The 72,089-nt window shown below is 42.9% G+C and overlaps 1 protein-coding gene across 1 annotated transcript; it reads right to left on the bottom strand.

Moving 5' to 3' along the window:
- Window positions 1–3,128: 3,128 nt before the first annotated feature.
- On the bottom strand, window positions 3,129–46,125 carry LOC143416645 (uncharacterized). Its single transcript, XM_076882091.1, has 7 exons — window positions 45,991–46,125; window positions 35,918–36,259; window positions 35,648–35,746; window positions 34,197–34,523; window positions 19,195–19,281; window positions 5,285–5,371; window positions 3,129–3,160 (listed from the first exon to the last, which is right to left on the bottom strand). The coding sequence occupies exons 1-7, from the start codon at window positions 46,025–46,027 to the stop codon at window positions 3,129–3,131; spliced, it is 1,011 nt and encodes a 336-aa protein (XP_076738206.1). The 5' UTR covers window positions 46,028–46,125.
- Window positions 46,126–72,089: the final 25,964 nt, after the last annotated feature.

Genomic DNA, 72,089 nt, shown 5'->3' on the forward strand with positions numbered 1-72,089 from the left:
CCAGTCATAATAACTAACAGGACAGTTTGTGCAAGGTGGAGGAAATCTGCTGCATCATCCCATTGATGAAGCATTCAGCTCCACCCTACAGTTTCTCTGCTGCCTCCACCCACCTTGGTTCACTTTGCTCTTCTTAATGTTGGAGCTCTGAATAGTCAGGCTTTTATTCTGAAGGATTCTACAACTTCCCATCAGCTTGATTTGATGTTTTGAACAGAAACATGATGAAACCTGAATCTGCTTTCACCCCTCCCTGAAAGCCCAAATTCACTCTCAGTTTAGTTCAGCTGGAGCCGAGATGACACAGAGAGCCTTTGGTCCATGAGATCTATCTAGGAGACATCAGTAACATCAGCTTTGTGTCAGCCGTCCTGTAGAACGCTTCCATACAGCTGCTTCTGTCTCTGAGTATCTCTCAGCTTCAGCTGGGACTCCACCCAGGTGTTGGTTGGTTGTTGGCACAGAGCTGCTGCAGTGACTCACAGCTGCTTTCATCCAGTTTAGATTCAATGGTGACTTTAAGCGTGTTTCATGTATGAAAGCCAATAAAGACAGAATGAGTGGTCAGAGGTGTCATAATGATATTCATGGTCAGATTTACTAACAGTTACAAAGCTGCTGTCTGAATTTACTAAAGAGCTGCAGGTCAGTCTGGGACTGAAACACGAGGAGCAAACTGGTGCCATGCTGCAGTCACAAACATGAGCTGATGGCTGATCTACCAGCAACGTGCTGCTTTCTATACAAACATGCAGCCAATCATGACTCTGTCAGAGCAGCCAATCAGAGGAAAGCAGCAGATGAGGGCGTGTGAGGCAGAGAGTGATGGAGCCACCAGAATAATCCACAGTAAGCTCAGGTTTCACTGATGAGTTTCTCTGTGGAAACAGATGAATGAGAGGAGGCTGAAGGAGGATCAATATGTTTGTGATATCAGGGAGAACTCTGCTGATAGAAGCTGCTGGGACTGTGTGAGGTCCTGAGGACTGAGACTCAGGTGGAGCTCAGGATTTATCAGAGGAGAGCTGCATGATTACAAACTGAACTGTGAGGATCAGCTGACTGTACATGAACATGATTCAGCATCAGATCTGATCACTTACACACTCTGATAACATCTCCCCCTCTCTGTGCAAATACATCAACACTGCTAGAAGCAACAAGCACATCAGGATCAATCACATTTTGATTGCTTTTTGTGTTACATTGAGAACAATCTGCAGTAAAGTGTGCGTCACACACCTGATTTATTCCAACACTTTCCTTTGAAAGTGAAACAAACACATATGAAATAATCCAGCCACAGAAACTGTCCACAGCTTTCAGTCTCCACATTTGAAGCTCTGCAGGAAACCCTGACAGCAGCTTTTTAGCTCCAAAGCAGGTTTAGCTCTGGTGCAGAGTGTTGGTGACTCTGCCCGTGGACACAGTTATTTCTGCAGGTGACCTTGTTACAGGTGCATTTGGAGGAGACTCAAAGCTTTGTGGCAGGGAGTTTACTGCAGACTGCAGCATGTTTAATAGCAAGCATGATGTGAGCCTGATGTGGCTGATAGCTGCTTCTAGCAGTCTTCATGTATGTGGAATGAGAGGGGAGATGTTATCAGGACCAGTTGCTGATTGGACGTCTCAAAGCTGTGAGCGCAGCGCTGAAACTTTGTCCTGTAGCTCTTCACTCAGTCCTCACCCTGAGTGTTTAGAGCCCAGCCCCACATATTCCTGCTCCTCAGGAATTCTGGGATTTGGAGGAAACACAGCTAAACTGACCTGAAGCTAAGGGGGAGGAGCCACAATACAAGCTGCATCCAGCCAATGGGTGCACTGTTGAGCCATGGATGTGCAGAGGGTCACATGTTTAGTCCCATTTGTAGAAATGTGTCCATAATGAAGACAAATGCAGTCACACAGCTCTGCAACAGCACAAATCACTTTGATGGAGTTTGTTTGTGCTGCTCTCAGATCTGTACAACACTGACATGTGTGTCAACATGCTGCAGACTCACAAAGATGTGCCGTGTTAGCTTCATGTGTCCATCTGACACTATATTATAGTGACTTGAAGAAATCCCTGCAGCATCAATGCAGAACAAACAGAGGCCACGTGTGGCACAGTTCCTGTAACGGGATGAATCCGTGGATGTGTCGGGATCTGACGCTGAATCATGTTGCTGTTCTTTTCCACATGGTGCAGGTCAGCTGTTCCACACAGATGTCAGCTTTCTAGAAGAGTTAGTCTGGAATAAAGCAGCTCTCCTCTGGACCAATCCTGCCTCCAGCTGAGCCGTCACACACACACAGTCCCAGCAGTTTGTAGCACAGCAGTGATGCTTCTATCAGAAACATGCTGCTTCTCCTTCATCCTCCTCTCATTGATCTGAATCAGCTGTTTTCACAGAGAAACGCTGCACAAATCCTTCACTCCACTATTTCTGTCAGCAGAGGACTCGCTCTATCATGGCTGCTGCTCCTTTTTCACTCATTTGTGCTTTGAATCCAATCTGTTTCTCATCATCACCATGAACAGGCTGCTCATCAATCAGCACATTAGCTGTAGATCAGCTGCACACTGATGAAGATGCTCAGACAGACGGGCTGGGCACACAGAGGACTTTATGATCTGTTCTTCAATTCAGTCCAACATGGATCATTTCTGCTCACAGTCCAATCATCTCTGGAAACTTGTGCTTCCATGGCACAGCTGGGCTACTTCAACAAATAGCGCTACACCTCTGGTTGTCAGCTTCACCATCGCTCTCCCCGTGGCTACAGTACAAGTGAGCTGACACATCCATCAGTGGAGGCTGTGGGCCAGTAAGGAGCAGCAGCTGCCTGCAACATGGGCTTTACATTGAAAACAGCCACAAGTCTGGGCCTAACCACGCCTTTGGACTTCTTCTTCATTCCAATGAGATTTACATTTCAGGGAGTTCCCCTGGAAAAAGAGCCATTTTGAAAGCTGTTTGCTGACTTCATCAATAATCTGCTTCAGTCATCCAGATGAGAATCCTGAGAATGGAGCAGCCCTGATAGCAGCTCATAGGATCACAGTGTTTTTCATTCAGCTGATTGATTTCACAGGTTAGGAGGTGAACAATCTAACTGTGCTCCTCCTTCCACCTTTGGACCACTCATTTAGTGACAGCCAGGATGTGACAATCAGCTGTGACACAGGAAAACATGAGGTGGGAAACTCTGGAGAAGATCTGCTTTTCTCTACAGGGAGGCTCGCACATCTAATCTGCTCACCATCACTCAACTCACTTCAACAACATGCTGACTCAGTCATTTCTGCACGTTTCCTCATGTTACAGCCCTGACTTCAGTTCAGCTGAGGAGGAGATGAGGGAGGAGAGAGCAGTGGTGGAGGAGGCAGATAAGGAAGAAGAGGAGGAGAAGATCCAAAGAGGAGGCAGGGGGAGAGGCTCAGGAACAGTTAGATCAGAGACTTTGAGCCATCATGGACTCCCACTCCTTCCATCCAGCCCTGTGTGGATCAGCAGCTCCAAAATGTCTGCTCACTCATGTTCTTCCTGTCTGTGCTCTTCTTTCATTTCACTCATTATATATGAGCTGCTCCTAAATCACACTGGATATGGATTTTCTGTCCATCCACACTAATTCTCTTCATCCTCACCTGATTGTTTGGATGCTCTTTGACAGCACATTGAAAATCCTCACAGTGACTTCTATTGCCACACTGACTGGACACATACAAAGTTGAAGGCTTCATGTGTTTGGCACAAATAATACTTTGGTAGGTCTGAGTTGTGTTTTGAACCATCTCTCAGGACCAAAGTCTTTTTGCTTCCTTCAAAAAGAGCTGAAGGCTTTTTACCTCACAGTTTGTCCTTTGATATTATTGGATGATGGACTGTGGGAAACACAAATGTGCACTTCTTAATGGCTCATATGTGCTGTGAAAGAGCTCTTTGTGATCTTGAAGCTTTTCAATAGTTTTTCTTTGGCTGTTTGTAAAGTTTTCTGTGTGAACTCTCAGGAATCTGGAGCAGTCTAATAGAAGTCTACTGGGGTACAGAGGGAGGAGCTTCTGTCAGACTCTTTCTGATGAGGAACTGAAGCCGCTCTCATGGTCTCATCAAATCATCAGACTCTGCTGAGAACAACAGTCATGTGACCTCTCAGAACAAACAGCCTGTTAGTTTCCTGCTGCCTCCATCACTCACTTTCATTCACTCTCAATCACACCAACATGTTAAAGCAGCGCTATAGCTCACCTGGCTGAGCAGGTGGGCTGAAGGCGGGGCTTACTACAGGTGCCTGTGTGTCCCTCACTCTCTCCCCACTTTCCTGTCTACTCTCTGCACCTATATAATAAAGGCAAACATGCCTCCAATAGAAACCTTTGCAAACACAAAGTCCCACAGCAGCCCCGTGTTCTCCGGCTAAAATGAGAGTTTTTGTCAGTGGAGTCTGGTGGCTTTAACCACACAAACATTACAGCTGCGCTCAAATATCACAAAGAGCTGTGACAGCAGAGAAACACATGACCATCCTCCAAATATCATCTAGAAATAGAAATGTGTCCACTGTGGGACGTGTGAGGCTGACATTAATATGTCTTAAAGTGGGAGATGAAGAAATGACTCCAGGGCCCAAATCATGGAGACAAACATCAATCCACACTTCACTTTGTTTCCTGTCTCTAAAGTGGGAATATTTCAGTGTGATGAACAAACGGCCTCCAACAAATGAAGCTGATTTCCTTTTCCTGTCTTTTCTCCAGCGGCCTCAGCTTCTTCCTCTTTCCCCTGTCTTCTTCTGCAGACGCTCCTCTGTAGCTTCAAGCTGTTTCTCTTTACAAGGAGAGCTACAAACCTTTGCATCCAGCCACAAACACCCCATGGGCTCCTCTGGATCATCACACTCAGCATTTTCACAATAAAAGCCTCGTATTTATGGCTGCTCCACCCTGACATGTGACAACATCCAAATGACTGGATCAAAGTGTTTGAATGATCTCAGCAGCTTTAAAACTATTGATATTTATACATTTACACTGATTTGGACTAAACTAACAAAACTATTGATTTGATCCAAACTCACATCATGCCAGAGGCTTTTATTTTGAAGGTAGGATCATTTTAATGCTCTTCTTAGTTCATTTAAACACACAGTTGCTCCGCCTGACATTTTTGGCTTTTAGATCAAAACATCAAAGAATTTATTTTATTTGAATGAACTGAAAATAGATTCAAACTAAAAGCTTTTAGAGAATAAACTCCTGCATGACCTCTGACCTTTGACCTGTATCTACAGCACTGACCTCTGACTTTCAGCTTCACTTGTCTCTTCAGCAGGATGTTTCCCTCGCTGCTGTAGACGGTGCAGGTGTAGGTGTCTGTGTCTCCATCTGTGGGGTGTTTCAGGGTCAGACTGAGGTCTCCAGTTTTCAGCAGGTCTTCATTCATCTTCGTTCGGTCTCTGTAAACCTGGTGCTGTTTGTGAGGCTGGTCAGAGCCGTTCTCATACACGTGGACTGTTTCCTCTTCATCATCCATCCACTCCACTTTAGCGCCTTCAGGCAGGTGAAGTGTGGTGTTGAAGGGCAGCTGCACAGACTCCACCCCTGAATCCACCTCCACCTGGGGGACTGAGAGGACAACAAAGTAAGAAACACAGTCTGAGTGTTTCTGTCACACTCACTTCATCACACAGCTCAGTTTGACAACATGTGGAAGAATTTGATAGAAGCTTCCTTTAGTAAAAGCACCAAGAAAACACCATGAAAACACCTCACTACACACAAAACTGCAGTACTGGCAAATTGTACATAAAGTATGAAAAGTCAAAGTACTTATTGTGCAGAAAAATGTTCCCATCAGTGTCTGTGGATCAATATTACTGCTGCACATGTTTAAGGCTGAGCTCATTTCAAATCCTTTCTATTGTGTTGAATCTGCAGTAATGCATCATATTCTATAAAATCATATGTTTGTAGTGGCTGTCCTGTGAGGACCACGTCTCTCTAAACAAACAGCTGTTAATGAGCTCACAAACACAGGCCTACAGCTGGATTTGAAAAAGTCCATTCAATAGAAAATCAACAGTCACAGCTGGATTCAAAGGCTTGAGCTCTGTGTGACATGGTTACCTGTCAGCATCTACAGGGGGATTCAAATATGAAGGAAACATGAAGGTGGTGCATTAGAAAAACTGCTGCTTTCAAGCAGAGCAACAAACTGTTTGAACTGATCCAACTTTATTCACACAGACAAAGATTTGTGCATCAGCTGCTGTAACATTTGTAATGAGCATTAATATTAATAAGTGTGAGTGAACAGAGCTGCTGCAGCAGTGAAACTCTCACTGACTGATGTCACGTGAGGCCTTGTTGGCTATTTTATAGCAAAGCACGCTAAGAAAGGAAATCCAGCCACACTGTAGCCGACTGTCTGCATTGTAATCAGGCTGCAATGTAGGGACGTGTCTACAAAGAAGCTCCAGCTGAAAGGATTACAGCAGGTTAGTGTGATGACAGATAGAGGTGGAAATGTGCTGACATGGAAAGAGTGTGTTGAGAAGCTGGAAGAGTGACGTGTGAGCAGCAGCTTCATGACAAGAACAAGCTCTTCAGATGTGCAGAGAAGGTCAGGAGGAGCTGCACTGTTTCTGTGTGCATGCAAACAATGGTTGGTGCAGTACATGTATGAGGACAGAGAGACAGTGGGAAGGTTTGCAGCAGCAGGGAAAGATGGGTTCCTGCTGGGGCTGGGATTACATCAGAAATCCACTCTGAGCCCTTCTTGTTAGCAGTGCTGATGGACAGGCTGGCAGATGAGCTCAGGCAGGAGTCTCAGCAGCTCTGTTTGCTGAGGACATTGTGATCTGTAGTGAGAGCAGGAAGCAGGTGGGTGGAAGAGAGCCTGGACAGGTGGAGGTATGCTCTGAAGAGAAGAGTGTGTGTGAAGAAGCTGGAGACACGACAGTGAAGATGAAGGAGTGGAGGTGGTGATGGTGGATCAGTTTAAAGACATGAAGTCCTCCATACAAAGCAGCAAAGTCCCAAAGAGGTGAAGTGACAGTATAGCAGGATGGAGTGGGTGCACACATGTATCAGCTGTGATCTGTGACAGGAGGACAGCAGCTACAGTCAACATGAAGCTTTACAGCCTAGTGAGGCTGTGATGATGGAGACATGACACAACGACAGGAGGCGACCTGGAGGTGGCAGAGTAGAAGATTTGAACAAGTGAGCAGAATAGAAAGGATGGAAATGAGTGGGTGACAGGGACAGCTCAGGCTGAGGAGTCTACAGGACAAAGACAGAGAGGAAGGCTGAGACTGATGAACAGCAAACGTGCAGAAGAGGGACGCTGGATATATCCATGCACCATGTTGGACCTGGAACTACCAAACATCAAGTGTTTGTATGGAAAACCTGAAGCAGCCCAGGAAACGTGTCCATCCATAATATTTGTGTCATTAGTCTTTCTATAGTCACCTGAACACAACACAAATAACACACAAACCAACAATCAGCAGGGTTTGTGTTGGTACCTACCCCTGATAGCCCCATGCACGGGGCTATCAGGGGTAGCTCGTTAATGGAGATTTGCCGTGTTGTGGCGTTAAGGTTATTTCAACGAGATTAACCTGAAAGCACTAGTGGGAACACAACGAATATGACTGCACATTTACGCCGACATCATCCTAGTGCAAAGACAAAAACAACAAGCATGCATGCTACAAACTTTAGCCGAGTCATTTAGACAGCTGTTAGCACAGGATTCTCCTTATGGAGACCTGATATGTTTAATATGCTGCTGAGAATATAGCCCAGAAGAAGCGGATAGTATAGCTTTTATTTTGGAAAGAGACATTTCTCTGTAATAAACTCTCTTTTCCAAAGATGAGTGATTCCTCAATCAGATACAGGGCTCGCAATATCGCTAGCCCGACGTCCCGGGGCTATCTCTTCCCTGCCTGTCGGGCTATTGTAGGAAGGAAAAATATATGTCAATGCTTTTGCATTCTTTCAGAAATGTAGCTGGGTAATTATGTCATTGGGTGAGCCACTGTCAATATGTGACATATTGAAATCGTGTTTGAATTTGCGCTTGTTTTTTTGCTTTCACTTTGCAATCGCGCGAACTGTGTATAGAGAGCGACAGCACTGATCTGTGAGTGATGATAATTTGTGCACCAATTCCTCTGACATCGTCTTATTAATTGTTAGCTTACTATGCAAACATGACAAGTGAAATCTCCCGCAGCTTAAACATGTGAGAGGTTGATCGCGCAGAGAATCGCTGAGCTTATGTGAGTCGTGTGTAAAAGTAGCACGATATATATTTTAGTTCTGCTGAGCCAAATAAGACAGGTCGGGGTGAAGAAGTGACAGCCAAAGAAAAGCTTACCACAAAACGGAGAAGTTATGACAAATCAGACTATAAGGCAAAAAGAAAGTGCAGCTTTATGGTTTCATGGACAAAAGAATTTCTGTGGCTGCAATATGATGAGCTAAATAACCAGGGCTGCACATAAGTGGTCCACAGGTGCGCATTCGCTGTCAAAATAAAAAACACGCACAAGGGTTAGGGTTAAATTTAAAAACTGTACTTTTGTGTTAAAATATATATTTATAATTTTAATAAATGACAAATTAAAAAGGCATGAACATTTTTTTGTATCGAAAAAATATCGAACCGTGACACCAAAGTATCGAACCGAACCGAACCGTGAATTTTGTGTATCGTTGCACCCCTAGTTATTTTCCTGTTGTTGAATATTAAATCACTTTATTACTGAATGACTGTTTCTGTCTGTCTGATGACATCACAGTCCACACTTCCTGTTACACATCTGAGTCACGTGAGTATTTTCCACTCAGATGATGTCATTTTAATGAAAGCGCTCTTCGTCCTATCTGACCACAGTCCCAGTCTGAACCATATACTATCCACACAGCTGCTTACTGGCTCATATTATGTGGAGCACTGAAAGCAGCCTTTCTGTCGAGCTACTGGGAATCTACGAAACCATTAAAGAGGACAAAATGATTGTGTCTGTAGTCGCAGCATCAGGTTAGTGAAATAAACTAAAGCACTAAAAGAATCAAACTGAGTAAACAGATTGAATTGAATGTTTCTTTCTTCTTTGAGTGACCAGCCCTGATCATGTGACCCACAGGTACAAGTTATTATGAAGAGACACCAGAAAGCCTGTCGCCAAGACAACCAAGTATGACAGTGTGAACAACACAACCCTGTCACACAGCAGCATCACTGTGAGCTCCAGCATGTGCATTTAAAACACTATATTTATGAAGTTATGCTTCTATCTTACTGTCTGTGAAATGTTCTGTGGAAATGACACGTCCACACTTTTTAATGGGCCCACAGTAACCAGAGATCATTACAGCTGCACTAAGGAAACAAAGAGCAAAGACTTATAGTGTTATATCCAAGTTTGCTCTGTGACATTCATTTTGTAACACAGCTTGTAAAACTGTTGCAGCTTCATGTCACTTGCACATGGATCCTTGTAAGAAAGCTCATTGAAATGACTGAACAGGGCACGCTTGTTCTGATGTGCTGGGATTTGACCACAGCCTCCTCCAGGGTTCACTGACAATGGTCCAAAGAAGAGAAGCTGTCCAGTGAGCAGCAGCTCTGTGTGAAAATACCTGGTTGGTGTGGATGTTTCTAGCAGGAGAAGCAAATCTGACATCATCTCAAAGCAGTTCTTCAAACATGAAAATCACTTCACTGGATTCAAATCCACCAAGTCTGGATCCAATAGAGCAGCTGTGGCTGTGGTGGAAGTGGATATTTGCATCATGATGTGGAGATGACACGTGTGCAGTAACTGTGTAACACTATCATGTTACCATGGTGAAAATGTGTCCTTGTTAAAACTGTACTACAAAGAATGAAGCAGCTCTGAAGGAAAAAGGGCTCCAGCCCATTACTAACAAGGTGGACCTAATGAAGTGGCCAGGAAGTGTGGCAGTAATGGCTTGTTTGTAAAAGCCAAAAATCAAACACATGATTTTAGCTCTGTACGTTCCACTTTTTGGGTCTCAGATGATAAAGAAGCAGATTATTTACATCTATAACTGCTTATTCAGCTCCTGGTGGTGGGAGGTGGATTCAGGCCGACGTTCATCAAACCTAAATGAATTATTGGTCCTAACAGTAAGAGGCCACATGTATTAATGAGTGCTGGAAACCTCCATGTGTGTCTGCACAGGTGGAGATCACTGGAGAAGCTGAAAGCTTTGGTGCTTTTCTACTAGTTGGGACGACTCTGTGAAAATCTGCTGACAGTCTGAGCAAGTTTTTGGACTCTTGCTCACAAAGTAAAAGACATTTTACAAAGTGACCAGGAAAGAAACTTGTTCTGAGTGTGAGTGTTGTTGTGGATGCTGATGGATTGTTTCATGTTCTTCTGTTTCAAGTTGAATGAACAGCTCGTCTCCATGTTTATAAGCTCACATGATGCCTGTGCTCTCCACAGTTTGATCGTACGGATCAAAGTATCAGTGTGATTATCACTGTGTTCATTTTATAGGTAACATGTAAAGACAGCTGAACAGTGAAACAGTGAAACGTCCAGTGTGCAGAAAATGACTGAAGCAGAACTTACTCAGTAATGACTTCGGCTGCTACGATACTGAAAATGATTCACAGACAATTTGCATCTTTCCTATAAAATACCTGAAGTTCAACCAGATTAAGACTCCACGATACGGCCCACAGCCCAGGAAGTACAGGGTACTTGTTTCATTGTTTCCTGCAGAAACCTGACTTGTTGCTGCAAATTACACGTAAGTACAGGAAACTTGTTTGCAAATAAATGAACTGATGAGAAGAAACGTGGAGCTCGACTCTAAACACTCAGCTTTGAGCCGATTAAACGCTCGTTCTGATAACATCTTCCCCTCAATGTCCAAAGTCATGAACTCTCCTCAAAGCAACAATCACAACATCTCCATATTTATTTACACTTTCAGGTTTTAAATTTTGTACAGTTTGCAGTAAAGTGTGTGTCACAGACCTGAGGAACTCATTTTAATACTTTACTCCAAACTTTGTGCTCTGAAAGTGAAACTCCTACAAACACATATGAAATAATCCAGCCACAAAAACTGTCCACAGCTTTCAGTCTGTTGGCTGCTATAGATATAATCCAGCTGATGTGGAGAACTACATGTGACACTGTGATGCAGCCATGAATCTGACTGATTTCTTTCCATTTTCAAAGGTTAAAGTCCTTAAAAAGCTCAGAAATAAAGAGAAAGGTTGGTTACAGCAAAGAGAGGCACTGGCAGCCTTTAAGACACTAAACAAGAGAAACAGATCAGAGAACATCAGACTGAATAAGTGGAATTTTGTAAGTTTTTGTTACTCTGATTACTACTGAGCTGCTATTATTACATTTGGTGTGCATGTAGTAAATTATTATCATCATTTTCATTCTGTGCTCAGGATAAAAACACATCTTCATAAGTTAACCCTCTGGGGTCCAGGGTATAATTGGCCATTTTTGACTACGTTTGATTTTACCTCTATATTTCACCTTTTAAACGGTTTATCTTGCCTTGTTTGGTATCAATATTTTCAGCACAACCTCAAATATCTGAAATTTGAGTTATTTTTTCATTTTGGCATACTGTATGAGCATAGTTGATCTAAATTCAGACAAAGAATTCAAAATCCGAGTAGAAAAAAGTTTTACTGTAAAACCAACAAACTTGTTTAACGAATTATTTTCATAACTTGAAATACAAATAGAAATTGTACATTTCTAAAAATTATGCACAAGTTTTGCAAACACCAAAGTTGTTTGGTACTATTGACCTACAGATGCTGCTGCTGACGCCTGGCTCACAGCAGCATCGAGAGATGGATGACACAAAGAAATAACACAGCTGTCCGCTCTAGAGACCACCGACAGAGTCAGCTGTTCACCAGCTAACACCTGTGACTCCACCCAGATGAAGCTTTAGCACCACACCTGCAGAAGCTGCCTGTTCACACCGAGGAATGAATGAGAGCATTTCAAGGTCAGGACCACCTCAAGAACCAGACTGTGATTTATCCCCACTCAGCACCTCACCCACCACACAGCATACAGGAACAGTCTTCCACTCATGACACTAGATGGCTGTTATTACATTTGGCACGAGGGGATCTCAAAGAAGTGTCTCACAAAGTTGGACTGAGCACAGAAATCCTCGTTCAGAAAGAATCAGTGAAGGGAAACTCCGTCCTAATACCCTCGTACACACAATAATAACATGGACTGAACCACCACTCACAGCCACCAGCACTTTATACAGCCTCTGTAGGAATTATCCACATATCTCACTGATCTTAACTGCACTACTGTATAGTTCTGTGTAAATAATCATTCTGTACATACGATAATCTTTAATCCTACAACTGTTTATAACCCGCATAGTTCACATTTCTGTATAACTGTATATCTCAGATTCTGTATAGTTTTTCATATTTATATCCTGTTCATAGCCTGTACTCACTACAGCCTGTACATACTTATAGTTTTAGCATATTCATAACATACTTCATACGTGTACATTATAACATACCATAATAGACCCATTTCTGTAATGTACTCACATATCTATATTATTGCTAATATATATTGTAATATATCTATATCATGGCTGAAGCACTTCTGGATGGATGCAAACTGCATTTCGTTGCCTTGTACCTGTGCATGTGCAGTGACAATAAAGTTGAATTCTATTCTATTCTATTCTAAGTGTCACGGTCCCTTTGTCTGCCCGGCCCTCCCAGCAAGGCTTCCTGCATTTTTGTTTTGATTTCTGCTCTCCTGTCTTTCCTCTGCCTGGGCGGAGGTCTTGGTGGGCTCCCGCCTTCGGCTCACGCACCTCTGAGTAATCGCGGACATGTGGCTCATTATCCAGCCTTCCTCAGCTACTACTTAAGACGCTGGTTCAAAGCTTCTCGTCGCTGGATGTTGTTAGACACACATCAATGACACCCTGGCTCTTGTTATGTCTCGTGTTTATTCCTAGCGTTTCCTGGTTCTGATTCATCTCTCGTTTACCTGTACATAGATTCCTGGACCCGTCCTGTAAGATGACCTCCTCTCCTCTCTCCTTCCTGTGCTCCTCATTTCTCCTTTACATTTCTAGACCATCATCCTCTCTTTTCCTCCACTCACTGCTTTCCCACCTGTCTGAACACCTGTGCTGTAAACTGACCAAAGATGAACCCGAGTCTGATCACATGACTCACCGTAGTGTTCTCATGTCTCCAGCCATCTCTCCTGTGTACACTGATACCATCATTGATCCTTTTCCTGCTTTAACAATGAATGCTGTGTTTTGATGCATCTGTACAGATTTGAACATAACTGTGTGATCAGTGTTTGTTCTGTGTGTGAGTTTAAAGTCAAAGCTCTCAAACCTGCAGCATCAGGAGGATCCACGGCTGTACTGTTGGTACCAACATTGTCTGACTGACAGGTTTTAACTTCAGCTGTTTTCTCTTTCTTCTGACATCCTTTCAAACCACACACTCACAAACTGCAGTTGTTCTGTCCTCCCAACTGTTGTTCATGAGATCTGAGTTTGATTTCATCTTTTTATTGTTTCATGTTTTAAACATGAAGCTGGACCCATCGTACTTCTCCGTCTCCTAAACCCACTCCGATATCTTTTATTTTCATTATAGTTTGTTAATCTGTTGTTTATCATCGTCTCCATTATGTTGCAGATGTTGGATGTTGAAACCATCCGTCTGCCATTTCCTGGTTTCATGTTGGTACAATCTCTGCTTCCTTCCAGCTCTTTGGAAGTTTCCCATCCTCCCAAACTCTGTGATATTCTAGTAAAATATCTTTAGATGATTTGACCTGATATAACAACAGAATAAATGCCCCAAAATGTATTTTGTAACGTATTCCGTTACGTTACTCAATGACAGTAACGTATTCTGAATACTTTGGATTATTTAATATATTATCATGCTGTTTACAACTACATGAATGTCCTATTGCTGTGTGATTTATTACCGTTATTGAAGGTTACTTGCCATATAAATACCAACTAGATATTTAAACCTTAATATAAATGAGTAACAGTAGGTGGACATTAGGTAAGGCTGCACTTTTTGCAGTGATCTCGTGTAGAAAACTGTTTCACGCGTATATAAAACAGGTCTGAGGCTTGAACCGTAGTAAAGGGACCTCTGGCTAATACGTCGGGCTCGTAGCTGAAAACTAGCTTTACTTTGTTGTCTGGGTCGACTTTGCTTGACCCAGACAACAAAGTGAGAGGCGAGAGACAGAGAGAGGCGTTGAAAGGCTGCTCCAACAGAACTTACTGTTTCAGAGGAAAACACGAACACGGTGTACAGTCGAGTCTTAATAGCTTACTTACAACTGGGCTCCTCAGGCACTGTTTTTGGCTGCAGTGGTTATTATTATATTTACATGCTTCCAGCTCCCGTTTCTGCTCGGTGACAGCTCGTACGTTTCCACTCTCCTTTCTCTCCCTCCTCACGCTCACAGACACATAACGTGTATGACAGTTCTCCCTGCAGCACGGACTACACTGCCCATCAGGCTGCATTATTTAGGGCGATGCCTGTAAGACTCTGCCTGTTGCTTTCATATTAAATGATTTTGTGAATAATAATTTTAAAAAATATTTCTTCACGTCATTATGCAGCTGCAAGCAGAGGTGACATGGGCCGTGAGATTGAGACACAGACATTAGAGCCTCTTAATCGTGTTTTGTTTGGGTTTCCACCAACGTGGAATTACCAAAACTAGAGAGAGCATAGCCTAACATATGAGACTGGAAAAGACCACGTGTAATCCATTATTTCAACAAAGTAACTGTGTTCTCATTGCCACCTCTTTAAACGGTAACTGTAACACAATACAGTTACTCATATTTTGTGTTTTAAATACGTAACGCTGGTACATGTATTCAGTTACTCCCTGTGGCGGAGGCGTGGCCCCGGGCGCAGCTGCAGGGGAGGAGTGGAGCAGAAGGCTCAACAGGGCGGCGCTGCGAGGCCGGTAAGAACAGCTGATGGTGTTTATGTACTGATGATGGTCTCCCTCCGCTGTGTTTATAGTGAGACGGGGAGGAGCGGCCAGGAGAGAGAGACACACATCAGCTGGGATGGACAGCTGTCAGTCTGTGCGACAGTATCAGTGTGTGAAAGTGTAAATAAATGTGGAACTTGGCGATAAAGACCTGTGTGTGCGTGTACCTGTGCCTCGTATATTCCACACTCCCCAACACTGCTGTAATAACTCCTGATATTCTATAACTGTTTTCTTCACTAATATTATCTGGACTATATTGATCTTTCACTGCTGTGACTTCACCAGCCTCCACTGTCACTGCTCCACCCTCCCCTACAGCTGAGCTACAGACCTCCACAGATCTTTAATCACACTTTGTTTGTGACCTTCCCTCCTTTCTTCCTCATCGCCTGCTTTGCTGCTTCTAAAACAGCGTTACAAACACAACAACTTACATCATCAACACTCACATCACTTTGTACAGTTTACTAACAAATCTGAATGTCCTCCAGTCAGCAGCACTGAAACACCACTTCATCACCCCTGTATCGCTCCTCTACACCCAGCTCTGTATCATCATTACAGGAGTGAGGTCACTTCCTGTCTGTGACTTCCTGCCATCAACAAACACCTGACAGCCAATCTGAGACCATCCTGAGATCAGCTGCTGACTCTGTCCCTGCTCTAATATCTACTCTTGTACAGCTTCTTTAACTTCATTCATTCTTCACTGACTGCTCTGCTCACTGTGACCATTAAAATCCCCACACCACATTATTTTCACTGCACTGGTTTCATCCACTGGTTCTGATGACAGTCTGCTACATGGGCTGTAAAAGCTGAGCTTAAACTGTCCCAGTGTACAACAATCAGCCTGTCCTCTCTGCTGGTCCTCCCCGAGTCTCTTATTAACCTGACACGTCTCTGAGAGCAAACACGTCTCTGCTGCCTTCAAAGTTGCTGTCATATGTTTCCATTTGTCTGTACACTTTATTACATATGCAGTGAATCATCTTCTCTAAGCGCTGCATGAGGTTCCTGTATTTTTCTGACATCTGATGCTGACACTGAACAAATGTTTCTCGTCCTCTCCCTTCTTTCCTTTGACAGTTACTCTGTAACTTCATGTTATCGACTGCTCTGACTTCTTCTACTTCCAGCAGTTTGTAGCACAGCAGTGATGCTTCTATCAGAAACATGCTGCTTCTCCTTCATCCTCCTCTCATTGATCTGAATCAGCTGTTTTCACAGAGAAACGCTGCACAAATCCTTCACTCCACTATTTCTGTCAGCAGAGGACTCGCTCTATCATGGCTGCTGCTCCTTTTTCACTCATTTGTGCTTTGAATCCAATCTGTTTCTCATCATCACCATGAACAGGCTGCTCATCAATCAGCACATTAGCTGTAGATCAGCTGCACACTGATGAAGATGCTCAGACAGACGGGCTGGGCACACAGAGGACTTTATGATCTGTTCTTCAATTCAGTCCAACATGGATCATTTCTGCTCACAGTCCAATCATCTCTGGAAACTTGTGCTTCCATGGCACAGCTGGGCTACTTCAACAAATAGCGCTACACCTCTGGTTGTCAGCTTCACCATCGCTCTCCCCGTGGCTACAGTACAAGTGAGCTGACACATCCATCAGTGGAGGCTGTGGGCCAGTAAGGAGCAGCAGCTGCCTGCAACATGGGCTTTACATTGAAAACAGCCACAAGTCTGGGCCTAACCACGCCTTTGGACTTCTTCTTCATTCCAATGAGATTTACATTTCAGGGAGTTCCCCTGGAAAAAGAGCCATTTTGAAAGCTGTTTGCTGACTTCATCAATAATCTGCTTCAGTCATCCAGATGAGAATCCTGAGAATGGAGCAGCCCTGATAGCAGCTCATAGGATCACAGTGTTTTTCATTCAGCTGGTTGATTTCACAGGTTAGGAGGTGAACAATCTAACTGTGCTCCTCCTTCCACCTTTGGACCACTCATTTAGTGACAGCCAGGATGTGACAATCAGCTGTGACACAGGAAAACATGAGGTGGGAAACTCTGGAGAAGATCTGCTTTTCTCTACAGGGAGGCTCGCACATCTAATCTGCTCACCATCACTCAACTCACTTCAACAACATGCTGACTCAGTCATTTCTGCACGTTTCCTCATGTTACAGCCCTGACTTCAGTTCAGCTGAGGAGGAGATGAGGGAGGAGAGAGCAGTGGTGGAGGAGGCAGATAAGGAAGAAGAGGAGGAGAAGATCCAAAGAGGAGGCAGGGGGAGAGGCTCAGGAACAGTTAGATCAGAGACTTTGAGCCATCATGGACTCCCACTCCTTCCATCCAGCCCTGTGTGGATCAGCAGCTCCAAAATGTCTGCTCACTCATGTTCTTCCTGTCTGTGCTCTTCTTTCATTTCACTCATTATATATGAGCTGCTCCTAAATCACACTGGATATGGATTTTCTGTCCATCCACACTAATTCTCTTCATCCTCACCTGATTGTTTGGATGCTCTTTGACAGCACATTGAAAATCCTCACAGTGACTTCTATTGCCACACTGACTGGACACATACAAAGTTGAAGGCTTCATGTGTTTGGCACAAATAATACTTTGGTAGGTCTGAGTTGTGTTTTGAACCATCTCTCAGGACCAAAGTCTTTTTGCTTCCTTCAAAAAGAGCTGAAGGCTTTTTACCTCACAGTTTGTCCTTTGATATTATTGGATGATGGACTGTGGGAAACACAAATGTGCACTTCTTAATGGCTCATATGTGCTGTGAAAGAGCTCTTTGTGATCTTGAAGCTTTTCAATAGTTTTTCTTTGGCTGTTTGTAAAGTTTTCTGTGTGAACTCTCAGGAATCTGGAGCAGTCTAATAGAAGTCTACTGGGGTACAGAGGGAGGAGCTTCTGTCAGACTCTTTCTGATGAGGAACTGAAGCCGCTCTCATGGTCTCATCAAATCATCAGACTCTGCTGAGAACAACAGTCATGTGACCTCTCAGAACAAACAGCCTGTTAGTTTCCTGCTGCCTCCATCACTCACTTTCATTCACTCTCAATCACACCAACATGTTAAAGCAGCGCTATAGCTCACCTGGCTGAGCAGGTGGGCTGAAGGCGGGGCTTACTACAGGTGCCTGTGTGTCCCTCACTCTCTCCCCACTTTCCTGTCTACTCTCTGCACCTATATAATAAAGGCAAACATGCCTCCAATAGAAACCTTTGCAAACACAAAGTCCCACAGCAGCCCCGTGTTCTCCGGCTAAAATGAGAGTTTTTGTCAGTGGAGTCTGGTGGCTTTAACCACACAAACATTACAGCTGCGCTCAAATATCACAAAGAGCTGTGACAGCAGAGAAACACATGACCATCCTCCAAATATCATCTAGAAATAGAAATGTGTCCACTGTGGGACGTGTGAGGCTGACATTAATATGTCTTAAAGTGGGAGATGAAGAAATGACTCCAGGGCCCAAATCATGGAGACAAACATCAATCCACACTTCACTTTGTTTCCTGTCTCTAAAGTGGGAATATTTCAGTGTGATGAACAAACGGCCTCCAACAAATGAAGCTGATTTCCTTTTCCTGTCTTTTCTCCAGCGGCCTCAGCTTCTTCCTCTTTCCCCTGTCTTCTTCTGCAGACGCTCCTCTGTAGCTTCAAGCTGTTTCTCTTTACAAGGAGAGCTACAAACCTTTGCATCCAGCCACAAACACCCCATGGGCTCCTCTGGATCATCACACTCAGCATTTTCACAATAAAAGCCTCGTATTTATGGCTGCTCCACCCTGACATGTGACAACATCCAAATGACTGGATCAAAGTGTTTGAATGATCTCAGCAGCTTTAAAACTATTGATATTTATACATTTACACTGATTTGGACTAAACTAACAAAACTATTGATTTGATCCAAACTCACATCATGCCAGAGGCTTTTATTTTGAAGGTAGGATCATTTTAATGCTCTTCTTAGTTCATTTAAACACACAGTTGCTCCGCCTGACATTTTTGGCTTTTAGATCAAAACATCAAAGAATTTATTTTATTTGAATGAACTGAAAATAGATTCAAACTAAAAGCTTTTAGAGAATAAACTCCTGCATGACCTCTGACCTTTGACCTGTATCTACAGCACTGACCTCTGACTTTCAGCTTCACTTGTCTCTTCAGCAGGATGTTTCCCTCGCTGCTGTAGACGGTGCAGGTGTAGGTGTCTGTGTCTCCATCTGTGGGGTGTTTCAGGGTCAGACTGAGGTCTCCAGTTTTCAGCAGGTCTTCATTCATCTTCGTTCGGTCTCTGTAAACCTGGTGCTGTTTGTGAGGCTGGTCAGAGCCGTTCTCATACACGTGGACTGTTTCCTCTTCATCATCCATCCACTCCACTTTAGCGCCTTCAGGCAGGTGAAGTGTGGTGTTGAAGGGCAGCTGCACAGACTCCACCCCTGAATCCACCTCCACCTGGGGGACTGAGAGGACAACAAAGTAAGAAACACAGTCTGAGTGTTTCTGTCACACTCACTTCATCACACAGCTCAGTTTGACAACATGTGGAAGAATTTGATAGAAGCTTCCTTTAGTAAAAGCACCAAGAAAACACCATGAAAACACCTCACTACACACAAAACTGCAGTACTGGCAAATTGTACATAAAGTATGAAAAGTCAAAGTACTTATTGTGCAGAAAAATGTTCCCATCAGTGTCTGTGGATCAATATTACTGCTGCACATGTTTAAGGCTGAGCTCATTTCAAATCCTTTCTATTGTGTTGAATCTGCAGTAATGCATCATATTCTATAAAATCATATGTTTGTAGTGGCTGTCCTGTGAGGACCACGTCTCTCTAAACAAACAGCTGTTAATGAGCTCACAAACACAGGCCTACAGCTGGATTTGAAAAAGTCCATTCAATAGAAAATCAACAGTCACAGCTGGATTCAAAGGCTTGAGCTCTGTGTGACATGGTTACCTGTCAGCATCTACAGGGGGATTCAAATATGAAGGAAACATGAAGGTGGTGCATTAGAAAAACTGCTGCTTTCAAGCAGAGCAACAAACTGTTTGAACGGATCCAACTTTATTCACACAGACAAAGATTTGTGCATCAGCTGCTGTAACATTTGTAATGAGCATTAATATTAATAAGTGTGAGTGAACAGAGCTGCTGCAGCAGTGAAACTCTCACTGACTGATGTCACGTGAGGCCTTGTTGGCTATTTTATAGCAAAGCACGCTAAGAAAGGAAATCCAGCCACACTGTAGCCGACTGTCTGCATTGTAATCAGGCTGCAATGTAGGGACGTGTCTACAAAGAAGCTCCAGCTGAAAGGATTACAGCAGGTTAGTGTGATGACAGATAGAGGTGGAAATGTGCTGACATGGAAAGAGTGTGTTGAGAAGCTGGAAGAGTGACGTGTGAGCAGCAGCTTCATGACAAGAACAAGCTCTTCAGATGTGCAGAGAAGGTCAGGAGGAGCTGCACTGTTTCTGTGTGCATGCAAACAATGGTTGGTGCAGTACATGTATGAGGACAGAGAGACAGTGGGAAGGTTTGCAGCAGCAGGGAAAGATGGGTTCCTGCTGGGGCTGGGATTACATCAGAAATCCACTCTGAGCCCTTCTTGTTAGCAGTGCTGATGGACAGGCTGGCAGATGAGCTCAGGCAGGAGTCTCAGCAGCTCTGTTTGCTGAGGACATTGTGATCTGTAGTGAGAGCAGGAAGCAGGTGGGTGGAAGAGAGCCTGGACAGGTGGAGGTATGCTCTGAAGAGAAGAGTGTGTGTGAAGAAGCTGGAGACACGACAGTGAAGATGAAGGAGTGGAGGTGGTGATGGTGGATCAGTTTAAAGACATGAAGTCCTCCATACAAAGCAGCAAAGTCCCAAAGAGGTGAAGTGACAGTATAGCAGGATGGAGTGGGTGCACACATGTATCAGCTGTGATCTGTGACAGGAGGACAGCAGCTACAGTCAACATGAAGCTTTACAGCCTAGTGAGGCTGTGATGATGGAGACATGACACAACGACAGGAGGCGACCTGGAGGTGGCAGAGTAGAAGATTTGAACAAGTGAGCAGAATAGAAAGGATGGAAATGAGTGGGTGACAGGGACAGCTCAGGCTGAGGAGTCTACAGGACAAAGACAGAGAGGAAGGCTGAGACTGATGAACAGCAAACGTGCAGAAGAGGGACGCTGGATATATCCATGCACCATGTTGGACCTGGAACTACCAAACATCAAGTGTTTGTATGGAAAACCTGAAGCAGCCCAGGAAACGTGTCCATCCATAATATTTGTGTCATTAGTCTTTCTATAGTCACCTGAACACAACACAAATAACACACAAACCAACAATCAGCAGGGTTTGTGTTGGTACCTACCCCTGATAGCCCCATGCACGGGGCTATCAGGGGTAGCTCGTTAATGGAGATTTGCCGTGTTGTGGCGTTAAGGTTATTTCAACGAGATTAACCTGAAAGCACTAGTGGGAACACAACGAATATGACTGCACATTTACGCCGACATCATCCTAGTGCAAAGACAAAAACAACAAGCATGCATGCTACAAACTTTAGCCGAGTCATTTAGACAGCTGTTAGCACAGGATTCTCCTTATGGAGACCTGATATGTTTAATATGCTGCTGAGAATATAGCCCAGAAGAAGCGGATAGTATAGCTTTTATTTTGGAAAGAGACATTTCTCTGTAATAAACTCTCTTTTCCAAAGATGAGTGATTCCTCAATCAGATACAGGGCTCGCAATATCGCTAGCCCGACGTCCCGGGGCTATCTCTTCCCTGCCTGTCGGGCTATTGTAGGAAGGAAAAATATATGTCAATGCTTTTGCATTCTTTCAGAAATGTAGCTGGGTAATTATGTCATTGGGTGAGCCACTGTCAATATGTGACATATTGAAATCGTGTTTGAATTTGCGCTTGTTTTTTTGCTTTCACTTTGCAATCGCGCGAACTGTGTATAGAGAGCGACAGCACTGATCTGTGAGTGATGATAATTTGTGCACCAATTCCTCTGACATCGTCTTATTAATTGTTAGCTTACTATGCAAACATGACAAGTGAAATCTCCCGCAGCTTAAACATGTGAGAGGTTGATCGCGCAGAGAATCGCTGAGCTTATGTGAGTCGTGTGTAAAAGTAGCACGATATATATTTTAGTTCTGCTGAGCCAAATAAGACAGGTCGGGGTGAAGAAGTGACAGCCAAAGAAAAGCTTACCACAAAACGGAGAAGTTATGACAAATCAGACTATAAGGCAAAAAGAAAGTGCAGCTTTATGGTTTCATGGACAAAAGAATTTCTGTGGCTGCAATATGATGAGCTAAATAACCAGGGCTGCACATAAGTGGTCCACAGGTGCGCATTCGCTGTCAAAATAAAAAACACGCACAAGGGTTAGGGTTAAATTTAAAAACTGTACTTTTGTGTTAAAATATATATTTATAATTTTAATAAATGACAAATTAAAAAGGCATGAACATTTTTTTGTATCGAAAAAATATCGAACCGTGACACCAAAGTATCGAACCGAACCGAACCGTGAATTTTGTGTATCGTTGCACCCCTAGTTATTTTCCTGTTGTTGAATATTAAATCACTTTATTACTGAATGACTGTTTCTGTCTGTCTGATGACATCACAGTCCACACTTCCTGTTACACATCTGAGTCACGTGAGTATTTTCCACTCAGATGATGTCATTTTAATGAAAGCGCTCTTCGTCCTATCTGACCACAGTCCCAGTCTGAACCATATACTATCCACACAGCTGCTTACTGGCTCATATTATGTGGAGCACTGAAAGCAGCCTTTCTGTCGAGCTACTGGGAATCTACGAAACCATTAAAGAGGACAAAATGATTGTGTCTGTAGTCGCAGCATCAGGTTAGTGAAATAAACTAAAGCACTAAAAGAATCAAACTGAGTAAACAGATTGAATTGAATGTTTCTTTCTTCTTTGAGTGACCAGCCCTGATCATGTGACCCACAGGTACAAGTTATTATGAAGAGACACCAGAAAGCCTGTCGCCAAGACAACCAAGTATGACAGTGTGAACAACACAACCCTGTCACACAGCAGCATCACTGTGAGCTCCAGCATGTGCATTTAAAACACTATATTTATGAAGTTATGCTTCTATCTTACTGTCTGTGAAATGTTCTGTGGAAATGACACGTCCACACTTTTTAATGGGCCCACAGTAACCAGAGATCATTACAGCTGCACTAAGGAAACAAAGAGCAAAGACTTATAGTGTTATATCCAAGTTTGCTCTGTGACATTCATTTTGTAACACAGCTTGTAAAACTGTTGCAGCTTCATGTCACTTGCACATGGATCCTTGTAAGAAAGCTCATTGAAATGACTGAACAGGGCACGCTTGTTCTGATGTGCTGGGATTTGACCACAGCCTCCTCCAGGGTTCACTGACAATGGTCCAAAGAAGAGAAGCTGTCCAGTGAGCAGCAGCTCTGTGTGAAAATACCTGGTTGGTGTGGATGTTTCTAGCAGGAGAAGCAAATCTGACATCATCTCAAAGCAGTTCTTCAAACATGAAAATCACTTCACTGGATTCAAATCCACCAAGTCTGGATCCAATAGAGCAGCTGTGGCTGTGGTGGAAGTGGATATTTGCATCATGATGTGGAGATGACACGTGTGCAGTAACTGTGTGACACTATCATGTTACCATGGTGAAAATGTGTCCTTGTTAAAACTGTACTACAAAGAATGAAGCAGCTCTGAAGGAAAAAGGGCTCCAGCCCATTACTAACAAGGTGGACCTAATGAAGTGGCCAGGAAGTGTGGTAGTAATGGCTTGTTTGTAAAAGCCAAAAATCAAACACATGATTTTAGCTCTGTACGTTCCACTTTTTGGGTCTCAGATGATAAAGAAGCAGATTATTTACATCTATAACTGCTTATTCAGCTCCTGGTGGTGGGAGGTGGATTCAGGCCGACGTTCATCAAACCTAAATGAATTATTGGTCCTAACAGTAAGAGGCCACATGTATTAATGAGTGCTGGAAACCTCCATGTGTGTCTGCACAGGTGGAGATCACTGGAGAAGCTGAAAGCTTTGGTGCTTTTCTACTAGTTGGGACGACTCTGTGAAAATCTGCTGACAGTCTGAGCAAGTTTTTGGACTCTTGCTCACAAAGTAAAAGACATTTTACAAAGTGAACAGAAAAGAAACTTGTTCTGAGTGTGAGTGTTGTTGTGGATGCTGATGGATTGTTTCATGTTCTTCTGTTTCAAGTTGAATGAACAGCTCGTCTCCATGTTTATAAGCTCACATGATGCCTGTGCTCTCCACAGTTTGATCGTACGGATCAAAGTATCAGTGTGATTATCACTGTGTTCATTTTATAGGTAACATGTAAAGACAGCTGAACAGTGAAACAGTGAAACGTCCAGTGTGCAGAAAATGACTGAAGCAGAACTTACTCAGTAATGACTTCGGCTGCTACGATACTGAAAATGATTCACAGACAATTTGCATCTTTCCTATAAAATACCTGAAGTTCAACCAGATTAAGACTCCACGATACGGCCCACAGCCCAGCAAGTACAGGGTACTTGTTTCATTGTTTCCTGCAGAAACCTGACTTGTTGCTGCAAATTACACGTAAGTACAGGAAACTTGTTTGCAAATAAATGAACTGATGAGAAGAAACGTGGAGCTCGACTCTAAACACTCAGCTTTGAGCCGATTAAACGCTCGTTCTGATAACATCTTCCCCTCAATGTCCAAAGTCATGAACTCTCCTCAAAGCAACAATCACAACATCTCCATATTTATTTACACTTTCAGGTTTTAAATTTTGTACAGTTTGCAGTAAAGTGTGTGTCACAGACCTGAGGAACTCATTTTAATACTTTACTCCAAACTTTGTGCTCTGAAAGTGAAACTCCTACAAACACATATGAAATAATCCAGCCACAAAAACTGTCCACAGCTTTCAGTCTGTTGGCTGCTATAGATATAATCCAGCTGATGTGGAGAACTACATGTGACACTGTGATGCAGCCATGAATCTGACTGATTTCTTTCCATTTTCAAAGGTTAAAGTCCTTAAAAAGCTCAGAAATAAAGAGAAAGGTTGGTTACAGCAAAGAGAGGCACTGGCAGCCTTTAAGACACTAAACAAGAGAAACAGATCAGAGAACATCAGACTGAATAAGTGGAATTTTGTAAGTTTTTGTTACTCTGATTACTACTGAGCTGCTATTATTACATTTGGTGTGCATGTAGTAAATTATTATCATCATTTTCATTCTGTGCTCAGGATAAAAACACATCTTCATAAGTTAACCCTCTGGGGTCCAGGGTATAATTGGCCATTTTTGACTACGTTTGATTTTACCTCTATATTTCACCTTTTAAACGGTTTATCTTGCCTTGTTTGGTATCAATATTTTCAGCACAACCTCAAATATCTGAAATTTGAGTTATTTTTTCATTTTGGCATACTGTATGAGCATAGTTGATCTAAATTCAGACAAAGAATTCAAAATCCGAGTAGAAAAAAGTTTTACTGTAAAACCAACAAACTTGTTTAACGAATTATTTTCATAACTTGAAATACAAATAGAAATTGTACATTTCTAAAAATTATGCACAAGTTTTGCAAACACCAAAGTTGTTTGGTACTATTGACCTACAGATGCTGCTGCTGACGCCTGGCTCACAGCAGCATCGAGAGATGGATGACACAAAGAAATAACACAGCTGTCCGCTCTAGAGACCACCGACAGAGCCAGCTGTTCACCAGCTAACACCTGTGACTCCACCCAGATGAAGCTTTAGCACCACACCTGCAGAAGCTGCCTGTTCACACCGAGGAATGAATGAGAGCATTTCAAGGTCAGGACCACCTCAAGAACCAGACTGATTTATCCCCACTCAGCACCTCACCCACCACACAGCATACAGGAACAGTCTTCCAGTCATGACACTAGATGGCTGTTATTACATTTGGCACGAGGGGATCTCAAAGAAGTGTCTCACAAAGTTGGACTGAGCACAGAAATCCTCGTTCAGAAAGAATCAGTGAAGGGAAACTCCGTCCTAATACCCTCGTACACACAATAATAACATGGACTGAACCACCACTCACAGCCACCAGCACTTTATACAGCCTCTGTAGGAATTATCCACATATCTCACTGATCTTAACTGCACTACTGTATAGTTCTGTGTAAATAATCATTCTGTACATACGATAATCTTTAATCCTACAACTGTTTATAACCCGCATAGTTCACATTTCTGTATAACTGTATATCTCAGATTCTGTATAGTTTTTCATATTTATATCCTGTTCATAGCCTGTACTCACTACAGCCTGTACATACTTATAGTTTTAGCATATTCATAACATACTTCATACGTGTACATTATAACATACCATAATAGACCCATTTCTGTAATGTACTCACATATCTATATTATTGCTAATATATATTGTAATATATCTATATCATGGCTGAAGCACTTCTGGATGGATGCAAACTGCATTTCGTTGCCTTGTACCTGTGCATGTGCAGTGACAATAAAGTTGAATTCTATTCTATTCTATTCTAAGTGTCACGGTCCCTTTGTCTGCCCGGCCCTCCCAGCAAGGCTTCCTGCATTTTTGTTTTGATTTCTGCTCTCCTGTCTTTCCTCTGCCTGGGCGGAGGTCTTGGCGGGCTCCCGCCTTCGGCTCACGCACCTCTGAGTAATCGCGGACATGTGGCTCATTATCCAGCCTTCCTCAGCTACTACTTAAGACGCTGGTTCAAAGCTTCTCGTCGCTGGATGTTGTTAGACACACATCAATGACACCCTGGCTCTTGTTATGTCTCGTGTTTATTCCTAGCGTTTCCTGGTTCTGATTCATCTCTCGTTTACCTGTACATAGATTCCTGGACCCGTCCTGTAAGATGACCTCCTCTCCTCTCTCCTTCCTGTGCTCCTCATTTCTCCTTTACATTTCTAGACCATCATCCTCTCTTTTCCTCCACTCACTGCTTTCCCACCTGTCTGAACACCTGTGCTGTAAACTGACCAAAGATGAACCCGAGTCTGATCACATGACTCATCGTAGTGTTCTCATGTCTCCAGCCATCTCTCCTGTGTACACTGATACCATCATTGATCCTTTTCCTGCTTTAACAATGAATGCTGTGTTTTGATGCATCTGTACAGATTTGAACATAACTGTGTGATCAGTGTTTGTTCTGTGTGTGAGTTTAAAGTCAAAGCTCTCAAACCTGCAGCATCAGAAGGATCCACGGCTGTACTGTTGGTACCAACACTGTCTGACTGACAGGTTTTAACTTCAGCTGTTTTCTCTTTCTTCTGACATCCTTTCAAACCACACACTCACAAACTGCAGTTGTTCTGTCCTCCCAACTGTTGTTCATGAGATCTGAGTTTGATTTCATCTTTTTATTGTTTCATGTTTTAAACATGAAGCTGGACCCATCGTACTTCTCCGTCTCCTAAACCCACTCCGATATCTTTTATTTTCATTATAGTCTGTTAATCTGTTGTTTATCATCGTCTCCATTATGTTGCAGATGTTGGATGTTGAAACCATCCGTCTGCCATTTCCTGGTTTCATGTTGGTACAATCTCTGCTTCCTTCCAGCTCTTTGGAAGTTTCCCATCCTCCCAAACTCTGTGATATTCTAGTAAAATATCTTTAGATGATTTGACCTGATATAACAACAGAATACATGCCCCAAAATGTATTTTGTAACGTATTCCGTTACGTTACTCAATGACAGTAACGTATTCTGAATACTTTGGATTATTTAATATATTATCATGCTGTTTACAACTACATGAATGTCCTATTGCTGTGTGATTTATTACCGTTATTGAAGGTTACTTGCCATATAAATACCAACTAGATATTTAAACCTTAATATAAATGAGTAACAGTAGGTGGACATTAGGTAAGGCTGCACTTTTTGCAGTGATCTCGTGTAGAAAACTGTTTCACGCGTATATAAAACAGGTCTGAGGCTTGAACCGTAGTAAAGGGACCTCTGGCTAATACGTCGGGCTCGTAGCTGAAAACTAGCTTTACTTTGTTGTCTGGGTCGACTTTGCTTGACCCAGACAACAAAGTGAGAGGCGAGAGACAGAGAGAGGCGTTGAAAGACTGCTCCAACAGAACTTACTGTTTCAGAGGAAAACACGAACACGGTGTACAGTCGAGTCTTAATAGCTTACTTACAGCTGGGCTCCTCAGGCACTGTTTTTGGCTGCAGTGGTTATTATTATATTTACATGCTTCCAGCTCCCGTTTCTGCTCGGTGACAGCTCGTACGTTTCCACTCTCCTTTCTCTCCCTCCTCACGCTCACAGACACATAACGTGTATGACAGTTCTCCCTGCAGCACGGACTACACTGCCCATCAGGCTGCATTATTTAGGGCGATGCCTGTAAGACTCTGCCTGTTGCTTTCATATTAAATGATTTTGTGAATAATAATTTTAAAAAATATTTCTTCACGTCATTATGCAGCTGCAAGCAGAGGTGACATGGGCCGTGAGATTGAGACACAGACATTAGAGCCTCTTAATCGTGTTTTGTTTGGGTTTCCACCAACGTGGAATTACCAAAACTAGAGAGAGCATAGCCTAACATATGAGACTGGAAAAGACCACGTGTAATCCATTATTTCAACAAAGTAACTGTGTTCTCATTGCCACCTCTTTAAACGGTAACTGTAACACAATACAGTTACTCATATTTTGTGTTTTAAATACGTAACGCTGGTACATGTATTCAGTTACTCCCTGTGGCGGAGGCGTGGCCCCGGGCGCAGCTGCAGGGGAGGAGTGGAGCAGAAGGCTCAACAGGGCGGCGCTGCGAGGCCGGTAAGAACAGCTGATGGTGTTTATGTACTGATGATGGTCTCCCTCCGCTGTGTTTATAGTGAGACGGGGAGGAGCGGCCAGGAGAGAGAGACACACATCAGCTGGGATGGACAGCTGTCAGTCTGTGCGACAGTATCAGTGTGTGAAAGTGTAAATAAATGTGGAACTTGGCGATAAAGACCTGTGTGTGCGTGTACCTGTGCCTCGTATATTCCACACTCCCCAACACTGCTGTAATAACTCCTGATATTCTATAACTGTTTTCTTCACTAATATTATCTGGACTATATTGATCTTTCACTGCTGTGACTTCACCAGCCTCCACTGTCACTGCTCCACCCTCCCCTACAGCTGAGCTACAGACCTCCACAGATCTTTAATCACACTTTGTTTGTGACCTTCCCTCCTTTCTTCCTCATCGCCTGCTTTGCTGCTTCTAAAACAGCGTTACAAACACAACAACTTACATCATCAACACTCACATCACTTTGTACAGTTTACTAACAAATCTGAATGTCCTCCAGTCAGCAGCACTGAAACACCACTTCATCACCCCTGTATCGCTCCTCTACACCCAGCTCTGTATCATCATTACAGGAGTGAGGTCACTTCCTGTCTGTGACTTCCTGCCATCAACAAACACCTGACAGCCAATCTGAGACCATCCTGAGATCAGCTGCTGACTCTGTCCCTGCTCTAATATCTACTCTTGTACAGCTTCTTTAACTTCATTCATTCTTCACTGACTGCTCTGCTCACTGTGACCATTAAAATCCCCACACCACATTATTTTCACTGCACTGGTTTCATCCACTGGTTCTGATGACAGTCTGCTACTTGGGCTGTAAAAGCTGAGCTTAAACTGTCCCAGTGTACAACAATCAGCCTGTCCTCTCTGCTGGTCCTCCCCGAGTCTCTTATTAACCTGACACGTCTCTGAGAGCAAACACGTCTCTGCTGCCTTCAAAGTTGCTGTCATATGTTTCCATTTGTCTGTACACTTTATTACATATGCAGTGAATCATCTTCTCTAAGCGCTGCATGAGGTTCCTGTATTTTTCTGACATCTGATGCTGACACTGAACAAATGTTTCTCGTCCTCTCCCTTCTTTCCTTTGACAGTTACTCTGTAACTTCATGTTATCGACTGCTCTGACTTCTTCTACTTCCAGCAGTTTGTAGCACAGCAGTGATGCTTCTATCAGAAACATGCTGCTTCTCCTTCATCCTCCTCTCATTGATCTGAATCAGCTGTTTTCACAGAGAAACGCTGCACAAATCCTTCACTCCACTATTTCTGTCAGCAGAGGACTCGCTCTATCATGGCTGCTGCTCCTTTTTCACTCATTTGTGCTTTGAATCCAATCTGTTTCTCATCATCACCATGAACAGGCTGCTCATCAATCAGCACATTAGCTGTAGATCAGCTGCACACTGATGAAGATGCTCAGACAGACGGGCTGGGCACACAGAGGACTTTATGATCTGTTCTTCAATTCAGTCCAACATGGATCATTTCTGCTCACAGTCCAATCATCTCTGGAAACTTGTGCTTCCATGGCACAGCTGGGCTACTTCAACAAATAGCGCTACACCTCTGGTTGTCAGCTTCACCATCGCTCTCCCCGTGGCTACAGTACAAGTGAGCTGACACATCCATCAGTGGAGGCTGTGGGCCAGTAAGGAGCAGCAGCTGCCTGCAACATGGGCTTTACATTGAAAACAGCCACAAGTCTGGGCCTAACCACGCCTTTGGACTTCTTCTTCATTCCAATGAGATTTACATTTCAGGGAGTTCCCCTGGAAAAAGAGCCATTTTGAAAGCTGTTTGCTGACTTCATCAATAATCTGCTTCAGTCATCCAGATGAGAATCCTGAGAATGGAGCAGCCCTGATAGCAGCTCATAGGATCACAGTGTTTTTCATTCAGCTGATTGATTTCACAGGTTAGGAGGTGAACAATCTAACTGTGCTCCTCCTTCCACCTTTGGACCACTCATTTAGTGACAGCCAGGATGTGACAATCAGCTGTGACACAGGAAAACATGAGGTGGGAAACTCTGGAGAAGATCTGCTTTTCTCTACAGGGAGGCTCGCACATCTAATCTGCTCACCATCACTCAACTCACTTCAACAACATGCTGACTCAGTCATTTCTGCACGTTTCCTCATGTTACAGCCCTGACTTCAGTTCAGCTGAGGAGGAGATGAGGGAGGAGAGAGCAGTGGTGGAGGAGGCAGATAAGGAAGAAGAGGAGGAGAAGATCCAAAGAGGAGGCAGGGGGAGAGGCTCAGGAACAGTTAGATCAGAGACTTTGAGCCATCATGGACTCCCACTCCTTCCATCCAGCCCTGTGTGGCTCAGCAGCTCCAAAATGTCTGCTCACTCATGTTCTTCCTGTCTGTGCTCTTCTTTCATTTCACTCATTATATATGAGCTGCTCCTAAATCACACTGGATATGGATTTTCTGTCCATCCACACTAATTCTCTTCATCCTCACCTGATTGTTTGGATGCTCTTTGACAGCACATTGAAAATCCTCACAGTGACTTCTATTGCCACACTGACTGGACACATACAAAGTTGAAGGCTTCATGTGTTTGGCACAAATAATACTTTGGTAGGTCTGAGTTGTGTTTTGAACCATCTCTCAGGACCAAAGTCTTTTTGCTTCCTTCAAAAAGAGCTGAAGGCTTTTTACCTCACAGTTTGTCCTTTGATATTATTGGATGATGGACTGTGGGAAACACAAATGTGCACTTCTTAATGGCTCATATGTGCTGTGAAAGAGCTCTTTGTGATCTTGAAGCTTTTCAATAGTTTTTCTTTGGCTGTTTGTAAAGTTTTCTGTGTGAACTCTCAGGAATCTGGAGCAGTCTAATAGAAGTCTACTGGGGTACAGAGGGAGGAGCTTCTGTCAGACTCTTTCTGATGAGGAACTGAAGCCGCTCTCATGGTCTCATCAAATCATCAGACTCTGCTGAGAACAACAGTCATGTGACCTCTCAGAACAAACAGCCTGTTAGTTTCCTGCTGCCTCCATCACTCACTTTCATTCACTCTCAATCACACAACTCAAATCATGCCAGAGGCTTTTATTTTGAAGGTAGGATCATTTTAATGCTCTTCTTAGTTCATTTAAACACACAGTTGCTCCGCCTGACATTTTTGGCTTTTAGATCAAAACATCAAAGAATTTATTTTATTTGAATGAACTGAAAATAGATTCAAACTAAAAGCTTTTAGAGAATAAACTCCTGCATGACCTCTGACCTTTGACCTGTATCTACAGCACTGACCTCTGACTTTGAGCTTCACCTTTCTCTTCAGCAGGATGTTTCCCTCTCTGCTGTAGACGGTGCAGGTGTAGGTCCTGTTGTCCCAGTCTGTGGGGTATTTCAGGGTCAGACTGAGGTCTCCAGTTTTCAGCAGGTCTTCATTCATCTTCGTTCGGTCTCTGTAATCCTGGTGCTGTTCTTCAGGCTGGTCAGAGCCGTTCTCATACACGTGGACCTTCCTGTTGTATCTGTTCTCCATCCACTCCACTTTAGCGTCTTCAGGCAGGTGAAGTGTGGTGTTGAAGGGCAGCTGCACAGACTCCACCCCTGAATCCACCTCCACCTGGGGGACTGAGAGGACAACAAAGCACAACATGAGCTTGGATGGAGACATTTGTGTTGACTCTAACAGGCTGAATGCTGCTGCTTCACTGGGAGCTCACTGTTAGATAGAAAGTGGTCAGTGTGAAGAGGAGACGCAGCAGAAAGACGAAGACTGACAGGAAGAAAGCAGTGAACAGACTGTTGGAGCTGCTGTTAGTGGGACAGGACTTTATTCAGTCTCTGAGGACCAGATTTGACTTGATGAAGCAGAGAAACACAGTCTGAGTGTTTCTGTCACACTCACTTCATCACACAGCTCAGTTTGACAACATGTGGAAGAATTTGATAGAAGCCTTCCTTTAGTAAAAGCACCAAGAAAACACCATGAAAACACCTCACTACACACAAAACTGCAGTACTGGCAAATTGTACATAAAGTATGAAAAGTCAAAGTACTTATTGTGCAGAAAAATGTTCCCATCAGTGTCTGTGGATCAATATTACTGCTGCACATGTTTAAGGCTGAGCTCATTTCAAATCCTTTCTATTGTGTTGAATCTGCAGTAATGCATCATATTCTATAAAATCATATGTTTGTAGTGGCTGTCCTGTGAGGACCACGTCTCTCTAAACAAACAGCTGTTAATGAGCTCACAAACACAGGCCTACAGCTGGATTTGAAAAAGTCCATTCAATAGAAAATCAACAGTCACAGCTGGATTCAAAGGCTTGAGCTCTGTGTGACATGGTTACCTGTCAGCATCTACAGGGGGATTCAAATATGAAGGAAACATGAAGGTGGTGCATTAGAAAAACTGCTGCTTTCAAGCAGAGCAACAAACTGTTTGAACTGATCCAACTTTATTCACACAGACAAAGATTTGTGCATCAGCTGCTGTTTGCTGCTATAGATATAATCCAGCTGATGTGGAGAACTACATGTGACACTGTGATGCAGCCATGAATCTGACTGATTTCTTTCCATTTTCAAAGGTTGATGCATCAGTTAAAGTCCTTAAAAAGCTCAGAAATAAAGAGAAAGGTTGGTTACAGCAAAGAGAGGCACTGGCAGCATTTAAGACACTAAACAAGAGAAAGAGATCAGAGAACATCAGACTGAATAAGTGGAATAAAGTGAAACAGAGAACTAACGCTCCCTAAGAATGGAGCTGTCAGAGGAAGAGAGCAGCAAACTGAAAGTCTCTGTTAGCTGCAGAGCTCTGAAACTTCACACAGCTTTGGATGATAACATGGAGAAAGGATGTGGAGATGTTCACACTTCTGCTAGAAATCATCTTCTAGTTATTGTGACTCAGATATGACTGATTATAGATGAGGACCAAAGAAGGTTGTTACTGAGATTTGAGCTGACTTAGCTTAGCCTGTGTTTCAGCCACATGCTAAACAAACACATGTTCAGAAACTAGAAGATGTTACCTTTCAGATGAAGTCTCACACATGAACTTTGCTCCTACAGTTCATCTGCTGAAGCTTTTACATTTGGGAGGAAATCAAATAAAAACCAAAACAGCCACAAACATCAGACGTGCTAACACTGTGACATTATTGGATGGAGCCACTGAGACTGAACCACCATCATGAGTCTGACCTCTGACCTTTGACCTGTATCTACAGCACTGACCTCTGACTTTCAGCTCCACTTTTCTCTTCAGCAGGATGTTTCCCTCCCTGCTGTAGATGGTGCAGGTGTAGGTGGAGTTGTCTCCATCTGTGGGGTGTTTCAGGGTCAGACTGAGGTCTCCAGGTTCCAGTAAGTTTCTCTTCATCTTTGTTCGGTTCTTGTATTTATCGTCCTGTTCTTCAGGCTGGTCAGAGCCGTTCTCATACACGTGGACCTTCCTGTTGTTTGCATCCTTCCACTCCACTTTAGCATCTTTAGGCAGACAAACTGTGGTTTTTAAGGTCAGCTGGACAGACTCCACCCCTGATTCCACCCCCACCCAGGGGACTGAGAGGACAACAAAGCACAACATGACAACATCTGAAGCCTGTACAACAAAAAGCAGGATTCTGGCTTATCCAGGTAATTTGAGGGTAAACCCTGAGTTTTCTGCACTATGAAGGTTGTTCATTTCTTAGCGCAGTACATCGCCATGGTAACTTGTCCTGTGTGAACCTTGCCTACTCCAGATCATTTTAAGATCCAGAGATCAGCATTTATAAAATCACCTCTAACTGACTTAACAAATCGCTGGAAGTTTTTTAATAGCATCTAACGTCTTTGCGTTTCTGTGATGAACATCAGTAAAACATATTGTCAGAAGGAACCTTATTACTTGATCTTTTCCCCTGTTGGCAGCAAAAGATTTTACTACAGTTTTGTTGTCCTATAATCTAATGTATGTGTGTATATTATATATATGATCCTACAACAGGACAAGTGCACTGTACTTCATATCATGTCATGTAAACTTTGTATGTAGACTATGTTTGAATTCAGTTCTTATATTTAATGTTTACTCTGAAACCTTAAACACCAGTGAGTCTGCAGCTGTAAGGAGCAGCTGATGTTCAGGGTTCAGATTCAAATCAGCTGGCAGCTTTCACTCACATTTTTATTCACAGCATGTTTTGAGTGTGAAATGAATTTTCTGGTGTGGGAATCTGTTTTACATGTGCAGCACAATACTAACAACCCAAAGAAGGACAAACACTGTCACAGGAACACCTGTGTATTAATTTAGTGAAGATAATGTAAAAATGTTGTTGTGCTTGATTTTAAACTGCTGCTGGTAAATGGACTGGTTCTTATTTAGCACTTTTCTACTCTCAGCACTCACACACTTAGTACAACTTGCCTCATTCACACAAACATTTGTTTTCTATGTGTTGCGACGTGCTTTTTATCTAACATTCACACACAGTCATACTCTGATGGATGCACAGGAGGTTAGCATGTTGCCCAAAGATATTTGACATGCAGACTGGAGCAGCCAGAGATCAAACTACCAACCTTCCAATTAGCAAATGACCTCCTGAGCTACAGCCACCCTGAGGGTCTTTTACAGTGCTGGAAACACAGAACTTCTGCTAACCATCGGCATTATGGGTAGTGTAGTAGGAGACACTCACCTGACATGAAATAGTGCCGGAAATGAAATAAAAGACCTCCAGAAACCACAAGAAGAACCAGGAGAACCAGGAGAGCTTTGGCCCAGGATGGAAACCGTTCTGTGGAGAAACACAAAGAACAACGTGACCTTTGACCTCTGACTCAATGAATTTAATGAAGAGGCCTTTACTTTACTCATAAAGCTAACATGGTTATTCTGACTGTGTTAAAATAATAAAGTTTTATCTGAGTGATGTCAGATGTGTCTACAGCAGGTGTTTGTTGCTGACCTTTGACCTGCAGCTGTACATCACTCCGACTCAGTTCATCTCCAAAGTCTCTGATGGAGCAGGTGTAGGTGGCGCTGTCAGACAGTTGGAGGTTGGTCAGGTTCAGGCTGAGGTCTCCAGTATCCAGAGCGTCAGTCTTCATGGATGTTCGGCCGCTGTAACGCTGGTTTTGATCTTTCAGTTCGTCTCCTTGAGGCTGACGCTGGTGGACGGTTGGAGGACTGAGGTCGGAGCGACTCCACACCACCGAGGGGTTGTCTAGTAGAAAAGTGTTAAACTGACAGTACAGCAGGATGAACGAGTTCCCCTCATATGACTCCACAGCTGAGGCATGCTGGGAAACTGAGGACACAGACAGAGACTCCATGAGTCACTTTGAGGTGAAGATCAAGTTTAGACACATTTACAGAAACCAGGAGACAGAACGACAGAAACATTCAACATTTTAACAAACACAGTTAAAAACCTGAACAAATAAAGTGAATAGTATGACAGACAAATAAAAACAATAAAAACATCATCAAAGAGTCCAGTCATGTCCACACATGAGATGGGGGAGGACTGGAGGACTTTTTCAAATGTGTCAGATAAAAACGGGGCTGGACTGGGGTGGAAAATGAGCCCTGGCATTTCTGCATTCTTCCTACAAAAAGTCTCTTTATCCTTCAAGCTCGGGTCCTCTACCAGAGGCCTGGGAGCTTGAGGGTCCTGCAGTATCTTAGCTGTTCCCAGGACTGCGCTCTTCTGGACAGAGATCTCCGATGTTGTTCCCGGGATCTGCTGGAGCCACTCGCCTAGCTTGGGAGTCACCGCACCTAGTGCTCCGATTACCACGGGGACCACCGTTACCTTCACCCTCCACATCCTCTCGAGCTCTTCTCTGAGCCCTTGGTATTTCTTAGGCTTCTCGTGTTGCTTCTTCCTGATGTTGCTGTCATTCAGTATTGCAACGTCTATCACTACAGCCGTCTTCCTCTGCTTGTCCAACACCACTATGTCCGGCTGGTTAGCCACCACTAGTTTGTCCATCTGTCCCACAGGATCTTAGCTTGGTCATTCTCGACCACCCTAGAGAGCGTCTCCCATTTTGACCTCCAGGCCATACTCAGCACAGACGTTATTGTATGTCTTTTTAATTATTATTTTATTTTATTATTATTTTATTATTAGTTATTGTATGCTTCTCAATTATGTTCTGTTACTGTGAAGCCAAGTGCTGCATATGCTTGGTCATATTTCCTTGTCTTAGTTTTTGGGAGACTTTTGTCTAATTATTTCTGCCTCTCTTTTCATTTTTTCATTTTTCTTGAGGGCTTGTTTACTGCACTTCATATCTCCTGCTCTGTACTGTGTCTGCACACATGCAAAAAACTCTGCACTCACTGCAGTGAATGTGCAATTACACTTTCTAGCACGGCTAAAAAAGCAAGTTCCCCTGGGTGCGCCCCACTATTTGAGAAGGACTGCTGTATACTATATATATACTATATATGCTGGCCACTTGGGTATGGTGTTCTATCAATGCCCTTGCTTACATCTTGCACTCTGCTGTTATGGAAAGTTTTAAGCCTAATCTTAAAAGTAGAGATAGTGTCTGTCTCCTGAATCCAAACTGGAAGCTGGTTCCACAGAAGAGGGGCCTGAAAACTGAAGGCTCTGCCTCCAAAAAAAAATAAAAATAAATAAATAAATAAATAAAATATATATATCAAATACTCTACGATATAAAATACTCTACGAACAAGAAGTAAGCCTGCAGTGTTAGAGGAAAGTGCTCTAATGGGAAGGACCCGGCCAACATAGACTGCGAAGGCCGAGTCCTTTGAAGACCGAGAAGGCCCGAAGTGAGAGCCTGTGAAACTAGACGTGGAGTTTAATAAACTCAGCCGTCTGCTCCTTAATATCTAAAATATAACAGGACACTGGCGTAAATTCTCGACCATCTCACACTTTTGTTTAATCAGTTTTCTGTTTGACGTTTATTCAGCTGTGTGAAAACTATAATTTTAATCTCAGCCAAACCGATTTATTCAGGAACAAATAGAACACTGAAAAAAAGACACCGAATTTGGACAGCCTACGTCGCGTCGCTGTGATGTAATCGGCCTACAAATGCAGCCTCGAAAAGAGGAAGGTGTACTTACCGTGCAGGAGGATCACAAACACCACAAACATCTTCATGTTCCTGTCAAACTCAGAGACTCTTTAAAAGCCCTTCAGGACATCAGCTCACAGCAGCTTCACTTTCCTCTGCTGATCATCTACTGACACTCTCACACTGCTTCACTGTCACAGCTCAGAGTTCAGCTTCACACTTTGTTAAAGCACATCTGTGGAATGAAGTCCGGCCGGCCACAGATCACTTCTGAGGAAAGAGGAGGACGTCGGCTTTCCTCCTAGTTTCACGCCCGAGCGCTCCGGGTGGAGGCGGCTGCTGCGGCCTCACCCTGACACGCACAAAGCTCCGCCTCCAGTCCTGACGCTGAAACATCCACTGTAGCTACAATGATGCAGATGTGACCCTCAGCAGCTGGATTTCCTCTCCATAGATGTGTTTCCATGCAGATCATGGACATAAAGCAGCTCCAGGATGAAGAGTGTGAAAGAACTTCTTCCACTACAGTATTCATTACAGCACTGTGGCACTCCACAAACCCTCACACTGTCTCAATCCCTGTTTCCAGTTTGACTGAGAGAAGGCCTGAAGCTCAGCCAATCACAGGACAGGAAGTGATCAGCTGACACAGTGATTTGAAGCTGTCAGGGTGAGGCTGCTTCATGCAGGTGTGAAACTATGAGGAAGCTGAACGCCTCCTCTTTCCTCAGAAGTGATCTGTGGCAGTCTGCCATCATGTTTGGCTGCTCACACTAAGGCTACGTCCACACCTACTTTGGAAAACTGAGATTTTCTGTTTGTGTTTTTAAAGAAAATCTCGCCAAAAACGCAGTCAAACACGGTCAAGAACATGTCAAATCCACGCCGTGTAGAAATGTTGGCCAATCAGGAGTCTAGAAGCCTGGGAGGGAAAGAGTGAGCAGGTTTGATGCAAACCTGAAGTTCTTCTGAAAAGTGTTTGTGTTTTTAAGTGCCTTCATCAAATGTTAATGACCAAAATCAGTACTCTGGCTGCTGCAGACTCACAACTTAGGAATGAACAAATACATACAACATGCATAAATTTAAATTAAATACAAATTAAATTCATTAAAAACCGACAACGACGTGGCGTCTGGATTTAGGTTGTGAGAGCGTCTGTGTTGACTCTGTTCACTCTGACGTCTTTGTAAATGGAGGGACAGTAACTGTGTGTGTACATGTACGTGTGTAAAACTGCAGATAGATTAACAGCAACAGTATTTTGTGTTTATCCACCATTGTAGAAATTCATCTCATGTAAACAATAACGTGGCGCACAGCGGCACGTCAAAAAAGGCGCACACCTTTGACGTTGTGTGACTAAATCTCTGTTTTCCTCGTCAACACGTAAAAGCAAAAACTGTGTTTTAAAAATCTCAGTTTTCAGTGATCGAAAACGGCGTTTACGTGTGGACGAAAGGTGCAAACACAGAAAAATCTGCGTTTTCAAAAATACCCGAGTACGTGTGGACGCAGCCTAAATGTGAGCTCACTGAAAGCTGACAGTCTCACAACTACACGTGCACAGGTGTGTATCAGGTGACTCATGGAGGTGTATTTAATGTTTGGATGAACATGTGTGTAAATCTTAGTTTGTGCCTGTTAAACACATCATACACAGCTGTAACCCTCAGGAGGCAAAACTCATTCAGGTCAGTACTCTAATGTTACATTATTACTGTATATTGATTACATAGTTTCATAGTAACTGATGACAGTTCTAACAGCTAACTCATTTATCAGGCAGAGATAGCTCAGTAGGTAGAGTGGTGGCCCATGATCGGAAGATCAGGGGTTCGATTCCCCTGAACAGCTCCCCTCAGGTACCCCTGATCAAGGTACCGTCCCTACACGCTGCTCCCCGGGCGCCCAATGGCTGCCCACTGCTTCACTGAGTGAGTGGGTTAAATGCAGAGAGGAGTTTACCCACAGGGATCAATAAAGTTTACATTATTATTTACATAATGTGAGGAATAAAACTCTCCTCTTCTCCACAGTTGGGCAGTAAGTACTTAAGTACAATTTTAAGGTATCTGTACTTTACCTGAGAACTACTTTTTACTCCCTACAATTTTAAACACATATCTGAACTTTCTACTTCTTACATGTGTTGTGATTTTCCCAAGTGCATCATTACTGCTTTTGCTGTAATGGTCATATTTTATTAGAAGTTTATTAGGAGTTTTTATTTTGAGATATTAGAATCAGAACAGAAAAGAAAAAGAAAGAAATTAGTGAGGAAGTTTACAGAAGGAGAGGGAGAGAAAAACACTGAGGATCTGCTCCAAACCTGCCTAAATAAACACACAGACACACACACACACACACACACACACAACAAAACCAGACAACAGAGAAACTGCAGCCATGGTGCTGAAGTCACAGGGAGCCTGCAGGATCCCATCAGGCCCAGAGATCTGAGACCCAAGGACCCCCTCACCCCCAAGCCAGGGTGTGATGGAGCCAGGGGGCCAGGCCCCACCAAGCAGCCATTAACCAGAACACACCCGAGCACCAAGAACCACCAACTCACCAGAGGATGGGGGCACCAGCCCCCGACAGAGAGTGTGGTGGGAAATAGTGTCTATTTTGATAGTTTATTAGAGATTTCCATCATGAATTCATTGTGGAAACTGAGCACAAGTTAAAGACCAAACACAACTAAATGTGTTTATCATCCAAATATAAAAGGGTGTTCTAATAATATGTGGCTTACACGCCTGTTAAAACCTGCCTGGTGACAGATGACACTGACAGTAATCTGCTGATGATTGAACTGCAGATTTAATGCAGGAATATTTCCTGTTTGAACTCTTCAGGGACCCGTGTATTTCCTGAGCAAACACTCTTCTCCTCATGCTGCTGCTGTGCTGGCAGCTTTAAGATGCAACAATAAATATTTCTATTGATTTGCACAGAAAGCTTTGAAAAAGCAACAGAACAATAAAAGCAGCAGCAGCTCTGACTGTGTTCATACCAACTTAAATATGTCAAAGTCAGGTTTCTGTTTAAAACACTGAATGTTTGAGTTACAAATACACAGATTTAACTACATTAACTTAACTGTGGTGTAAAAACTGGATTCATTGACTGCTATGTAGCAAACATAGAGCTCAGTTTAACACACAGAGTAGAAAGGTCTGTATAAGAATGAAGCTGCTGATGCAGGACTGAACACAGGATGAGGAATAAAGGACTTTTCTATGGTTTCCTTTAGCTGTTGCTAGCTTGCCATATTTATGCCTCACTATTAGCAACTTGGAAGACATGCGCTATTTAGCCAATTCTGGGTCTGCAGTGACCCCTTGTGGACATTGTGAGATGTTGCTTGTGTTGAGTAGATGATGTGTTGTGATTGTTTTCCTAGTTATCTATGACTCTACTAATTATAAAATTGCCCATTTCTGTTTCCAGAAAACCATGTTTATAGTCACACGTGCTGTTTACTATAAAACAAGAAGTTCAAGTTTGGCTGCACCGAACTCAGATTAAGCCTCACAAACATTTTCATGTAAACAAATCTTTGGTGGGACTTAATTAAAGACAATTAACAAACTCCTGGACTGCTGCAGTCTCTCTGACAGAAGACTTAGACCAGACTTGTGTATAAATATATTTTACAAACATCCTTCAAAGAGCCACTTTTTACTTTCTTATTTGAAGTACATTTCAGAACATGTACTTTTTTACTTTTACTGGAGTATTTTTAATAGTAGTATTTGTAGTTCTACTTAAGTACTGAATGTCTGTACTTTGCCAACTCTCCTCATGTCCTGATGTGTTTACCTGTCCAAGCTGCACAGGTGAGTCTGACTCTGAGCTCAGCAGGATTCAGCCTGAAGCCTCTGCAGTGAGACAGCACCCTGACCCTCACACTCAGCTTTTCATTCTGCTTCTTATTGCACTTAACCTCCTAAGACCTGAACTCTTCCACAGCAGCATTTTTAATTTCTCTTTGATATTTGGGAATATTGGGGCCCGATGAATGTAAAAACAAAGAATTACCAGATTTTTTTTTTACCTTATTTTTGTTTTTAAGAAAAATAGGAGCCACATATGAGGAAATTCATTTAAAATTTTGATAGAACAGTAGCAGTATAATGTCCTCGTAAGTGGATATCAGGCCCTTGTAGAGCAAAATTGAGTATTTTGGTCTAAATAACCCAAAATGTGATGTCCATATATGTGGACGGCAGGTCCTAGGAGGTTAATGGTCTGGTCTGTGTTTGATATGTGACTCACTTATATATTTCTCATTGTTTTAATCCACAGCTCAGACTGTTCTTTTAAATTAAACCAATCGTTTCCTCCTCTTGCTGTCAGTGTGGTTACTGAACATGAACTCTGATCTCTGAGTGAGAGCAGCACAGACTGAATACCAGGATAACAACCTGACATACTGTTTGGTTTTTACATGTATTATTATTAGGGCTGTCAGTGTTAACACGTTAACATGAATTAGCCCACGTTAACGCACTAGCCACTCAGCAAAGACCAAACAGACCCCTGGATGGGCTCAGCCAGCAGGGGGGCGTCTGCAGGAAGGACAAACTGCCCAAAATGCATTGACAGACACATTTCAGGGATTTTGAGTCAGTCTGTGCTCCAGATGGATTAATTGTTAATTGCGTTAGTCATGATGATGGCATTAACGTGTTACTGTGGCTTAAATGCGTTAACGCTGAGTAACTCCTTATACGGATTGATCTGTGTTAACTTGTTAATGTGAATTTGCCCATTTTAATGTGTTAACACTGACAGCCCTGATTATTATTATTTTATTTTTTTTGCCTGTCCCGTCCAGCAGTGTAGCAGGACAGGACGAGAATGAGAATTATTGTCTGAAGGCCAAAAAAACAGAATTATTTTTCCAAGTGCATCATTACTGCTTTTGCTATAATGGCAGTCATATTTTATTAGAAATTTATTCAAATTTTTTATTTTGAGTTATTACTATCAGAACAGAAAAGAGCGTCTGAAGAAAAGAAAAAGAAAGAAATTGGTGAAGAAGTTTACAGAAGGAGAGGGAGAGAAAAATAGAGATGGAGAAAAAACACTGAGGATCTGCTCCAAACCTGCGTAAAGCACACACACACACACACACACACACACACACACACACACACACACACACACACACACACACACACACACACAAAACAACAACAGAGAAACCGTGGCAACAACCAAGATATGTACAAGTACCAGTAAATGATAACATTAAATGTTACTGAGCAGCACACAGAACTACATGATACGTTTAGAGGCAGCAGCCAACCAAGATAGTGTGTCTGTGAGTATGTGTGTGTGCACCTGTGTGTGCGCTTGTGTTCAGAAGGTTTCACCATGTAAATGTCTAATAGTGGGTATGTGGAGCCATAGCCCGCCCCCCCTGTAGGAGATGAAGCAGGCATGGAGGAGATGCAGGCCCCAGATATCTAGATGCCCCCAGAGTACGAGAGTCCAAAGAGGCTCACCGCAGGGGGAATCGCACTACCTACTCAGAAAAGACCAAAGCAGACCCCTGGATGGGGTCAGCCAGCAGACACAGTGCAGAAGCCCCAGGGGCCCCCGGCAACGAGCCAGCAGGCCACACATAGCAGATGCTGGGAGTGACTCAGTACACACCCGAGCACCCAGCCCTGGACAGGTGGACTGAAGGTCCACCAGTGAGACATGAAGTCCCAGGATCCTGATCTCCATGGATGGAAAACAGAAATTTAATCAAGTGAAGAGCTTTCAGACTCATTGATCCAGCTCATTCTTTGGACATAATCAGAACTATTAATCAGCATCATTTTGTATTTCTTTTGGAAAAGCAGACAAACACCAAAACATTATTATATTTTGAAAAACACTGACAGCCACCAGTGCTCCCCTCAGCCTCCCAGTAGATGCAGCTGTGGTATAAACGTCTAAATCCTGCATCACTTTGTTCTTGTGTATTGTTCACAGATACTCCTCTCATGAGAGTAAAGAGTAACTTGATTATTTAAAATTCCCTAATGCACCAAAGGCTTAAATAGATCATATATATAGATCATATATATAGATCATATATATAGATCATATATATAGATCATATATATAGATCATATATATAGATCATATATATAGTGATCCGTGTGTAAATAATTGTTGAGAATACATTTTTAAAACTCAAATGAAGCTGGGACTCAAACAGCAGAACATTTTTATACCACATTTGTCTTTTTTAATTCCTTGAATATAATGGTATCTTTAAAAATTACATTTATTAATATTATTACTATTATTATCATCATCATCATCATAACAACTGAAAAAGCTTCTCGGATGAGAGGTGAAACGTCTTCAAGTAAACTTAAAGACGTCCAGAGTTTTTCTTTCCAAGCTCCTTAGACTACGATGACTGAGAACCTTCACAGACATTCCTGATTATTATTATTTGCTTTCATATTTATGCCTTTCAGTGTTTTTATTTAATTGTTCACCTGGTTTGCTAAGTTGTATTTGACATTTCTGTTCAGCTGGAGCTTACAGACAGATTTACATTTCCAAATATCACCGTGTTTATTTCCGGTTTGTTGTCACCGTTGAAAGACTCCTTAATGAAGATCTTAGAAACTTATTATTTCTTTTAACATCACAAAACTGAAAACCATCTATATATAATTGCCTTAACTTGGGGGAGATGTCAGAATATATTATATCATTTACAACTATGTTTTTAAGTGACAATGGAATGGATTTTAAACCCGATTAAATTTACTTTTAGAACATTGGATATTAAACTTTTGGCAAAACTCTTGATGTCCTAGAACATGTCCTTCCTCATCTACAAAATGGGCAATTGCCCAAACACCTTTTGATAACCAATCTTGAATAAAAATAGATTTTCTGTTCATCAGTATATATCTATTGTTCCAAATTGGGCTATTATGTGGAGTGAAATTATGTTTAAATAACATTTTCCAGTAAAGAAGGACCTGTATATGGAATTCAGAGAGTTTAACAGGTAGCTTAGTAATTTCAAAGTCACACTTTAGGAGAAAATCGATGCCCCCCAGTGTGTTAAAGACCTTACTTGGTATAAAAAACCAAATGGAGTGTGGATTATTTAGGAAGGATTTTAACCATTTAAGTTTCAAAACACCATTCATTATATCAAAGTCAATTGCGTTTCCACCAGCTTCAATGTATGATTTAACCAAATCATCTTTAGATATATAATGGCACTTATTGCTCCAAATAAAATTAAAATTCAAGCTATTAATTGTTTTAATAACTTTATTTGATATTGATAAAGAGTAAGCTGGATATATAAATCTAGATAAACTATCCATTTTGGTTAATAATATTCTTTCGTACAGTAATTGTGAATGACACTCCTTTAACGCCAGTAGTTCACATTTATTTAAATTTAACTTTAAGCCTGAAGCTTTTGAGAATGTAGTGATTATTTGTTTTACCAGGGGAATCTGATGTTCATTTTTTAAGAAAAGAGTAGTGTAATTATTAAAAAATTATCCATAATCTCAATTCCGGCAACGCTGCTGTTTTTTTAATTAGAATTGCGAGCATCTCCACAACCATTATGAATAACAACGGAGAGCTTCCACACCCTCCTGTGCTGTGTTTAGGGCGGAGAAACGGAGCTCAGAGGGCTGAATGAGCTCGGCTCAGACCGGAAACAGCGCAGACACGAGGCTACGTTAGCATGGTTAGCTAGCTCTGCCATAACAATCTGTGGCTACAGAGTCCACAGTCTGTTAGTCTGGTCTGTTTCTAACCTTCCCTCATACTTTTACTATTAAAGCCTCATCATTAAATCTTTATTTCCAACACTGTGTGAATTTCCATGACGTCAGAGGCGCGAGCTGCACCTGAGTGTAGCACTTCCGGTCACAGAGGACTGTCTGCGGAGCTGCTGCAGGTTAAACAGAGACTTTCTTACCGTTCATGAGGAGCAGGAACACCACCAGCGTCTTCATCCTCCTTTAAAAACAAACCGACACAAAGTCCCGTTAAATCCTCTGCTGACCCAACGAACCCACACCTGGACACACCTGCAGCTCCAAACACGCCCACGCACAAAGTTTACTTTCTGTTTAACAGGAAGTCTCCGTGTGTCGCAGATATCAGATAATAAAATGTGAAGTAGATTTGAAATGAAACGTATAAATGCGGCACATGAACACAAACAGCTGGATCACTGTGGTCTGACAGGCCTGTTAAAGAAAGTCTGAGGCTCAGTGATGTTTGTGGGAATAGTTCATGGAGCTGTGATCACCTTCATGCAGGAAGTGAACTTTGTTACGGTGAAATTATAAAAGCGTTTCTATTTAAAATATGTTTTATAAAAATAAAACATTATTATATTATGATTTAAAGCTTCAGCCTTTAAAGTGGTGAGAGAGTTAAACTGAACACATCCTGTTAAAATCTGATTCAAGAGGCAGTAATAAGATCTGCAACAGATTAATAACATAATCTGAGTTATGGAAGAGCCTCAATAAATTAAGAGTAATATCATCAATTTTTTTCATTAAACTTAAGTCATAACTTTTAACCTCAATAAATTAAGAGTAGTATCATCACCTTTCATTAATTTGAGATCTGACATAACCTTTTATAAATGTGATTTATGATGTAAAAGCTCATGTACTGATGAGAAAAGAAGGAAAATGTGACATTTTCACATCTTTTTTATTGTCTATGTTGAAACCATCACAATCTACTATGATAAACATTTAAGTAGTAACAATGGCAGAGTTGATATCAGTGGGAATCTGCTTTGTGATTTTTTTTGTTTTACTTTTATTGTTTAATCAGTAAAAAACAACAACAAAAAAACATAATAAAAACTATGAAATTGTAGTCATGCTTTTATGAGTGTGATGTGATTACTGGTAGATCCTGTGTTTGTGTATTACAGCCTATGAGCAGTCATTGAACCAGCAGCACACATGCTTCATTCCAGCTTAAATGCGAAGTCAGATTTCCAGCTGGGAAAACCAGAGAAGCTCCACCAGCCCGACTTCAAGATGGTGACAGCGTAGTAAAACCTTAAAGAAGGATCTTTGTTGGTTCTTGGAAGATGTTTCTGCTCTCATGTGATACCTGGAGAGTCTCAGGTGTGTGACTCCTGGAGGGGCTGTCACCTTGGAGGTGGTGCTGAGGGTTATTGACAGACTACTGGTCATGTGACTCATCAGCAGTGTTCGGTAAGTTACTTTAAAATAGTAACTTAGTTACATTACTAGGTACTTCTCTCAAAAGTAACTCAGTTACTTCAAGTTACTCGTTACTTTCAAAGTAACTAGTTACTAGGGAAAGTAACTTTGGTTTTACTCAGAATTCTCTTGTTAATGTGTTGCTTCCATAACTTTGCCAGTCTTCTAGGTTGCTTACTTGCCACATGTGCACTGTGCCACCGACCAATAGAAAGGAAAAGATAATGTGCGTATTTCCACGAGAGAAATCCCACACCTGGACCGTCGTTGACTGCTGCCATGATTCTAGCCTACGTCACAGCGTCATGTGTGCTTTTTACATCCAACACAAAAACTGCAGTCGTGGTGCTTTGATTGTACTCAGAACTCTGAAATTCTGCCTTCTGAATAGGAAGATGTAGGTAACAGCAGACTGCAGATGAGCTGCATACAGGGCTGGACTGGGACAGAAAATTGGCCCGGGCATTTTGACTAGAGACCGGCCCACCATTATAGGAAAAATTATAAAGCCTTTGAATGAAAATAAACGCTGTTGTGACAGTGATGTACACTGTTCTGATGGTATATATGCATCAATCTATCAATCGTTTGTTGTAAGATTCAGATAATTATTTTTTAAAGGTGAGACATTTTAAATGAGAATAAGAAAGAAAAGTATTTCTTTGTGCCCCCCTTTCCCTGTTAATGCCCTACATGCCCCCCTGGCAACACTTTGCTAGATCCGCCCCTGCACAGTTACCAGCTGTCAGCTACCTAAAAAAGGATCCTGGTGTTATTTGTCTCTCAGAAACAGTTCATAACTTCCCTTCAACTCATTCATGTCACCTAAAAGGTAAACCTGTTTCTCCATCACAGCTCTGATGATTCAGTAAGGACATCTCCTGGTTTCATCTTCATGTTTCCCTCTCACCAGATAACCAAACCATATCATGACCAGCAGCTTTTTTGTAGCTGTGGCTCCAGCAAACATCAGCTGATACTAGAAATTAATATTAAATAAATTCTAACAATAGCTGATCAAGATTAAACGTGCTGCTGTTGTTTAGCGCGACATCCGCTGGTTTCCTCTTTCGGCGCAAAGTGAGCGATAAACAAACAAGAGAGCCAATCAGCTGATCACTGATCAGTTTTCATGATTGAAGTAGAAACAGGAGAGGGGAGAATGAAAGAAGAAGAGGCAGCTGTGCAGCAAAGACACAGAATAACTCCAGCTTTGTGCCTTTTTCATTGTAGCTGAATTACGGGACAAACTGTTCCTTTTCACCTCAATAAGAAACGCGTAATATTTTCTCTGAATACCAGACGGGACGGTTGGCAACTCTAATAACTTATGAACAAAATAAAGTTCAACATCAGTAACTTCATAGCACCACCCAGCTAGAAACTCCGTCATGCTAGCTAGCACGCAGTACGGAAAAAGTCAGAATAACAAAAATAAACTCCACCTAAACTTGGTTCATATCTGACCCAGAGAGACTGCAGGTCATAACTTCTTACCTGAAGTTCAGTTCACACTTGGACCGGCGGCCGCCTCGGGTCTCTTTTCCTTCTGCGTCCCCTTTCTCCAGCCCGAGAACGTGTTGCTTTCTCTCATCCACCTGCTGGCCTCCACCACTTGCTAATGTTACTGAATCTGTGGAAGCTCCGCGATAGCCACCACACGAAGTAACGAGTAACGACCCTATCTAAATCCCAGTAACGACTAACGCGTTCCTGATTTTGGCATAATAACTAGTTACCGTGCTCGTTACCACAATAATAACGCAGTTACTGTAACATGTTAGTCCCAACACTGCTCATCACATAACCAACATGTGAAACATGGCGTGGGTCATTACCATCACAGGTGTGACTTTCCTCACCCTAACATGTGACCTGCTGAGGTCACCTGATTGTGAGTGGGTGTTGAGGCGTCTGGGACGGATCTCAGACTGCATTGTAGGTGGCAGACAGTTGGTGTCGTAAGCTCCGCCTCTGTTCAAACATGGCCGTTCACAGTGAACATAGATGCTTCTTTCACTCCTCTTTCAAACCATCTGTCTTCTCTGTCTAAAATTAGAACATCGGCATCCTCGAAAGAGTGACCTTTGACCTTTAGATGCAGATGGACAGCCGAGTCTTGTCCTGTGGAGGTGGCTCTTCTATGTTGTGCGTTTATGAAGTGGCTGTTTGGTCTCTCCAATGTACAGGTCTGAGCATTCCTCGCTGCACTGTACAGCAAACACAACATTGTTAAGTTTGTGTTTGGGATGAACCAGTTTGTGTCTGAGTGTGTTGCTGGGTCTGAAGTACACTGGGATGTCTGCTTGGAGAAGACTCTCCTGAGTTTCTCTGATAAACCTGCTACATAAGGGATGATGCTGTTGTTCTGTCTGTTGCTCCCTTCTCTGCTTGCTGTCTCAGACTCCTGTTGTGTCTTCACTAGTTTCATAAAGGCCCAGTTTGGATAACCACATGTTTTAATGTTCCTTTTCTTTCTCTTCACCTTAGAGGGAACGTTCCCTGTTGCCTTCAAGCCGTTATGACCTGGATGGTTGAAAAAGTGCACAGACTTAGTAAAACTTGTAATCTGTAGAGTAAATCATTTGGAAGTGCCACCATCAGGCCGGAGCCTTTCTGTGTTTGCGTGTTCTTCCAGTGTTTGTGTGGGTTTAAAGCTTCAGACTCACACGTGCAGCCATCACCTCAGAGATAAACAGCAGCACTGAGTTGCTCAGCGTTAAATAATGATCACATTAAAATGTTTACCTAACGCTTTGTGCACTAAATCAGCAGATTGATGATTTTCTGCTTTAATCTCGTCTTATTTGTTACAGCTGCTGAATTTTAATTTCATCTTCTTCACAGATTTTAAATTATTTTATCATCATCATCTACTGACGTCTGATTGGAGCAGGCAGCAGTTACAGGGATCATTTCTGCAGGAGAAGAAGAGTCATGTGACATGTGACCATCAGGTCAGAGTCTGCCTTCATCCTCACACCTGCTGTGCTGCTGACACTGACAGCAGACGCTCCTCCCTGTGAGTCTGAGAAGATGAAACTTTGAGGTTGTTCTTCAGAGCTCCTGATGTTCAGTCTGTTTAATCAGCACTTTGTTCCTCTAACAGGAACTCAGGTCCCTCCTCTTCCTCCTGTAGATGCAGCAGCTTCACTTCCTGTCTTCACTGAGCTCTGGGATCACAGATTTATGGTTAAAGTAACAGGAAGTTAACGTGCCGTGGTCACAGAAGATATAAACGCATCACTCTGGGACTAAACGATCATGTGATGTGATGCTGGGGAAAGGTGCCCACAGCAGTGCCCACTGACCCACACCAACATCTGGGCTTCATGTTAAGCAGAAGTAACAGCTGCTGATTTCAGGCACCGACTGGTGGGAGCAGGTGTGTTTACACCACCAGGGCAGTGTAACAAACCTCATCTAACAAAGCAAAGCAGAAATGTGTTATTCAATCAGTCATGAAATGTACAACAAAAATGGCTGAAATCAGAAATGCAGAGGCTAAAGGCTCCTCCTGTGGCTTCTATGTGATAAACTGTCTTCTCAGACAAAGCTGGAGAAACTTATTACAAACATGTGCAGCTAAGACGGCTGCACAAGGCCACATAACTTAAAGTCTGTTAACAGCCGTCTCCATAGACCTCATTCTCCCCCATCAGTAAACACAGTGATATTCCAACCTGTTTATCAGAGGGTGGCAGCAAAAGTAAAATTTATAAATATTTGTTGTATAATTATTCTACTAACTTTTTAACTTCCACTTACTCGTCATCTAAAGACAGTAAGGAGACTCTTATTTGGTCATCCTTTTTTTCACTTTCTAGCAGTAAAGATGAGGGGAGGAGTTTATGTTTATGGAAAAATACCTTCAGTCTTCTCTTCAAAGTCCTTCAGCAGAGAAACATTCTTGTTTCCTCTGATGTGAGTTTCAGAATGATACTTCCCATCTTCATAAAAACGATCCGTCTTTCCTGCTGTGAGCTTGACAAACTCCAAGTCCAGCTTACACAGAGGAGAAAAAAGTATTAAGGTTTAAAATAAAGCATAAAATCCATGAAATGAGAAGTAAAGATGATTTGATTTTACATTCTGTCCACTCGGTAGCTGCGTGGCTACAATCACACCTGACAGTATCACCTGGAAAGAAGGCTAAAACATGTCTGTTACCCACTTCCACACCAAAGTTGCCCACACAGTGAAACGTTTCCATTTATTTGGAGTATTTACATACAAGTCCATGATTCCCTCATTTTAACTCTGATTGGGGTCCAATCAGACCCTGAGAAACATATTAGGTTTTTAGCTGATGTTCAACTTTCCGAGAGCCTTTTTTCTTATTTTCTCTGTCTGCTGTTTGTTCTGTGTGTTCACATGTCTGCTGTCAGACTGTTTAAACGGGCCTATCAGAGCCTGTTGCCGGGCAGATTATTCACCCTGGAGCTGCAGCTGTGGAACAGCCACAGCAAAAGATGTTTGGTGTGACGGGCGCACCTGCAGACACACAACTATGCAGTGAGTGACCCCCGTGCAGCAACACTTTGATGCAGTATGAGTTGTGTTAGTTTCACACACACTGCACACACAAATATAATGACACACACTTCTTGTTCATATATCTCACTCATTCATTTGGACTTTGGTGAAATCCATTAGTTCTACTTGGAGCACATTTAGTGAGCTTTTGTACAACACAGTTAAATTCTGTCTTTGTCACATTTCTTTGTTTTCCTGCTGCTGAAGGCTCCATGTGACTGCTGAGGGCTGCTGGTAGTTCTACACAGGAAGTGCTGATTGGACCAAACCCAGCACGGCCCTCTCATTGGGGGCCCATGTTTGTGTTGTTGCTGGATGATTGTTGGTATTTGTGTTGCCCTCATGTCTCACACTGCTCTGATCAGCCAGTATTTAAGTCCTCTTTGTTTCTTGTGGGTCGGCTCACTTTGATTGTGTTGAGCAGTTAGTTTGGAGTGAAGTTGTTTGAGTTTAGTTCTGATCAGCTGACCTCTCTGAGGCCCCGTGTCACTTCCTGTTGGATATTTGTGCATTTCTGGCTAAATAAAAGACACTTTTTCCCAAAATGGCCGCTGTGTTCTCACGTCTGAGCGGCTCGCTCCATCACACTCGCTCACGCCCCAAAACATGAATGTGATATAAGCGTGCCCTGAAAGCTGAATACAAACATATAGCAGGTCACAGCAGTGTGGAGAATATGACAATGAGCTCAGACAGTCAAAGATTCTTTTCTATGTTTGTTTTTCAGGAGACGTTTGGTCCCTGCAGGAGTTTGAGGCTCAGACCTGAACAGTTCACCTCCTACGTGACGCACAGCGTGGGCTTCAGCTCACACACACCTGTACAGGTACACAGCACACAGCCTTAAAGACGGAGCTAACAGATCATCACTGGGCTGAAGTGTGTGCTGACGTTCCTGATCAGGCACACAGTGTCTCTGAAATCCATCCTTAGAATCACATCATAAACTCTGTCCTGTTAGGAAATGTTGCTTAAAGACGAGGAGAAAGAAAAGCTGTGGATGACTAAAGGTCTGCAGACGACACGCAGGAAGAAAAATCCACTTTAGAAGCAGTTTTTACTGCAGAGAAGCAGAGACAGTGAAGGCAGCAGGATCCCTCCTTCATCAGTGTTCACAAATATCAGAGAAATGATCTGTCAAACAATGTGATCTGTTTATTGATCAATAGAAATGATTGGACGAACAGCAGTGTGGTTGGAGGAGAAACTACGACTGATGCGGTGATGGAGACGGTTGGAGGAACAAGAGAAGCCGTTGAAAATGATGAGTGTTGTTGTTTTTCTATTGATCTACAGAAAGCTTTGATCCCATCGATCACAGTCAGTTATTGACCACAGTGGAGAAGTGTGGGACCAGCTGTGTGGAAAACAGACGACAATGTGAGCAGATTAACGACACTGTGTCAGGATTTAGAGAGGTCACATGTGCTAGCCCGGGACCTCTGATTGGTCCACAGCTTTTTCTGCTTTATATTCATGATGTTTGTGATGTTGCTGGTTTGTTCACGTGTGTTTTTTCTGCAGATGATCCAAATTGATTTTGTGTGCAATATTTATTTCACTCAGGAAATAAATATCTGATCAATATCAGTTCAAAGAGCACAAACCAAACCCTGTGGTTCAGAACAATCAATTACTCACAGTGACACAGAGTGGCAAATCCACAGTGTTAAAAAGCTTCACCAAGCTTGTCACATGTTTACTCCATGTTTCTATCTAATGGAAGGCCCAACACGTCCGTCCCATCTACCAGGTTTCATTTGTATTATAGTTCTTCTGGATTCAGACCAGCACAAGAAGGGCCCTGGACTCACTGGAGCTTTTTCATTTCATTTCCTGTTTTATTTTTTCTGACAAACTGTGAAAATATGTTTATTCAATCTCTGTCTATAATTTCATCATTAAAACTTAACCTGGCAAAAATCTCAGGTTCACATAAATCTGAGCCACAACACTTATGATCCCTGCACAAGCTTATTTCTAACCCTCCAAAAGCAGTGTTCAAATCCCTGCAAGCAGATCTGTGGGATGAAGTACAGCCAGCCAATCACAGGACAGGAAGTGATCAGCTGACACAGTGATTTGAAGGTTGAGCTGTCAGGGTGAGGCTGCTTCATGCAGGTGTGAAACTATGAGGAAGCTGAACGCCTCCTCTTTCCTCAGAAGTGATCTGTGGCAGTCTGCCATCATGGCTGCACACACTAATGCCGTGTCCGAATTCAGGGGAAGGATGCTCCCAAGGACACTACCTACATCACGTCCTGGCAAAAATCTCAGGTTCACATAAATCTGAGTTGCACCCCTTATGATCCCTGCACAAGCTTATTTCTAATCCTTCGAAAGGACACTACCTACGGGTAGATAGTGTCCTTAGTAGTAGTGTCCTTCAACAGACAGGTTGTCAGGAAGCGGCTGTGGACAGCCTTTTTTTTAATAGAAACTTTATTGAACAAACAGTGAGTATACAACATAACAGGTGGGCTGTGGATAGCTTTCTAGCCTTCGTTCAAGTCTGCCCTTACTTCCTCTACTTTGTTTTTCCAGTGGCTAACGCCATAGCGTGAAAACTTCAAAATGGACCCAGAAATGTCGCTCCGTTTTCTTGTACATTTTTAATTCTTGATGAGCTAGAAAAACCTTATCGTCGTTGCCCGCATGTTTTGTATCTTAGGCTCATCAGAGACAATCATATCCAGGTAAAATAATTTCCTTTAATCTACACGCATTTAGGAGTTACAGTGGACCCCGTTTCACGAAAAATTCAAGTTACGAAGGCACTGAACGGCAATATTTCTGCCCGTGTTACGGCAACATGCCCTAGTAATGAAATCTGCTGTCTCTGATTGGCTGAGCCTACAATGCCCACAATGCCTTCCGAATCATGTGACAACCCCTTGGCTTCCGTACTTGCGCTTTGCTGTTCCACTTGAACGACCTATTGTTGTTCTAGTTAGCAATTAGCCTATAGCCTATCGTTGGTGCTTCGACTTACGAAAATGTTCGACTTACGAAAGACCCTCAGGAAGGGATTAATTTCGTAAGTCGGGGTTCCACTGTACCTAGCTAATCACATGGATAATTGAATTCCAGATCAACTGGCATTGGTCGAACAGATGTGTGGTAGACTTGCTTTTCAGGAGCCGCTACGACAAAACAGGAAATAAACACTAAATATTCCATGTGTGATATTTGTGAGGTTTCCTCAAACACACTCCATCAGTCTTGTGGCTCTTGAACAACAAAATGTTTAAAAACGTTGCGAGTTTACCTGGTGATATTCCCATGCAGGAGGCGATCGCGAAAAAGCAAACAATTAACACCACGCCGACGCTGTTCACAGGACAGCAAGAGTAAACGATCGGGAGAATCTTGTCTTCGTTATCGTTCCCCTCGCACGTTTTATTTCTCCAATTTCAGCGTTTTTGCTGCACAACTAAAGCGTGCAGTTTACTTTGTGTGCACTCAAATGGAGTCGAGTCAACTAGCGCCACCTGTGGCCATAGACTACAGGCAGATTAACTCTTGAAACACATCTGCACCACGTTTGAATTTGTTTCATGCACAATATATTTGGAACTTTCTATTTTTTCTGTTTTTGTGTCTTGCAAATAAAACTTTAAAGTAAATGAAATTGTATTATATATTTCTTTCTGGCCTACATCAGTAAGAAATGCCAAATTATATACACAAAGTTATAGAAATCCCCACTCATTCATGATGATTTCAGTATTTCTTCCCATGGCAAAGAAATACGTCTGGAACAAATATATGACACATTCATGTTTCACTAGTGTTGTTGTGGTGGATCATAATTTTCATTAGTTTTGAAGTTGTACATCTCTGTTCCTTACATTTCATGTCATGCCCTTATTAATGTTTTATTGGTTGCTTTGACTGTTTTCGAATAGAATATGCAGTGGGAATATAGAGGGAGATAAGTAGTGAAAGTTTTGCCTGGGTTGATTGTGCGTCGATCCATTGTTAATGCCTCAGGGCTCCAGTAGGTGGGTTCGCGCGCTTCCTCCTTCACTCAATACAGACGAGTGAGAGCTGCGTGTCTGTGCCGCTCTTTCACCTCTCCTCACTATTTCCCCTGTTTAAGGGCACAACATTGTAACATCACATCCTGTAAGCAGAGTCTGCCTGTGTCTTTTCTCTGGAAATGAGCATTTCCAGCCAATATAAGTAATTCATGGCTGGAGAGAGTTGGTAGTCATATACAGTCTGTATAAGTGTGGTTAAGATAATAAACATTTGTAAGGAGATGGTTAGTAATAAACAGAGCCAGTGAGAGTGAGTGGAAGGAAGTGAGTGACTCAAGTGTGTCAGTTGGTTTGTCGTCTGTTTTTGAGTGTGGGGTAATTTTTAAAGCTAAGTTAGGAATATTTATAATGTGATTTCCAAAACGTGCATATGATCTTCAAGTTGTAGTAGATCTGCTATCACACAGCAGCTGGAGCAGTCTCAAAAGGAGGTTCGTCCACTACTGCCACCTGTGGCCAAGTGCCATAGCCTACTACTAGATTAACTTGTGACACAGCCGCAGCAGAGGCTGAGTGGCTGCACTCACATCTGGTGCATTCAAATCGACCCACAAACACGTTGAAAGAAGCAATGCCAGCAATGTGGGTTGTCAAGGCTAAAACCAATCATCAAGCAAAGTTAATTCAACAGTGTGTGAAACTGTCATTGCCAACAAAGGATATATAACAAAGTATTTTGATGAACTTTTGTTATTGACCAAATTGACCAAATACTTATTTTCCACCATAATTTGCAACTAAATTCTTTAAAAATCAGACAATGTGATTTTCTGGGTTTGTTTTAAACTCATCTTGTCTCTCATAGTTGAGGTACACCTATGATGAAGAGTCTCATCTTTTTAACGTGCACAGTTGGTGGCTGACTAAATACCTTTTTGCCCCACTGTAAGTTGGAGCCCCCAGGTGTTGAGAGGCAGGAAGGGCTAAATGTATATTTCTTATTTGCATACTCAGGCTTTTAATGATTAAAGAAACACTGGATGATGTTTAAAAGGTAAAATGTCTGTGTTCGTTTGGTGGTTCTCCTAAGAGGGCAGGCTGACGGTCTATAACACCCAGTAACTGACCAAAGGAGGGCGACAGCTGATTTAGCACTGACTTGAGCACAGGACTCCAGCTAAGAGGGAGAAGCTGAAAGACTGAGCATCACACTGCAGGGGAAGCTGTGGGACAGCAGGCTGAACGAAACACGTTCTTTTGATTGTAAAATACGTGTGAAAGGAGGGACTGCTAGGGTTGAAAATGATTAAATAAAGCTGTTTCATTATTTTTATATAGAGAATGCAATGTGCTCATAAATCAGTTGGCGCTCCATGCTTTGAGGGTCAGAAACGTCGTTCAGGGCTATGACTGATAGAGAATTGATGCAGGAGCACAGAGGGTCTCTTTGCTACATGCTTACATCACACCAGATAACGGTTAGAAGGATATTTCTGGGCCAAAGGGAGTCCAAACAGAATCTCCCGAACTAGATAAATAGAACCAGGATCATATTAAATAATCAGGGCTAGGCAGAGAGTTGTTTTTGTCTCTGTCGTTCCAGGAAAGGAGCAGGTAACGAGGGACGTGAGTGTAAGAAGGAGGCTCGAAGGGAGACAACAGGACGGCCACATCGGTTCCAGAAGATGATCGTCCTAAAAATGTGTTATTGTTGGGGTATAAAACTGCACATGTAAAACTGTATGATTCAGGGTCATCCTGAACACAGACTGCTGCACTCGGTTTGGGCTCACGGGGGTTACTGACCTTGTTATCTGAAACTGTAGCTGTTCTTAATGTGAGCATCAGTGGAGCAGCTACACCAGTACAACAGGTCAGCTGTAAAACTGAAGAACGATGACAGAGACAGTCCCCGAACCCTCAGGTGTACTTCACCTCAGCCATCACAGGCATGCAGGCCCACACACTGTGATTGGATGGTTGGGACACATGCAGACTCTGATTGGCTGTTCTCTTTTTGGAGCTGAAAAAGAAGTCTCATAGTAAAAACAAAACAAAACAGGAGTGACAGAAAGAAATGGGGAAAATATTTTGACAACTTTTATTTTTCATTTGTTTCATCACTTATACAAAAATCTTTTCTTACAGAGAGGAGACATTTAAAAAAATCATAAATCTGATATATATCGCACACTCATGCCTTGTTTAGGACGACAAAGCATCATATCCACATAGTGTTTTTAACACAACAACAATCCAGCTTTATTATCTGTCACATACAGGATCACACAGAGTACAACATGCAGTGAAATGTTCTTGTGTCCGTGCTGTGGACAGGCTGCAGACGTAGCCGAGCCATTCCAGGGCCTTTTGGTTTGTAGCATGAAGGGTCTAGCAAGGACCCTTACTGGATACTGCATGGGAATCGAACTTGCGACTCCCGCTCCAAGGATGTGTAGTCTTACCACTGCACATCTTTTTTGTTTTTTAAACAAACATTCTGTTTGTGTGTTTTCTCAAACAGGAGACATTAAGATGTTTATGGTTTTCAGAAAATCAGCTGCAGCTATCCAGATAAAAACGGACACATGAGGATGAGGTCACTGTGAAAACACACAAACATAAAAGAAAATCATGTGCACACCTTTGATGGAGATTGATCAAAAAGTGAGCAGCCTGTTGGGCAGCATAAGCGTTATTCCATGAATGAACCACATTCTGTGGATGTTGGCTGTGCTGGACATCAGGAAACCAGAAACAGGACCTTATAAATGCTAAAAAAACAAACCCCCCCCCCCCCTGTATCCTTCTGAAACATCTTAGACCTCGATGGTCATGTGACCACAGAAGTATTCAGGGAGTCGGCACTTCTCAGACTAAACATCAGCGAACAAACAAAGAAAAGAAGTTTTGGTTTAATCGCTGAATCTTATCACAGAGTCTCGGCTCCTCTTATCTCTCTGGGCTGGTGAGGGCGCACCAAACATCAGCTTCCAAAGAATTCACTGCCTCCTAAAAACTGTTTCAAAAGAGAGAAAGAAATCAGGGACAAAGCTGAGGTCAAAGGTCAGAGACAAGGAAGTAAGCGAAGATGCAGTGAGCTGGAAAACTTGTGACCAGCACCGACGTTATTGGACTTAGGCTCTCTGTGATGGTCTGATCAGCTTCAGTCTGAAAACAGTGATGTACAAAACGATGGAGAACACAGCAGGTGCAAAGACAGACTTGAAAAGGCAATAACAAAAGTCCGAGGAAATAAACCAAAGGAGTGAAAGGGTTAGACCAGGGGTGGGCAATTCCAGTCCACGAGGGCCGGTGTCCTGCAGGTTTTAGACCTCACCTTGGGTCAACACACCTGAATCACATGATTAGTTCGTTACCAGGCCTCTGGAGAACTGCAGGACATGTTCAGGAGCTAATTTAGCCATTAAAATCAGCTGTGTTGGTTCGAGGACGCATCTAAAACCTGCAGGGACACCGGCCCTCGTGGACTGAGATTGCCCACCCCTGGGTTAGACCCATACGAGTAAGGACGTTAGCGTGCTGCCCAGCTTTCGTCACGCACATATTTATAATTATATGGTCCTAAGTTTTAGTGCAGACACTCACGAAGTGTTTAGTAACTTCAGATCCTGCAACAAGCCCAGCTCCAGTTTCCTTTGGTGGTTTGAACTCTTCCATTTCACAGCTGTTGTTAATTTTTCTTTATCTCCTGTACAGGCCAACGCATCTATTTGTTGTCTTAGGTTGTTAGTGTTACACAACATTTTCAGATCTAATAGAAATAAAATGAGTTTCATAATTCATTCACTTTATTGTCTTTATTTATAACTGGCATCATTGTTTCATTCTCTTATAGAGTCTTACAAGAAAGGCAAAATTGTTTTCCATTGTGCTTTATTAGCTGCTTCAGTAAAAACAAATCAACAATGCAACAAAAAAACAGTTTGCAAAACAACAAAGTGGAAAACAGTGATTCATCACTTGGTTGCTTCAATACAACACGTGGGCACATACATGCAGGACTTTTGATGTTTTGATAAATGACACAGCTGCTCTTAAAAACTACATTATGGCCCCACTGTGTATGTGTGTGTGTGTGATAGCACATAAGGGCCATTTGTGAAGCTAACATAAGTAACAAAGTGATGTTACTAGTATTAAATTGATTTGGTTAAAAACTGTGATCAATACAGAGAATAAAGTAATCTGCCAGTACAGAGGCCAGCAGGGCTTCTGGAAGGACACACTGTGTCTGTGTGTGTAGTTATTAAGGTGTTAGACCTGCTTTCTGCTGCTCTCTGATTGGTTATCAGTCGTTGCCTCAGAGTTTTTGTGGGGCGCCCCTCATTAGTGTAAGTACAGACTGAGCTGTTGGAGCTTCGTGTAACTGCAGGTAGTTAAAATAATAATGAATAAATAATAAAAGTGAGTTTGCACAGTTTGGGTTTTGAAGACGCCTCAGATTGATGTGATTTAGTGTAACGCTTGTGCTGTTAATGATGCTGTCGAGTTCAACTCTGATGGACCCTCATCTGGATGCATCACACCAGCTGCTGTTTTTCTCCTGTGATGTGAAAGGACAAATGAATAGAAACACCAGGCTGTGTGACCTATAAACTAACTGGATCATGTGCACACCTTTGATGGAGATTGTATGATTATAACTGAACAGCCTGTTGTGCAGCGTAAGCATTGTTCAATGAACTGACACATTCTGTGGATGTTGGCTGTGCATCAGGACATCAGGAAACTAGAAACAGGAACCTTATAAATGCAAATAAAACACAAACAAGACAAAAAATCACTGCCAGGATAAACTGAGGTATGTGGGCTCACATGAAGCTTCCAGAGAAACCTCTAAACCTTCACTTTAAAATGCTCCGCTGCATCTGAAACGTCCCCCATCACACAGGCTCCACCCACCTGGCACAAACCGAGAGATAAACCAAACCACAGCATTTTGTCAGGCATTATTTTAACCCTAAAAACCTGTTTGTGATCAACCAGGCATCACAGTTGTTTGGTGTGTGTGTGTGTGTGTGCGTGTGTGTGTGTGTGTGTGTGTGTGTGTGTGTGTGTGTGTGTGTGTGTGTGTGTGTGTGTGTGTGTGTGTGTGTGTGTCCTCCTCAGGGTTCAGCGGGATAAAGAGAGTCACTCATTGTAGCTGTCAGTCCGTCAGCTTTAGCTCAGGAAACGTTTGTGTCTCAGTGTTACGACCCGGCTTGAAATGACCTTAACAAGAGCGGGGTGTCCCGTGACTTCCCATGCCCAAACAGACACAGCATCGGACTTTTAACAATAGTTTATTGACAACAGTGGCACTCACGGTAGTGGGAGTGTATAATTTCGGGGTGAGCTAAGGCCAACACAACAAACAAAACTCAACCTGGGCTTCGGTTCCCCTCTGACCTGTTTAAGGAAAAGAAAAGAAAGAAATAACACAGTCTGACCTCCCTGGTCTACAAACACAGGAGAAAAGAAGGCTTCCCAAAATAATCGGCAGCTCACCCCTACTTGCTCTGCACTTCACACACATGCCCGACCTTTTAACCAAATAGCTATTGCTACGGCTGCTCCGTCTGGACCTGCGGCAAGTGCATGGGAAGTCTGCCACACCCCCCGCACTTCAGCTCTTCGGTCGCCCTTTTATAGTCCATGTCCACAGCAGGAACCAGTTACATCAGGCCGCTCCTTAGGTCCACCAATCACAGCCGAGCCCCTGCACAGGTGAATTTGCATACACACATTAAGAAACAGATAACCCACCAACACAGGCACGTAACACTCAGTTTCTCAGTGTTGTGAGTTTTGCAGAGGAGACGGTGGTGAAACAAAAGCTGAAGAATGACGTTTGTTAACAGGAAGGGAAGAAGAGAGAGGAGGGTCCAGTGATACAGGAAGGTGGAGGTTAAAAAACTTCTCAAAAATGTAAAAGAATTCAGACAAACAGAACCTGAGCGCTGATTAAATCCATGGTTTGGGGTTAAATGGTGTTTCTGCTGAGACAGACGCAGACAGAGGGGTGATGGGAGCCGTGTTTCTCAGTCAGCCATGAAAGTCAGTTATCAGATTTACCCCCAGTGATCAGGACGTCTTCTTTAGTATGGCGACAGCCTGAAAAACAAGGCACCAGAAAACAGTGATTAGCACTGACCACGTGTTTGTGCAGCAGTGTGCTTGACAGCAAGGAGCCGTGACCGTCACACAAACTGTGCTATCAGCTGAAGGTTCACAGTGTGAGATGTTCAAATATGCGATAAACAGGATAAAGTGTAACACGATGGCCTGCATTTGTAAATGGCCTGCATTTGTATAGCGCTTTTCTAGTCCATAGGACCCCAAAGCGCTTTACACTACATTCAGTCATCCACCCATTCACACACACATTCACACACACATTCACACACACATTCACACACTGGCGATAGCAAGCTACATTGTAGCCACAGCTGCCCTGGGGCAGCTACAGTCTCACAGCCACCCTCTGCCTCGTGTTTCTGGAGCTGTGCTAGCACAGTTTCTGTTTAGAGGCTTAGAGGTGAAAGGTCAGAGAGCGAGCTGCTGCTAATGTTAAAGCTCCCAGTTTCAGCATTGCTGCAAACAAGTTATTATAGAAGGATCACCTTCAATCTGCAGCACAAAGATGCTAATCAGCTTCATCTGCGTGTGCCAGCTGAGACTGTGTGAAGCTTCCAGGGAGATGTGTGTGAAACCCACCAGAGTGTGGACCCTCAGTCTGCCACAGCAGAGTCACAGCAGGCCTACTGTCAGCAGCAGTGTTTGTGCTGCTGTGACACGTTTGATGCAGACATGTTTTCAGACAGAAAAAGAAAGGAGCTCGGAAAAGTGGAAGAGGAGGAGCATCTTAACTGCTCCTCTGGGCTGCACTTCGATGGAACCAGTTCTTTCACTGGGACTGTGAAAAGGCCCGGTGACAGAAACACTGGCTATGTGGTCTGGACACAGCAGCACAGAGACTTCACTGATCTCAAGTTCTTCCTCCAGCAGCCGATGAAAGGACGAGCATCAAAAAGCAGACGTCACCAGGAGCGACGTGTGGTAAGAATCTCAGAATAAACAGACGTCTGAGCAGCAGAGTGATTCATTCACACACAGCAGCTCAAATATGAGCTCAGGTGAAACATACTGAAGATAAACCTGCGTGCAACATCAAACTGATGCTCCCATCAGATCCCCTCCTGATCTCTCTGTGGCTGAGACCCCCACTCCCACATGTTTCCACTGTGTCCTTCTGAAACATCTTAGACCTCGATGGTCATGTGACCACAGAAGTATTCAGGGAGTCGGCACTTCTCAGACTAAACATCAGCGAACAAACAAAGAAAAGAAGTTTTGGTTTAATCGCTGAATCTTATCACAGAGTCTCGGCTCCTCTTATCTCTCTGGGCTGGTGAGGGCGCACCAAACATCAGCTTCCAAAGAATTCACTGCCTCCTAAAAACTGTTTCAAAAAAGAGAAAAAAATCAGGGACAAAGCTGAGGTCAAAGGTCAGAGATAAGGAAGTAAGCGAAGATGCAGTGAGCTGGAAAACTTGTGACCAGCACCGACGTTATTGGACTTACTGCTCCATAAATCTGTTTGGTCCTCGTTTCCAAAAGAAAACAGCTTATTAAATAAAACCTCATGAAATCAAATCACTTCTATTCAATGTTTGTTATTTTTTAAGTATTTCTTTATATTTATGAAGGAAACCTTCAGTGATGTCCACCAGTAAAATGCTTTCATGTGTATTTAGCTGTGAGTGCAGACAGACCTGCAGGCCCGTATTTGTGCACATGGTACTCTGCTGATTCTGAAATGTTGTTGCACTGCTCGCCTTAGAAAAGAAGCTGCACACATACAGCTCAGCGCTGGTGGGGAAGGGCTGATGGACGACCTCATGTAAACAGAAAGGAGGTGGCACCATGCAGAAACCCTTTGAACTGCAGGGTGGTGGGAGACGAGCAGCAGCACAAAGACACAGAGTGCAGACGTGATAGTGACGTTCCTGCCATTCCCTCTGACACAGGCCCCGCCCTGCTGGGTACGACACAGGCCCCGCCCTGCTGGGTACGGAGCAGCCAGAGCTCCTGGGATTCATTCAGAGCTGAGGAATATTTAATGACTGCATTTAAAAGACGCTCCCTCCCACCACGCCACAGCCATCACTCGCGTTGTAAAGACACATAAAAATAGCATCACTGCAGCCAAAGTGACCTGTTTTAGCCTCGTAGGATTGAGCTCTTAAAGCAGCAGCTGTCAACTGCTCAACCAATGAAGAAAAGAAAAGTCAAATATTTTCACTTTGAATCTTCTTTCTGTGAAGCTGTCCATGTGCTGCTCACACTTCTGCAGCTGCAGCTTGTATTTCTGAGCGAGGGCTGGGGCGTGAGCGGGATTTCCCAGCTGGCTGCTTGTTTTTGAACACAGCACAGAGGAGCAGATGGAGGCATTTAGAAATATTCCCAAAGCAGTCAGGCCGGTCTTCTTTTCATTTGATCTCAGTGTGAATAAAAGCGATGGAGCAGTTTTGTTGTTGGGATTGAAAAATGATTCAATTGTTTATCAAAGATTTAAATGAAGATTTTTCATTAGTGTATTTCTACACAATGCAAATGTGCTCATAGACGAGTTGGTGCTCCGTGTTTGAGGCTTTAAAGCTTCGTCCAGCGTTACTGTCTGGATTTGAAATGTTGCAGGATGACGTCGAGTGCAGAGGGTTTGCAGCAATGCTCACACAGACACATAATAATGGTGAGAATAGTCTCTGGGTCAGGACGTCCCAACAACATATCCTGAACTACACTGTGGATCTAATGGAGGCCATGGAGGGAGATGCTTTTCTTTCCTGTCTCTCACAGGAGAAGGAGCAGAAACCAGGCGAGGTCAGACTGAAACAATGTGGGAGCTGCTGACAGCTTCCTCTGCAGCATCAGGCTAACAGTCAGCTGCTGCCTGAGCCTGCAGACCGGTCAACACTTCAACGCTCAGAAGTCGGTGGATATGTTCCCAACAGTCAGGTCTATCCATGCCTGCTCTCACGCAGGGAACTCCAGGCTTTGTGTGAAAGACGGAGGCAGTGTTTCCTTAGCGTTGCAGTAACTGCACCTCTAAATAAACAAGCCCACTCTGGTGAGAGATGGATGGGTTTCTGGTCTCCAACACAACAATGTTCATGCTGTAGCCACACGTTACTGCTGCGTCAGCGTCCCCTCGCTTCCCTCTCGCCAGTTTCTAAACACCAGGCTGGAGGCTTTAAGATGGGACTGTGTGAGTGACTGGAGGCTTCATCCATCTCCTACATACAGCCTGTGCTCCTTGTTTCCATCTCAGATGTGCTCTTACTCCAGTCCATCTACAACCACCGTGCACTATAGTGAACTCTGCTGCAGGGTCATGTGTGCTGATCTGGAAACCGTCTGTTCCTCTTTCCTCATTTTGACTCTGATTGAATATCACAGCATCTTTACACATCTGTGCTCCAGATGTTTCTACATTTTTATTCATATGAAATATTTGGGAAGCATTTTTATTCCTAAGAAGCAAATTAAAAGTCTGTTATTCACCTCAACACACCGCCTGTGTGTGTGTCTGTGTGTAGATCTGCAGTCATTGTTGTGCAGTGAGCTCATGTTCAGTGAAAGCTGCATTTAGCTTTAGGGTCATAGGTCACTCCCAGTGTGACAAACGTTTTGAAGCTTGTGACATGAACGTGCATCAAACTAGACTATGTGGAAATAAACCGAACGCCAGCAGGTCAATGATAAAGTTAAGCCCACTTTAGTAATTAGTTCCCAAAACACAAAAGAACATCAGTAACATTAATAACTAACGCCTAACATTAAGCGCTCACACCTCCAGGTGGTTCAAGGGGACAGTTGGGGGGAAACTGGCCCCAGCAGGGCGCAGCAGCAGCACTCGTGGTTGTGAGATCAGGAAATCCAAAGCGTCCAATCAGGTCCCCACAGTTCATTCCTGGTTCTTTGCCTTTACCTGCTCTCACAAACTAAACACTGTGTTTATATAAGCTGTCCTGTCTGACAGCTTTTCACATCTGAATTATGATCTGAATGTTCTGTTGGAACAAACATGTTTGTCTTTGCAAGAGCAGAAACTCTCTGCAGGCTCCTGTTGGTGCTGTTTATCTCTTTATTTATTCATTTCTATTATTATTATTGAGATTATTACTCACAGCACATGTGCAATATAACACTGTGAGAGCTGACAGGCTGGAAACAGGAAGCTCTTTGTGACACTGTGATAAATGAAGCCACAGCTTCAATGAAATGTTGCTCTTATTTGACACTTTGTTTGGAATCATCTGGATTACAGACGTTTTTAAATCAATCTAAACTCTGTGTTTTACTTAACCCTTTACAGCCGATCGGAGCGGGCACGCTCCATTTTGCGTAACTATTTTTAAATCCCGGTAGCTCTGCAACCACGTAAGCTAGCGCAATCATTTTTTTTTGCATATGAAACTGGAGGAGTTGTACTTACATCTTATGCCCTCAGCTTGTCCTCGGTCACAGTTTCCTTCCACATATAGCTTTGCAAAAACTGCATAAAAAGCACTTGCAGCAACAAAAACATGATATTCCAGAAACACGCTTCGCCGATCCGATCAGCTGTTTGTAACACTTCCTACGTCCATCAGCGCGAACTATCACATGACCGCATGACCTGCCCGAAACTGGAAGTGACGTCATTTTGCGGAAATGTAGTTTCTTTACGATCGGGGCCTTATGAGCCTATACTTGTGTTTTAAAAAGTTATGTTTGAGTTTATGACTTTCTGTGTCGTTTCTGGGATGCTTAGGACTCATATTGCACTGCTGGAAATAGTTTATTTTGATGCATATGCTGTTATTTTGCAAATTTGCACTATAATATTTATTTTCGTTTTTCCTGCAGTGTATAAAAATTGGTGTATTTCAAAAATAAAACTATGAAGACACTCAAAATAAATTTCCTGTGGTGGGAAACTAGTTTGTGCAACTTTTTTGTATTTACAGTTTTGAGGGATAAGCCTCTTAAATTTCTCTAACTAGAAATATATGTTAAAAAAACAAAAACGATTTTCAATTTTTTTGTAGTTTATTGCACTTTTTTGCAATTTATGTAATTACTATGCACCTAATGCAGACATATTATTAAAGTTTGGGCTATAATGGTTGTATTGATGTATAGCAACTTGAAATGCTCCCAAAAATGGCTACACAGCATGTAAAAATATAATATAAGCTCTGGCGGACTTGGTTCTATGGTAGGTCTTAAAGGGTTAAGTAAAGTTTTATTTGTATAGCACCTTTCAAGACAAAAATCACAAAGTGCTTCACAGAAAAGCTAAAACAGAAAAGCAGAAATGAACCAAAAGCAAGTTTAAAAAGATTTTAGCTGCTTGTTGAATGAAACCACTGAGTCCACACATCTCCGGCTCAAAGGAGTCCAGAGTCTGGGGGCCACAGTCACAAACGCTCTATCGCCTTTGAAACAACTTTAACTTCAACAACATGAAGAAAAAACGTTTGTTTGTCAGATGTGACTCTTTCTAAAAGTTCATTGTTCAGCTGTTAAATTAAAGTGTGATCATCAAAAACATGGTTCAGCTTTCAGTGAGTCACATTCAGTGTGAGCAGCCAAACATGATGGCAGACTGCCACAGATCACTGCTGAGGAAAGAGGAGGCGTTCAGCTTCCTCATAGTTTCACACCTGCATGAAGCAGCCTCACCCTGACAGCTTCAAATCACTGTGTCAGCTCATCACTTCCTGTCCTGTGATTGGCTGGCTGGACTTCATCCTGCTTGCAGGGATTTGAACACTGTGGACGTCCAGTTCAGTGAAGAGTTAAATCCATGGAGCAAAGATCAGCAGAGGGTTAGAGATGAGTTTGTGCAGGGATCATAAGGGCTCAGAGTCATGTGGAGTTTTTATGATGAAAATATAGACGGAGATTAAAGAAACACATTTTCACTGTTTGTCAGAAAGATTCAAAAAGGATCATAAATGAAAAAGCTCCAGTGAGTCCAGGGCCCTTCTTGTGCTGCTCTGAACCCAGAAGAACGATAATACAAATGAAACCTGGTAGATGGACGGACGTGTTGGGCCTTCCATTAGATAGAAACATGGAGCAAACATGTGGGAAGCTTTTTAACACCGTGGATTTCCCACTCGGTGTCACTGTGAGCAGTTAAATGTTATGAACCACAGTGTTTGGTCTTTGAACGGATGAAAACAGTGAGTTTAATGTTTGGTGTGGATTGTTCTGTGTCCTCCACACACAGACAAACGTTTCCAGCTGTTCACAGCTTCACCACATTTCTCACACCGACTGCTGACTTTACCATCTTTGTTACTTGGATGTGAAATCTTGTTGTCTTTGTTTGGCTCTGTCTGCTTTGTTCTTGTGGTCCAGTTGTGGCTTTGGTCGGCCCACACCTTGCCACGCTTCAGTGATCGGGGTTTGCAGTTGGGAAACCTTCCAGTCGACGTCTCGTTTGTGTCGTGGTGAGCTCCTCTGAGAGCTCAGTGAGGACGACCCATCACGCACTGATCATCCCATTGTTGAATCCATCAGTTTCTCCAGTGGTCTGAAGGAAGATTAGTGAAAGTAAAGAACTCCGTCACGTCGGTCCAGTTGGTTTTCTTCATGAAGCCCTTTCTGATTTCCTATTTTATGCATGTTTGCCACACTTCAATGTTTCAGATCATCAAACAAATGTAAATATCAGACAAACACAAACAAACACAAAATGCAGTTTCTAAATGAAGGTGTTTATTCTTCAGGGAGAAATAATCCAAACCTACATGAATTAACTGTAATGAAACACATTTTTAGAAAGCTGAGTTCAGTGTCAGCAGCCACACCCAGACCTGATCACTGCAGACCTGCTGAATCACGAGATCACTTAGACACAACCTGTCTGACAAAGTGAAGCAAGGCACTGTTTCAGCTTTGCTGTGGGGAGGTCAGCTGAAGGGTCGCCTGTTACACCAGGTCATAGTGCAGCTTTCTGTTCTCTACTTTTAAATGAGCTGATAACACAAACGGCTCAGCAGGTGGGACAGACCATTATGGATCAGTTAAAGGGGGAAGAAAGAAAGGGATGACAGGGACACACAAGCTCAGAGCAGTGAACCTGCCACCCAGTGAGCCCACTGACCCCAACCTGACCCAGCAGAGTTAGTCCTGCAGTCAGATGTGAGCCTCCAGTCTTCAGAGGAGAGAGTTCAGGTAAGGACCCAGATCGTTCAGATAGGAGCCTCATTCACAACAAAGAGGGGAAAACTGACTCAGAGCTTTTTGCATCAGAAGTCTTCATTTGGGCTGTAATTGGTACAAATGGTACAAACGTTTTGGCTTTTTAAAAACTGGTTTATTTGTCTTTATTATAAATGTGTTGTGTTGGATTCAAACCAGTGGGAACAGCTTTAAGAGAAGTATAATTTAAAAATAAGATATATAAACATGTTTAACATGTTACTCTGACCTCTTCTAAATAAAACTGTGTTATGATCCAGGAGTGAGTGGAACCAAATTCAAACCTGACACAGTCTAAACAAACACACCAACAGTTTATTAGGTTTCATGCAGACGTCCAAAGAGCACAAACATCTCCAGGGGAACAAAGTGAAAATCAAAATCAGAGAAAACAGAAGAAGCTTCAGAGTCCAGGAGTGGAAGCAGACGACCAACAGACAGGAACTTAAAGAAATAAAAACTAAGAGGGGAGCAGAAACAGTTCATGAGGTCATCCACAAGGTGGAGCCAAGAAGAGGAGCACTTCAGGGGAATGGAAAGGCTGCTGAGGCCGTAGGCAGCAGTGGAGGTGGAGACCTTCAGGAGGCCGAGGAGGAGGTGGGTGAGAGCAGAGCAGTATTCCAGCAACACTGCAGTATAAGGGACCAGCAGAGGCAGCACCATCCACTGGACTTCACTGAAATGAAAAGTGTTGTGTTTAACAGGAAAGCTGGGAACACGAGACCGAACACCATCACAGACTTTTGATGTGATATTAACAGAAACAGGCTCTTTGTAAAAAAGTTCATCTGGATTTGAACAGAGTTTCATACGTCGGGAAAATCAGGCTGAAGTTTTCTGTATTTAAGCGTTAACATGTATGAAAGCAGTCTGATGGTTTTTAAAGAAAGTGTCTCGTGTAGAGCTGCAACGATTCATCGAGTGATTCCAATAATTCGATTATAAAATTCTTTGCTTCCATGTTTCACAGACCTCCAATAGAAACGTGTTCATGAGCAGCGTGTGAATAAAAGTCTGAGCACATTAAGCCCACACAGCCTCCAGTGTTAAACACAAACACTGATAACAGCAGCAGTGATGATGATGTCACAGTTTAACGTGGAGGCGGAGTCTGTTTACACACTAAAATAATGGATAGCTGCAGGCCTGGTCTCGTGTGTGAGAAGCTGTAAATCAAATATCTTCTACCTGCAAAACTCCTTCAGTTTTATTTCTACAGCAGCAAATGACAACAACAGTCACCTGCAGGAGTTTCTACTGTAAAGTAAAGACTCGACAACAACAGAGAAACTCCACCAATCAGACCACCCCCCTATGAGAACGGTGACGGTGGATCATCCTCGTGTTCTTACAGCGTGGTTACAGCGTGGCTATGAAATCTCCACCATGTTAAAGAGTTTTTGGACACTCGATGGGAAACTGCCCGCTCAGGCCCAGCAGTTTGCTTCAATGACCTGGAGAAGAAGCAGGAAATCCTCCAAGGTTTCCAACATGTTTCAGTCCTGCAAATGTGCAATACTACCTGCTGCATTATGAGCTTCAGTGATGAGCACAGCAGTGGACTCAGTGAGTGTTTCCATCACATCCAGGCCCAGAAGACTTGGAGGAAATGAAGATTTTGTTCTTCCACTTATTTCCTGTCATATTCTGCACTTCTTACTTCTTTCAGCTGCCCATGAAATAATGAAACTTTCTGCAAGAAAGACAATAAAGATCAGTTTGATGGTCAACATGAAGTTTGTTTTTGTTTGACAGCATCAGCTGTTGCATCAAGTAAGGAGTCAAAGGCAGCAAAGAGCTGTTTGTGTTTGTGGATCACTGCGGCTTTATTCACGTGTCCTCTCTACAGAAGCTCACTGGCTGCTGGGAGGACCCGGACATTTCCCTCTGGGTTGTTCGGCTCTGTTGGAACTTTGAGGAAGAATAAATGTGATAAAAGCTGGTCTCTAATAACTCTCTCTGTCATGTTCAGTATATGTGTGCGTGCTGTGATTGGTGTTTTCCCTGTGAGTGTTTGATGTGACACCTGGAGCTTTAGCTCACCTTGAAAACACAGGTTATGTTTGTGGTAGCGTGTGTGTGCGTGTCGTTCTGTGTGTGAACACGACAGCTCGAATAGTTGTGAATGAACTCTGATCAAACTTTGTAGGGGTGTAGAGCGGGCTCATGTTAAACATCTGTTCACATCTGGCTCACATCCACCCAAGTCTTCAAGGTCGACTTCATGATTTATTGATGGAAACTGAGAAAAGCCTCAAACTTAGAAAGCAGGATTGGAACAAGTGTGCTGTGGATCATCAACATGTAGAAAGGAGCACATGAAGATATCAGCTCACATCTGACCTCTGACCTCACTTCAAGGTCAACAGATGGATCTGAAGGTCAAAGTGATAATAATGCTCTTTAGAGCCATTTTGGAGCTCTGAGCTCTTTTTCAAGGTCAAATGAGGTCAAACTTCCATCAAATGTCTCGTGTTTCAAACTCTGTTTATAATTCTACTGTCTGTGTTTCTAATGGAACATTTACTTTATTAAACAATGAGATAGTGACATGTTCTACATCCACATCAATCACAACCATAGGAAATGTCACATAGATGTGCTTGTGTTGTGTCCATGATGATGTTAACAAACAAACTGTGACAGAGCCTCAGACGTGATGAAGACGCTGAATCAGCAGAAAGAGCAGAGCAGGAAGCAGCAGCATCCACACAGGTGTGTCTCAGGTGAGTCCTGCTCCCACACTAAACACATCCACATCATATTAGCATGTGCTAACATGTGCTTCTGCTTTATTTCAGTCTGACATGTTTCCAGTCAACATGTCTGCTGTGTGTCTCTCAGCACTTGCACTAAATCTTCCCGTGTGTCTGTGATACTGCGTGATGCTGACAGACTGTAACGTCAGTGAGTCTGTGAGCATCTCTGTCACCTACAGCTTCCCTGTGGAGCTCATTTCAAATGCTCAGGTTTACACTCAGGAACAGGAAATGCTGCGTCTGCAGTTTGTCTCCTTCAAACTAAAGCGTCTCAGA

The sequence above is a fragment of the Maylandia zebra genome, linkage group LG3 (genome assembly GCF_041146795.1).
Source record: "Maylandia zebra isolate NMK-2024a linkage group LG3, Mzebra_GT3a, whole genome shotgun sequence".
Taxonomy (NCBI): domain Eukaryota; kingdom Metazoa; phylum Chordata; class Actinopteri; order Cichliformes; family Cichlidae; genus Maylandia; species Maylandia zebra.

Coding starts and splice junctions, on each gene's coding strand:
- LOC143416645 (XM_076882091.1), bottom strand. CDS start 46,027: ATGAAGACGCTGGTGGTGTTCCTGCTCCTCATGAACG. Junction 36,260..45,990: donor GTTCCTGCTCCTCATGAACG/GTAAGAAAGTCT, acceptor CTGTGTCCTCAG/TTTCCCAGCATGCCTCAGCT. Junction 19,282..34,196: donor AGTGGAGCTGAAAGTCAGAG/GTCAGTGCTGTA, acceptor AACACCCCACAG/ATGGAGACACAGACACCTAC.